A 72,089-nucleotide genomic window follows, 5' to 3' on the forward strand; every position below is an offset into this window, starting at 1 on the left:
AAGTTCCCTGAGAAGTTTGATTTCTACAGACCACTTTTTAGTTATTTTTTATTCTGAGGTAATACCCAGACCCAGTGGAGGGAAATCTTTATTTACTTTGATCTCACTAAGAGCTCATTTAAAACAAAGGTCCCAGCTGGGGACCTGCATGTGAGAACAAATATACTAAAAAGTATGATTGCTTGGCATTGTGTTTGTTTCCAGTACATTTCACAGAGTCTTCTCTAGGAGGACTCCAGGGAAAATTTTCTTTCTGGTCTCAGGAACAGTTGAAAGCAATTGAGCAATTAATTTGTTTTTACATTATGAACAATGTGGATTTTGCAATAAAGCCTGTTTCTGGTTTTTATATTACTTTAAATGTGTAACCTAGATGTCCCTAGACCCCACCAGCTTAGGAGCACAAATGAGTCACATTAACATTAATTCCCAAATACTCTTGGCTGATGGGCCTCAACCCCCTACAGAAAAGACCCCTTGCTCCAAACATTTCAGCATATCCCTTGGGGTATATCACATGTGCTTATATTTGTTGATTTTAAGCAGAAGAAACACACTCTATTAGCTTATGCAAAGAAAAGGAAATTTATTGTAAGGAGTAGGAGATGATGTATAGAACCTGAGGGCAAGGATGCACCCTTAGTATCAGAAAAGACTGAAACCAGATTCAGGAAGTTCTCTCTGTCTCTTATCTCTGCTCCCTCTTGTGCAATTTTTCTCTGTCTCTCTGTCTCTGCATCTGTCTCTCTTTTGCTTGCTCTCTCTTGATCAGCTTCTCCTGCTGATCCAACTCAATAACAGAAAACAAAGGCAACTAAGAACTTCCAAGTTTACATGACACAAGTCCAGCTGCCTGGAGAGGGACTGAAAGTATTTCTTGGTCTCAATTCTGAATTTCTGGAGAAGGAACTGATAGTCATAGCTTGAGCAAAGTGCCCGCTTATTTGCCACCTCACTGTGGCAAATGTGGCAAGAGGCATGTGGCCCCAGCATGGACTGGTGGCAAAGTGGGCAGGAGAGTGCAGTTCCCAGGGAAGAAGATGAGCAGAGCTATGCTGACAGCTGAGAACAGCTTCAGGTAGAAGTGAATATCCCTTGGGTGTGGCTGCACTTTTCTAAGGCCCCCACATTGAGCTTCCGGGCTCCCATGAGACTCTGTTCTGCATCTCTCATCTCATGGGACAGTCTTCCATGTTTCCCAAGTCCTCTCCTCCTGAACAACACACTCCTGCCCTGCCTGTAGTAATCCCCTTACAACAGATCACAGAGCTGATAGTCCTGAAGATGCTGAAACATCATCAGGGCCATCTGTACACCTTCAGAAAGGGGAGAAGAATGTCTCCCCATAGAAGGCGAATCTCATCCCTAAGTTCAGGCAGCGTTTATTTTGCTCAAGTTTACACAACACAGAGTACAAATGATACTTGAGCCCACAAAATATTTGAGTGATTCTGAAGCCTCACATTTTTTCCCAACCTAGAAGTAAAGTTTAAAAACTATACAGGAGGTATATTTTGCTTTAGTCAATTCCTACAAGTCCCAGCATTAGAGGAAATAAAAGCTTTGGAAGAACTGGAATAAAGACAAGGCAAGGAGATGCTCATCTCTTGTGCTGCCTGCCTCCTGAGGTCGATGCCAGAGGATTCCTTGGAAATGTTTGGCTCCACTGCCTCCTAGACTAGGTGGGTAGAAAAGTCACACAGTTTTTAAATTAAAAAAAAAAAATATTAGTGTTTATTTATTTTTGAGGGGGAGGGGGCACAGAATCTGAAACAGGCTCCAGGCTCTTAGCTGTCAGCACAGAGCCCCACACAGGGCTCGAACCCACAACACATGAGATCATGACCTGAGCTGAAGTCAGACGCTTAACCAACTGAGCCGCCCAGGCACCCCAGGTTTTAAAATTCTTTAAATGCTTAACTGTTGGCTGCCTAATGTTACTGCTGGTATAAAATTAAGAGTGCACTAATGTTCTGTGGGTGTCTCTGGAAGAAGATTAAAAAGTGAACCCAATTTGGACCTATGTTAGCAAGAAGTACCACCATGAATTTTTTTCCTACCCTTCTAATCGACTCACAGAAACATCTGGTTCTACATGTTGATTTGAGTTTACTTTCCCTCAAAGTCCTATTGACATATTTTTACAATAAAAATTAAAAAGACAAAAAACAGTGTATGTCTTACTGATAGAAAAGAAAGAAGAGAACCATCAATAAACTAAATGCCTACAAGGACTTTCTAAAAGATAAGTGCATATGGGACACCATTACAAGTGTAGCAAACTGCCCGCACTTCAGCAAATACAAAGAAGTCTTTATCGCCCAGCTAGCTTTAGAGGTAAATTTCATTCACTTCTTCCTGGAATGACATTCAAATGACAAATACACTCAGCAACTTAAAAAGAGGAACTTCTAAATCAAGAATATAAAATTCAAGATATAAAATTGTTCAGGCTGTTTGAAGTTTTTGTTGTAGTTATTTAATCAAATGTTGTTTATTCCCCTTGAAAATAAGAATGAAAGGTCATATTGGCATATCTAGGTTTTTGTTTAACATACCATGAATGGAAGATTGCTTTATGTATTTCTTTTTTTTTTTTTAACATTTATTTGTTTTTGACAGAGAGAGACAGAGTGTGAGCAGGGGAGGGGCAGAGAGAGAGGGAGATGTGGTATCTCATTGTGATTTTGATTTGCATTTATCTGATGATTAGTGATGTTGAGGATCTTTTCATGTGTCTGTTGCCTATCTGGATGTCTTCTTTGGAGAATCTGAAGCAGGCTCCAGTCTCTGAGCTGTCAGCACAGAGCCCAACATGGGGCTTGAACCCACGAACAGTGAGACCATGACCTGAGCTGAAGTCAGACCCTTAACTGACTATGCCACCCAGGAGCCCCTATGTATTTCACATAAGGGTCCCGAAGAAGTCATTAATATTAAACCTATTACAAGATCCCTCTATTGAGGGGAAAATTGTGATTCTCCTATCTCTAGAGCACAGGTGAGAGTATAGGTAAATAGGCTATTTAGTTCCACTTCCTCATTTTCCTTTTAGTTAAAAAGAAACAAATAAGTTGGTTTCTTTCCTTTTTTTAAGGGTCTGGTTGTAAATATGCTTAATTTAATTAAGATATACAAGAGGGTTTGGTGTTTGAAAAAGCTATTTATAATTACTCAAGATAACCTAAGAGCTACTCTGTAACTCCAAGCTAGGAGTTGCCTAATGCAACAAAGAAAACACACAAAACACTAGAGTTTTAGCTCAGTTATTTATAGGTACAAAACTCTGAAATAAATATTAGTAAATCAGAAGCCCTAATGTATACACTGTGTCTAAAATAGCACTTGGTTTTGGAAAATGTCTATAAATATAAAGATGATTCATCATTTTATTTTTAAAATTATTTTAAAAGTTTAATTCCAGTATAATTAACATGCAGTGTTATGTTAGTTTCAGGTGCACAATATAGTGACCTAACACTTCCCTACATCACTTGCTAATCACAAGTGCACAAATTAATCCCTATCACCTATTTCACCATTGCCCCATCCAACTTCCCTTTGGTAGCCATCAGTTTGCTCTCTATCATTAAGAGTGTTTTTTGGGAGTCGCTTGGGTGGCTCATTTGGTTGAGTGTCCGACTTTGGCTCAGGTCATGACCTCACAGTTTGTGGGTTCGAGCCCCATATCGGGCTTTGTGCTGATAGTTCAAAGACTACAGCCTGCTTCAGATTCTGTTTCCCTCTCTTGCTTCCATTCCCCTGCTTGCACTCTATCTCTTTCTGTCTCTCAAAAGTAATAAATAAATGTTAAAAAAAAAAAAGGTCTGGGTTTTTTTGTCTCTTTTTTCTTTGTATGTTTTCTTTCTTAAATTCTACATATGACTGAAATCATATGGTATTTGTCTTTTTCTAACTTAAGTATTTAACTTAGCATTATACCCTTTAGATCCATCCATATTGTTGCAAGATTCCATTCTTTTTTATAGCTGAATAATATTCCATTGTGTGTATATCTATATCTGTGTCTTTATCATCTATATCTATATCTCACATCTTCTTTATCCATTCATCTATTGATGGACACTTGTGCTGCTTTCATAATTTGGCTATCATAAATAATGATTCAGTAAATATAGGAGTGCATATATCTTTTTGAATTAGTGTTTTCATATTTTTTGGGTAAATACCCAGCAGTGAAATTACTGAATCTAATGGTAATTCTATTTTTAAATTTTTGAGGAATCTTTGTACTGTTTTACACAATGGTGCACCACTCTGCATTCCCATCAAGAGTACATGAGAGTTCCTTTTTCACCACATCCTCACCAACACTTACTGTTTCTTGTGTTTTTAATTTTAGCCATTCTGACAGATGTGATGTGGTATCTCATTGTGATTTTGATTTGCATTTATCTGATGATTAGTGATGTTGAGAATCTTTTCATGTGTCTGTTGCCTATCTGGATGTCTTCTTTGGAGAAATGTCTAGTCCTGTCTTCTGCCCATTTTTAATTGGATTATTTTGTTTTGTGGTATTAGGTTGTATAAGTTCTTTATATATTTAGATACCAACCCTTTATTGGATATGTCATTTGAAAATATTTTCTCCCATTCAGTAGGTTGTCTTTTAGTTTTTCTGGTTGTTTCCTTTGCTGCGCAAAACTTTTTACTGTGGTATAATCCCATTATGTTTTTGTTTCCCTTGCCTGAGGAGAAATATCTAGGAAAATGTTGTTATGGCCAATGTCAGAGAAATTACTGCCTCTGTGCTCTTCTACGAGTTTTATAGTTTTATGTCTCACATTTAGGACTTTGATCCATTTTGACTTTATTTTTTTGTGTATTGTAAGAAAGTGGTCCAGTTTCCTTCTTTCACATGAAGCTGTCCAGTTTTCCCAACACCCATTTGTTCAAGAGACTAGCTTTTTCCAATTGTATATTCTTGCCTGCTTTGTCAAAGTTTGACCATATAATCATGGGCTTATTTCTGGACTCTCTGTTCTTTTCTATCAATCAGTGTGTCTCTTTTTGTGTCAATACCATACTGTTTTGATTACTACAGCTTTGTAGCATATCTTCAAATGTGGTATTGTGATACCTCCAGTTTTGTTTTTCTTTTTCAAGATTCCTCTGGCTATTTGGGGTCTTATTGGTTCCATACAAATTTTAGGATTATTTGCTCTAGTTCTGTGGAAAATGCTATTGGTATTTTGATAGAGATTGCATTAAAGCTGTAGATTGCTTTGGGTAGTATAGACGTGTTAACAATATTTGTTTTCCTAATCCATGAGCACACAATATCTTTCTGTTTGTGTCATTTTCACTGTCTTTCATCAATGTTTTATAGTTTATAGAGCAAAAGTCTTTTATCTCAATGGTTAAGTTCCTAGGCATTTTATTGGTTTTGGTGCAATTATAAGTGGAACTATTTTCTTAATTTCTCTTTCTGCTACCTCATGATTAGTGTATAGAAATTCAATGGATTTATGTATATTGATTTTGTATCCTGCAACCTTACAGAACTCATTCATCAGTTTTTTGGCGAGGTCTTTAGGGTTTTCTTTATAGAGTATCATACCATCTATAGTGGTAGTTCTACTTCTGTAGTGGAAGTTCTACTTCTTCCTTATCCACTTGGATCCCTTTTATTTCTTTTTCTTGCATGATTGCTTTGGCTAGGACTTCTTGTAACTATGTTGAATAAAAGTGGTGAGAGTGGATATCCTTTCCTTGTTCCTAATCTTAGGGAAAGTTTCTAAGCTTTTCACCATTGAGTATGATGTCACCTGTGGGTTTTTCACATATGGCCTTTATTACATTGAGGTATGTTCCCTCTAAACCTAGGGTTTTTATCATGAATGGATATTGTACTTTCTGAAATGCTGTTTCTGCATCTATGGAAATAATCATATGATTTTTATCCTTTCTCTTATTGATGTGATGTATCACATTGATTGATTTGTGAACATTGAACCACCCCCCTTGTATTCCAAGAATAAATCCCATTTGGTCACGGTGAATGATTTTTTTAATGTATTACTGGATTTATTTTGCTATGTTTGCTAATGTTTTGTTGAGGATTTTTTCATCTATGTTCCTCAGAAATATTGACCTGTAGCCAATTCTGTTTTTGTTTTTTGTTTGTTTGTTTGTTTGTTTTTTAAATAGTGTCTTTATCTGGTTTTGGCATCAGGGTAATGCTGGCCTTCTAGAATGAATTTGGAAGCTTTCCTTCCTCTTCTATTTTTTGGAATAGTTTGAGAAGAATAGGTATTAACTCTCTTACAAATGTTTAGTAGAATTTACCTGTGAAACCTTCTAGTCCTGGCTTTTGTTTGTTGGGAGTATTTTGATTACTGATTCAATCTCATTGCTGGTAACTGGTCTGTTCAAATTTCTTACTTCTTCTTGATTCAGTTTTGGAAGGTTATAGGTTTCTAGGAATTTATAAACTTCTTCCAAGTTGCCCAATTTGTTGGCATATATTTTTTTCATAAAATTCTCTTATAATCCTTTGTATTTCTGTGGTGTGGGTTGTTATTTCTCTTCTTTAATTTCTGATTTTGTTCATTTGAGTCTTCTCTCCTTTTACTTATTTATTTTTGGATGAATCTAGCTAAAAGTTTGTCAGTTTTGTTGATCTTTTCAAAGTGGCTTACCCTTTTCAAATCTATTAATAGATCTCCTAAAATCTTACCTTGACAGAAACTAAAAAGGCATTTGGTGAAATATTACTGATTAAAGCAAATTTTTTGGTAAAACAGGAAGAAAAAATTTGGTTTCTTTACGTAATAAATGTGTCGAAAAATAGTCACCATTACTTACAAAGAGTTACTGTTAAAATTTATAACAAGATAAGGATTATAACCATTATTATTTATTGTTGCTTTAGATGTCCTAGTCAATTCAATTGAGCAAAAAAAAAAAAATGTTATAGAAAATAGGCAGAAGGTAGCAAAATTCTAGATAATGAAATTCTTCATCTGAAAATTCCAAGAGACTCAATTTTAAAACTAAACAATATAATGGAAGGCTTAATAAGCTGGCCAGCTATAAAATAAATAGATACAACACTTTCTTATATACCAAATGCATAAGTTAAAAATTAAACTTAAAAAAACTGGCCACATAAAATATCCCAAAATAGATTCAAGAATTTACACAGGAATTTAATATATGGCTAAGGTAGTGTTTGAAATTAGTAAGACAAAATAAAATATTCAGTAATTGATAGTAGGACAAATGGGCACATTGGGAATGTACAAAGTTAGAGGCATACCCCTAACTTAGAGCAAAATAAATTGCATATTGGTTAAAAGTAGAAATGTAAAATAAGAAATCGTAAATTACTAGAATAAATATTTAGATAATCTTTTACTAAATATGCACCTTGTAAAGAAAAACAAAAGAAAAAGGGAAAAGTGATAGTGTTAATTGTCTATCAAAAATTTTAGAATGTTTAAACAAGAACCATAAACAATATTGAAAGACAAATGACAATGCTGACATATAACAAAAACTAAGTAGTTATGTCATTTAAAGAAAAAGATAAAAAATGCCTAAAATAATTCTGAGAAGTGGAAATAAATGATTAATAAATGTATGAAACAGGAAAAACCCAATTCCACAAATAGTCAAATAAATGCATATAATAATGCTATTTGAGTGTCTGATTATTTTTTGTCTTACTCAATTGCAAGCAGTTTAAAAAAATTAAGGAAAGAAATATCTACCAAGGATATGAACAAACTGGCACAGTTAGATATTGGTGAAAAATCTTTCTGGAAGAAAATTTGGAAATATGTATTTTTAAAGCCTTATAATGTGAAGACCTTTTGTCCCATTTCTGGAAATTCATCTAAGAAAATAATCAGACAGATGTACATAGAGTTTTATCACATAAAAAATTGTTTATAGTAGAAAATTGGTATAATGTTAAAATGTTATAGTGGTTGAAAAATGATAGCACATTCATATCATGGAATATAACAATAATTTAAACATACAATGTGATTATTTATTGACCTGAAAGATAGTTACATATAATAACTGGTTTGAATCATAAAGAATACACAGCCTCTATTAACTGGTCACTTCTGGTTGAATAAATTTGTTTGATTTCTATTTTTTTCCAAATTGGTTTATTTTTGTTTTCTAATTTGCCCTAATTTGATCATGTGTCACTTGTATAATACTTTTTTAAAAGTTTTTGAAAAATCAGTCCAGTAATGCAAATTATTTCTATACATAAATTTTACCCGAGCATTTGAAAGAAATATATTTGTCCATCCTTCTTTAAAAAAATAGAGAGAACAGCTCCTATAGTTATTTAGATTATTCTATATAAGTCTCCATACATTAAGTTCACAGTCAGTATTCAAAAATAAGAGGAGGAGGATGGTAATAAAGAAAAGGTGAACAGGGGATCTAATTACAAAACCACTCTGTTTAACACCTTTTCTCAGTTCTCCATCTTTCAGTGATTCTCAAGCAGGAATAGTACCACTCCTAGTGGACATTTTGGGTGGAGGGTCATTCTTGGATAGAGAGACTAGTGAGCTCCACTGCTATTTAGTGGCTGTAGGGAAGAGAAGCTAAACTATTCTGCAATGCTTGCAAAGTCCAGAACAAGAAAGATTTGTCCTATCCAAAATGTCAATAGCACTCTCCACTGAGAAACTCTGTTAAACTAAACCATAAAACTGTATACTATAAACCCAAAAGCAACCACTAAAATAACAAAGGGATATAGGTAATGCTCCATCGAAAGATATAAATTAAAAACATAAAAAAATATGTTGAAACAATAAAAACATCAGAACACCCTGCTTATCTCTCTGGCCTAATTCTGTACTTCCTTCTTGTTGGCCTGCATTCACACCCCAAAATTGCCAAACTTTAAACAAAGTAGATTTCAGAACAAAAAGGTATTACATGGGATAAATAAGACCATTGAATAATGATAAATGAATCAATTCATCATATGTATATAATGATCCTTAAAGTTCATGCACATAATAACAGAGTTTCCAAATACATGAAGCAAAACAGATAGAACTTTAAGGAGAAATAGACAATACCTCAATTATAGAAACTCCAATACCAAAGATTTATGTAAAATCCCCAAATTTTTGGAAACTAAATTAGATATTTAAGGTCTGTGGGTTAAAGAAGAAATCAAAATGGAGATAGAAAAATAATTTTGAACTGAATGAAAATGAACAAATAAAATATCAATATATATGGGATACAGCTAAGGGGATATATCTCTAAATGCCTATATTAGAAAAAAGTCCATCTTGAAAAATGAAAAAGCCAATGAAACCAAAATTAGGCAAAAGGAAGAAAATGACAAATATCAGAAAGGAAATAAAACCAAAGTGAAGTGGCTTTTTTTTTAGAAGATCAATAAAATTGATAAATCTCTACCTATATTTATTAGAGATAAGAGAGAGAGAGAGAGAGAGAGAGAGAGGGAGGTGGGGGGGGGGGGAGGGAGATTACTACCATCCTGACAAGATTTGCTCATGTTTTTCAGTGAAACCGTAACTTCTTCTTGGGTATTACTTACTAAATGATCTTTGAACAAACTCATTTTCCTACTTGTCTTTCATCTTATTGAAAACAGAAATGTCTTCAGGTTTGTATGTATGGAAAAGAGTCTAAAATGCATAACAGATTGTTTTATCAAAGAAGCCAAAATATCCCACCACCAGAAGATTATGTCTGAAAATGAAACTGCTTATGACCACCATCATTTCAAAAAATAATTGATCTTTGTCAAGTGGAAGCAGTTGAAAACCCATTTTTCTTTGAATGTATATACGCTTTACCTCTAAACCCTATGGCATTTCAGTGTGAATTGAATAAAGTCTTTCAGTGCCCAAATTTCAAGTGTACAAATCTGTCTGTATTTTCCTTCTGTCTTGAAGACTGACCTGTGTGTCTTCTAACTGTGCTCCAAATTATATTTCTATCTATAGAAATATAGATCTCTATCTATATTTTTGCTTCAAAAAAAACCCAGGAAATCCTCGGAGATCAGTCAGATAACATTGTGTTTAGTGCTTATTTTCATCTTTTAGGCTTTCTGAGGATGGAAGAAGCTTGTGATATAAATTTCTCAAGTGAACATTTCTTGATTACTAAAACTGGAGTTCTCACCAAGATTTTACATTTAACATCAGAAAGAAAGATGAAGGGAAGAAAGGCAGTGTTTATACAGGGAAGCTGGGCAGTTGTTCAAGAATGAGTTCCAGATGCTGTAACCTTGAAGACCTTGGCTTCCATGGAAGGCCTTGTGTCTTTCATGGGATAAGATGCTCAGGAGGATAAATTTCCTTTCGAAACCAGATGAGTCAATCTCATCAGTAGTTGCAACTTGAAAGAAGAGGATTTACTTAGCTGTCGGGTTATGTCAATCCACTTAACAGGGCCATGGTGTGGGCAGGTTTGTCAGAGCAATCAGAACATCTCAGAGGAATCTGGATATATGTAGTATCAATTTATTGTAGATCCTGCTATATTTTCATTCTGCTGATCATTTGTCACAGTTCGAAAGAAGAAGAAGTTTTCGCTAGCGTCATGTATGGGAAATGGCAAAAATCAGAATTTATTGGATGACTTATTGTCTGAGGCGTTTTCTTAAAGAAGAGTTTAATGTCTTTATAGTTGCTTGTTGGATAGAAGATTTTAATAGACATGAATGCCTGATGAAATGTAAAAGACAGTTCTTCTAGAGGCTTTCTGTGAATTATACCTTTCCTACCATGAGTTTTGTGCGTGTTACAACATTTAAATGAAACATTCTTTGTGTCAGTCTCTGATTCAAAGGGAAAGGGAAGGGACAGAAAGGGAAGGCTTTCTTTCACCAGTTTTACAGACCTATCAAGCGATGAGAAATTTACTGAGCAGCAACTATGTATGGCACTGACGCTCACTTATAGCTCATCCGTCATTTCTCAGCCAGTGCTTTCTTAAATCTATTCTCCAAACAAAAACAGTCACAATTATTTTTTTTAAATGTACACAAGTCATCTTTCTTCTGCCAAACCCTCCAGTAGGTTTCCATCAAATTCAGAATAAATTCCTAACTCCTTAGAGTTTCTCCCCATTCACGCACTCTGCTCCAACCACCTCCTACCAGTCAGCCGAGATTTGTAGATTCCATTTATTAAAGCGGGTTTTAACCTATCAGTTGCCACTTTCCACTATTAGCTCCCCTCCAGCACTGAAACAATCCCTAATTCATCTCCCTACCTCTGCACACTGCAGGCAGAGTGATCTCTTGAAAACACTACTCAGATTATATCACTTGCATGCTTAAAATATTTAAATGGCACCTCATTGCCATCCCGATTGCATACAAACTCCTTAACCTGGTTTATGAGGCATGTCATAATGTTACTGTTTAGTTCTCAGGTCAAATTCCACACTCCATCCTCTTAACCTGTCCTACACTCCCCCACCTCACAACTGCCACACTCCTGCCATAACATATTTACAGTGTTCTTTTCTTTCACTGTAATGCCCTTTCCATCTTTCTTTGCCTTAAAAATGTCTTACCCATGGGGAACCTGGGTGGCTCAGTCAATCATCCACCTTCAGCTCAGGTCATGATCTCACGGTACGTGAGTTCGAGCCCCATGTCAGCTCTGTGCAGACAGCTCAGAGCCTGGAGCCTGCTTCAGATTCTGTCTCTCTCTCTCTCTCTCTCTCTCTGCCTCTCCCCTGCTCACGCTCTGTCTCTCAAAAATAAATAAATGTTAAAAAAAGTCTTACCCATGACCAAAAAGCATGTGGACCCCAAATGTTACAGCTTTTTAATAATGCAGCTCTTTTAAAGGACATACATGCAATTTTTTCCCTAAGGTATGTTCACAACATCAAAGTATGACATGATGAGAATAGATTCCAGCATCAATAGTAGGCTGGCACTTTTCCTTTGCTAGCTAATTTCTCTTACCACTTCTCACCCCCAACTTAGCAGCGCCAGATCAGACCCCTTTACTCTTAGGTGAGCTAAACATGGTCCTCTTGCTCATTCCTGCAAAGCTTACCCCCAACAGAAGAGCCTAACCATCAGACACAGTTTCTATCTTTTGGCTTCCAAGTAAAAGAAAGTAAATTCCCTTTCCTTTTTCATTCAGTAGGCTTCTATAGCAGTATCCAAAAGCCAAATGCAAATAGATATGTTGTGAGAAGAGCCTCTATGCCTCAGGGCCTTGACCAGCCAAAAATATCTTGTTAAATACAATTCAACAATGTTATACATAACTACAACATTAACTTTTTCTTTAAATCATGTAGATGATTTTATGCTAGCGTGCTGAATGTAAGAAATTATTTTCCAGCAAGACAAGGCACTCAAATAGTTTTTGATTACTCTGGTTACTTAGGACACAGTTTCTCATCCTCTCACCTTCGTGTGTTATTTCCCCCAGATATGTGGACATTGTGCTTTCTGAATGGCCTGGACCTATGTGAGGAACCCAGAAAGTTTGAACACATTTGCTTTCTAGGACCTATGGAGATGTAAAAGAGAGCATCTTACCTCTAATAGTTGCTGACTTGTTTAATGGTAGTTGCTGCCCAGTTTAAAAAAAAAAAAAAAAAGGATGAAAAAGTCTCATATGTGTAGTTCCTATCAGCAGTGTAAGCAGAACCACCCATTTTTTTCTACACACATGGAAAGATGGTGCTTATTGTATGTTAACAAATACCATGCGTTCAAGGGCATTATTCCACAGGTAAAGACTAAATTTGCCTGGAGAGAGAATCCCCCCACAGCTTTTCCTTCTACGTGTGCACAAAGTACAGTCTTCCACTAATATCCTCTTTGTACCTCCCTGTTACGATGGATATTCTGATGTAGGAGATTGAGAAAAGAACGAGATAACCAAGAAGTCCTCCTTACATTAAAGCAGGTTTAAAAATTAGTTTATTTCTTATTTAATGTTACTTAGACTCCTTCTTATTAGCTTATATCTACATTCACAGCTTCAGAGTCATTTATACTTGAGAAATCCCATAGGTAAATGGAAATAATTATTTGGGGAATTCTGGCCACGTTATCCTAATTTTATTTGCATTCTGACTGCTTTGCATTTGCTTACTTAAGAGACAAAGACTGGAAGGGGCAGCATCAACTTGCCTTTAGGTTTATGTCCTACATTTGCAAACAAGGCATACCTGTGTCTGCATTTGTATTTTAATATGATCTGTGTTGTTGTTGTTTTAATTGAAGTATAGTTGACATACAAAGTTATATTAGTTTCAGGTGTACAGCATAGTGATTCCCTAAGTCTGCATACTATGATCACAAGTGTAGCTGCCATCTGTCACCATACAACACTATTACAATACCATTTACTATATTCTTTATGCTTATATTTCATCCCTGTGACTTATTCATTCCAAAACTGGAAGCCTGTACCTTCCCCTTACCTTCGCCCATTTTGCCCATCCCTGTACCTCTCTGTCAACCATTATTTCTGCTTTTCTTTTGTGTTTTTAGATTCCATATATAAGTGAAATCATATGGTATTTTCCTTTCTCTGACTGACTTATTTCACTTAGCCTAATACCCTATAGGTCTATCCGTGTTGTTGCACCTAGCACAATCTCATGCTTTTGTATGGCTGTATAATATTCCACTGTATATATAGACCACTTCTTTTTTATCCATTCATCTGTTGGTGGACACTTGAGTTATTATCATATCTTGGCTATTGTAAATAATGCTGCTAAACATAAGGGTGTATAGAACTTTTTGAATTCATGTTTTCATTTTCTTTGGGTAAATATTATTGGACCATGTGGTAATTCTATCATTAATTTTTTGAGGAACCTTCATACTGTTTGCACAGGGATTCTTTTTTCTTTATATCCTCTCAACACTTGTTACTTCTTGTCTTTCTGATTTAGCCATTCTGACAGGTGTAAGATGATATCTCATTGTGGTTTTGATTTACATTTCTTTGATGATGAGTGATGTTGAACATCTTTTGATGTGTCTGTTGGCCATCTGTATGTTTTCTTTGGAAAATGTTTTAATCAGGTCATCTGGCCATTTTAAAATCAGATTCTTTGGGGCCTTTTTTTTGGTGTTATGTGAGTTCTTCATATATTTTGGATAGTAACCCTTTACTGGATATGTCATTTGCACGTATCTTTTCCCATTCAGTAGGTTGTCTTTTACTTTTGTTGATTGCTTCCTTCACTGTGAAAAAGCTTTTTAATTTTATGTAATTCCAATAGTTTATATTTGCATTTGGTTCCCTTGCCCGAGGAGACATGTCTAGAAAAATGTTGCTAAGACCAATGTCAAGGAAATTACTGCCTACGTTTTCAGTGCAATCCCTATCAAAATACCACCGGCATTTTGCACAGAACTGGAACAAATAATACTGAAATTTGTATGGAACCAAAACAATCTTGAGAAAGAAGAATAAAACTGTATGTATCATGATCCCATATTTCAAGATATACTACAAAGCTGTAGTAATCAAAACAGTGTGGTACTAGCACAAAAATAGATACATAAATCAGTGGAACAGAATAGAGAGACAAGATATAAATCCATGCTAATGGATATAATCCATTAATTTATGACAAAGAATATATAATAGGGAAAAGACAGTTTCTTCAGTAAATTGTGCTGTGAAAACTGGATAGCTCCATGTAAAAGAATGAAACTGAATCACTTTCTCACAGCATACTCAAAAAATAAATTCAAAATGGATTAAAGACCCACATGTGAGATCTGAAACCATAAAATTCCCAGATCTGTATTGTTATTTTAAGTTTCCTATATATTAAATAGCAATCTCCATCTTTCAGTTTAATCTCTCCCATTTTAACTGTCAATTATTGAGCAACTGCTAAGGACTGGAATCTAGTTTACATAGTTTAAATGTAGCAACCCATAGGTACCTTGCAAGGTAGAATCATGGTGTCCGTTTTATGCTTAAGGAAGCAGCGTTTAAGTGGCTTATCTACATTCATGCATCTGATAAAGGCAACTGGGCTGCACAATGAAGGAACTTTCTTTTATCCTAGCCGGGTAAAGTATTTGTGGCAGGTTAGCTCAGCTGGGTAGAGAGTAAAATTCGGTGCTAATGAGGTCAAAGTCATAAATGTGAAGTTTAAGTAAGGGCTTTTCTCTGATTCATAACTGGAAAGTTCAACATTTAACCCTCGTCAGTCAATGTGTGCTGTTCACAAAAATAGAGTGGAAGACTAGGTAGCTCAATATAAATACATCACTAATATTGGAAGCAGTATTCAGAAAACATGATTCCTAATAAATAGTCAAAATCATTTTTTTCCAACAGCAGTTATATTTAAACTAGGAAGTCATCTATCATTTTCACTCTAATATGCAGACATTGGTAAAATCAGAGAATGGTTGAGCTGGATGCTGCTATCTGATGTCTCTGTTACAATCCCTTCATTTGGAAAATAAGAGAACAAACTAAAATTCATGAGTAAGAGCAGAGGCAGAAGTTATTGGAGTGTTTCCCCAATGTCTCTAAGTCAGAGATAGAGAGCAGAGAATGGAACTTGATTTTTCTCACTCCTAGTTTATGACTCTTTTTACCAACCTAGGGACAGGATTCACTGTGGCCCTGAGCAAAAGAGAAATGATTTTCTGGCCACCTGGTATTTATTTATATATATATACACACACATATATACACACACACACACATATATATATGTATATGTGTGTGTGTATATATATGTGTATATATACGTGTATATATATAAATAAATATATATATATATAAATATATATATATTTTTTTTCATGTTTTCTCCTCTCAGAGAGTCCTCCTTAAGATTTCTTGCAGGGCTGGTTTAGTGGTCACAAACTCCTTTAATTTTTGTCTGGGAAACTTTTTACCTCTCCTTCTATTTTGAATGACAGCCTTGCCGGATAAAGAATTCTTGGCTGCATATTTTTCTGATTCAGCACATTGAATATATCCTGCCACTCCTTTCTGGCCTGCCAAGTTTCTGTGGATAGGTCTGCTGCAAACATGATCTGTCTTCCTTTGTAGGTTACGGACTTTTTTTCCCTTGCTGCTTCCATGATTCTTTCCTTGCCTGAGTATTTTGTGAATTTGACTATGATATGCCTTGTTGATGGTCAGTTTTTATTGAATCTAATGGGGGTCCTCTGTGCTTCCTGGATTTTGATGTCTGTGTCTTTCCCCAGGTTAGGAACGTTTTCCGCTATGATTTGCTCACATAACCCTTCAACCCGTATTTCTCTCTCTTCTTCTTCTAGGACCCCTATGATTCTGATGTTGTTCGTTTTTAATGAGTCCCTGATTTCTCTAATTCTTAAATCGTGCTCTTTTGCCTTAATCTCCCTCTTTTTTTCTGCTTTGTTATTCTCTATAAGTTTGTCCTCTCTATCGCTGATTCTCTGTTCTGCCTCATCCATCCTTGCCGCTGCTGCATCCATCTGTGATTGCAGCTCAGTTATAGCATTTTTAATTTCATTCTGGCTATTTTTTACTTCTTTTATCTCTGCAGAAAGGGACTCTAATCTCTTTTCGACTCCAGCTAGAATTCTGATTTTTGTGATTCTAAATTCTGGTTCAGACATCTTGCTTGTATCTGTGTTGGTTAAGTCCCTGGCTGTCATTTCTTCCTGCTGTTTCTTTTGGGGTGAATTCCTTCGTTTTGTCATTTTGAAGGGAGAAAAGGAATTAACGAGGTAGAAAAATTAAAATTAAAAAATTAAAATTAAAAGATATTAAAATTAAACACACACACACACACACAAACAAATTGAATAAATGATGCTAGATCCTAGGTGTGTTTTGGTCTGGGTATTGAAAGTGATTTGACAGATTAGAGAAAAAAAGGGGGAGGGGAAGGAAAAAAAAAAGGAAATCATTTGAGACTTTGAAAAAATGAATACACTGAAGTAGACTAAAATAAGATGATGAATGTAAAATAGAATTTGAAAAATATATACACAAAAGTAAGGAATATAGTAGAAAAAATTAAAGAAAAATATTTTTATTAAAAATTAAAAATAAAAATGAAGTTTTCCTTTTTCTATATTCAAGAAAAAAAAGAAATGAAAAAGAGAAAAAAAGGGGGGGAAGGAAATCATTTGAAAATTTGAAAAAGTGAATACACAGTAATAGACTAAAATAAAGTGATGAAAGTAAAATAGAATTAAAAAATACATAAAAGCAAAAAATATAGCAATAAAAATTAAAGAAAATATTTTAATAGAAATTGAAGGTAAAAATGAAGTTTTTCTCTTTCTGCATTCAATAAAAAGAAAAGAAATGAAAAAGAGAAAAAAATAACAAAAAAGATCGTTTGAAAATTTGAAAAGGTGAATACACTGAAGTAGACTAAAATGATGGAAGTAAAATAGAATTTGAAAAAATTTACACAAAAGTAAAAAATATAGTAATAAAAACTAAAGAAAAATATTTTTAATAAAAATTGAAAATAAAAATGAAATTTTCTCTTTCTGTATTCAAGAAAAAGAAGTGTACAAGAGAAAAAAAGAAAAAAAAATTGAATGGATGGACCTGCTAACAGATTGAAGTAAGACTGAAATTAGTTCGTTTTCCCCTAGAAGTCAGTCTATGTAGTGCTTTATAGTCCATAAACTAAGCTGGCGGTGAGACTTGTGTTCTTGAAGAGAGAGGGTGTCTGGCCACCTGAATGTGAGAAGCACATAACTAACCTGCCTCCAGATGTAAGGGAGAGAATGGAGTTTAATGTTTCCCTTAGGAAATGGCCCATTTTGAAGGACACCTTTCTTGATTCTCATTGAAATTCTCTACTTTTCCTTTAAGCTTGTTGAAATTAAATTTTTTTGTTTTTCTTTGCCTTATTGGTTTCCCCTTTTTTCTTCTCAGAATTCTAAACCATACCAATCTCTGTGAACAATAGTCTCAAGGTTGTCTTTCATCAATAAAACACCAACCAGCCTCTCCCAACTTTCGAGTATTACTTTGAGAAAGGTGCCTGTCTTTGTGGATTCCTTTGCTTTCTTCACATAGGAAATTCTAGGAATTTTTTAGAAAGTGACTTTTATAGAAATACAGATTTCTAGAATACATCTCTCTGTATAGGTGAGGTCTCTTTTCATCTTTATATTGTAAAATTTGGCAGGCTGTTGGCAATGACGAACAACAAACATAGAAACTAAGCAGTTGTATAGAAAGAAAAATAGAGTAAAACAGGAATCTAAATATTTAGCATCCACCTGACTTAACATTGTTTACAGCTATTAGAGTCACCTTTTTCACTGAATGAATTGAAAACCAATGAAAAGAAAGGGATGTGATGGTGTTTTTACACCCTTAAAACTCTTTTGTTTAAATCAACATCGGACATTTAAATTTTACTTTCTGTATTTAACTTATCTCCTTGATTTCCGATGAAGACTGTAAAGAAGGTAATTATGTGAGTTTTATTCAGACTTATGACACTGTAGGTTAAGATTACTCATAAGCTTGAAACCACAGTGTTGGAATTCTTTTTGATAATATTTATATTAGTGAGCAAGGTTAGGGAGCATCAGGATCACTGAAAGGACTTGTCAAACAATGCTGGGCCCCCAATCCCAGAGTTTCTGATTTGGTAGGTCTGGGTAAGGCCTGAGAATTTGCTTTTCTAATAGGTTCCCAGATTGTGCTGGTCCTGAGACCACATTTTCAAAGCACTGATGTATACCAGTAGAATAAAAGTCTGAATTGTTTCTTTCTGTTAGTGTGAATGTATACCCTAACACAAAAGCAACCTCAGACAGTAACCATTTGACAAGAATCAGATTTGGATTTTATAAAAGTCTGGAGAAAATTATTGTGGCAATTTCACTTTGCCTGTCTTCTACAAAGTTGCTTGGTCCAGGTGAGTCTCAAGTTACTCACTCCCAGCCGGTCTGTCAAATCTAATTCCAAATACTAGGCTATTTGAAAATACAATAAAATGTTTATAAATGCAGTTGATCTTGTGAATATCTAACAACTGTCATTGGAAACTAGTGGTTCATAGTTCAAATTATGTAAATGCTGCATAATGTTCATGATGTGCAAATGGGAAATCCTAAAAAAAAAAGAAGAAACAAACCCTCAACAGTTTTGTTATTAGGAACTAGCTGGGTGGCACCATTCATTCAGCCTTGTTAGCATCCTGAATGAAGTCAGTCACTTTGCTGAGTAGTCAAAATAAATACGAGCAAGATAAGAAAGAAGGAAATAAGGAGGAAAGACTTGTATAAATAATTGCCTTGTAGCTCCTTGTAACATTACTGCAGTTTTTATGCACAACAGAAACAGTTTCAGCTTTTCTCCCTTGGGAAAAAAAAATGGTCTGAATTGAAATATATATCATGCTCATTTACTTTCACCGTGACAGAGTCTGCTTAAACAACGCAGCTTGTGGAGATTTATTGTGCTAGACAACTGTTTTAGATCCACAGAAGCTGTTTGGAGAGCAGATAAGCACAGCCTAACTTGAGAAACACTAACTTTATTTCAGTGTGGTCTTCATGGATACTTGTTGTTCCCGGAACTATTTCCTGAATGGAAATAATCTGTTTTGCAGTGTATTTTAGTACCTTTTGTTAGAGACACTTCATGCTCCTGGCCGCAAGCAGGAACTTCAGACTTCATGGCATCAGGCTCCCCTGAAAGGCCAGTATCAGCTATGAAAGGACTTTATAATTTAAGGTGAAAAGCCATGATTATGAGTCTCAAAACCCTAAGTGCCAAAAAGCATTTTAAACAGGAGAAGACTGACAGGGCTGTCAAGCAGTAATGCATCTGTATTTGCATCTGACCTGAAAGCACTTTCAACATCTGCAAGCCTGAAAAAAACAAAGAAAAATCAGGCAAAGAAAAGTTGCCTTGGAATGAAAGATTAACGACACAGCAAACTGCCTACTTCTGGCAGAAGAGCCTGTCACCCTGGCTCTTCAGCTGTCACCCAGGATCGGACATTCTTGGGAATGAGTCCTGTCTTTAGGGTTATGCATTTGTTTTCTTGCAGGCTAAAGTAAGGGCAAGAGGGACAAAAAGAATGCATTTCATGTCTTTTTAACTGCAGTGAAACTGCAGGCGCCGATTCAAAGGCGAAGACTGAGCTGTCTGTCAAATGGCATACACATCTCCTTTGTAAACACTTTTGTGATCAGCTTCCTTCTGGTCTGGTCATGGTGTTTCTAATCATTTCTTAGAACAAGGCTAAAAGGAAAAAGGTATCAGTTTCATTATACCGACAATAGGCCACAGTCACTGTTGCTGAAGTTTAGACAGTGATGCCAAAAATATTTTAACCTTGGATTTTTTATTTTGTTCCAGCGTAACAAACTTATATATGTATGAGATTAATGAATGGATCTTGCAAAGGCATATAACAATTAGAAAAAAGTACTAAGGGTTTGTCTTACAGTTATCTGCCCATTACCCCCAACTGGCATTGTGTCTGTAACATGATATGGATTCCTGGCTTTGATAGGGAATTTGAAAAAAATCTTATTACACTGTATATTGTAAGTGTTCTATATTGTAAATTGATCAAATATATAAGCTTTTCTAAGAAAGAAAGTTTTATAGTAATTTTACACTACTTTCCAGATATGCTTAAGTCCAGTTTCAGTTGTGATTAACATAAGGAGAGCTCTCTTAAAGCTATTTACAGCATGAAATGTCTCTAGGGGTTAGTAAATTGCATGCTTTTGAGGTAATTTCCTAGGGAAGAAGCTTTTATACCTTACTATGAAATCTCTTGGACACCTCCTATGTAGCTACAGTAGACTTTTATAAACAACATAATAACTACATGTCAAAGAAAGAGTGATAAACTGTGGGTCTTCAAAGAAATAAAAGGAGCCCACCAGCTTTCTTTCTTTCTGTTGACATTTGACATTTCAAATGACAAAGACAATTGAAAATATACTTTCTTTTGCAAAGGTGGGTAATTATTTTTAACATTATAAAGCAATTGTAGCTTCCTGGTTTAAAATATTGTTTATTGTTGTTTTGTTAGGGAGGAAGACAATTCATCAATAATGCAAGTATTTAAAAATACAAATTGTATTACATGCTATGGAGGAAACAAGTAAAAAATCTCTTATGCTGGTTTCAAAGGAGCACTCAGCATTCAGGTTACGAGTAAAGAAACAAATATTAAGTGAGGCAATCCACAAACAACATGGAAAGGCAGACAATAGATAAAGCTTCTTCCTTTCATTCCCTGTATAGACAATTCTGAAAAACCTTTTAGAAGGAGCTTTTTTAGGAGCCTTTTGGAAGGCTACTGAGAAGACCAACGTGATAACATGCACTTAAAACAGATTCTTCTCTTTTCCACTTTTCACTCTTCCTGGTCCTCAATTCCTGTTCCCTGGATCATATCCCAAAATAAACAGTCTTGTCTCTGACTCTATCAAAAAGAGTCTAACTTGTCTTCAGCAAGAAATGAAGAGAAAGAATAGTCAGAGAAGTAAGTTCTGGTGAAGGTAGTCATGGAGGTCAAGAGAGGAGTTTCCATGAGGAGCCGTTTTCCACCTGTGTCACTGCTGTGTTCTAAGACACCAATATGAAAGACCGAAGAAAAGGAGACAAAATAGAGAAAGGGGAAATAGTGTACTGTGCTGAACACATATCTGTTTTTTGTTGTACTACTGAGTATCCATGCACATACAGAGAAAATGCACAATCCTGGTGCTTCTTCCTGGCAGCTGATAGATATGGTTTGTACAAGTTTCTGGTTGTGATCTCCTACAGCCTCAAGCTGAGGGACATAATTCACAGTGATTATCTCTATGTATTTTCCCAAGCATAGTTTATAAAATAAAAGGCCAGATATCCAGGGAGTTTATCACCTTCTCTGGATAACAATGAAATTATCTAGAATATCATACCATGACTATTTTTCAAGATTATTCGTTTTCTTCTTAAAAGTAACTTATAGAAATCTTACATTTATAAGTACATGTGTGTGCGCAGATTTAAAAAGTTTAGAAGGACATATGCCAACATAATAGTTGCTGTAATTGGGTATTGGGTTAACTGGAAATTTTGTGGTTTTAAAAATACCTTTGTGTATTTTTTGAGATTTTTGCAAAGGGCATGTTTTTCTCATAATCAATACAGAAACTGTAGAAAACTTTTAAAGATAAAACTGAAGTTGAATTATGTAAAAATGTTTCTTCCATAAGTTGTTTGCTGCTTAAAACATCTTACTTTCAATATATTGTCACAATTTTACCTGCTTTCTTTTATTAGCCCTGTAGGTGGAGGTTAAGTGGTACAGAAATGTCTCACTGTGGGCTTGGAACAAACAGATCAAGGCAGGAAAACTGCATACTAAGGTGGCTTTTATTGTCCATGGATTAAAATGTATTAGCTCTTATTGTAAATATGTGGGACATCAGCTGTGAATTAATTTCCCCTGGGAAGGAGAGATGTGAAGGGAACCTGACAAAACTTAATTCTAAAATTGCCAAATTCTGAATCGTAGGTATTCTCCTCAGAAGGAGATGGTTGGATTGGTTTTTTGTTTTTCTATAAATATATATTTTTTAATGTTTATTTATTTTTGAGAGACAGAGAGAGAGAGAGTGGGGGAGGGGAAGAGAGAGAGAGAGAGAGAGAGAGGGAGACAAAGAATCAGAAGCAGGTTCCAGGCCCTGAGCTATCAGCACAGAGTCCAACATGGGGCTTGAACCCACAAAATGCAAAATCATGACCTGAGCCCAAGTCAGACGCTTGACCGGCTGAGCCACCCAGGCACCCCTGGTTTTTGTGTTTTCACTTGCATTTGTTTATGTTAGTAAATGTGTCAACTTTTGTGCTTTCATTTGAAATGTTGAACATTGAATGGATTCAGCAGAAGTTAGTTGGTTTTCTCTGATAGGATCTTGAAATGTTTTCTCTTCTGAGGGTTTGAAATGTGTATAGAAAGTTTAGTATAGGGAAGGGAAATTCCTCAGTAAAAGTCTTTAATTTGCAAGTTCTGTCTCCAAAGACATGGCTTTTGAACCCCGCTAGAGTTTTAGTGGTGGGTGAACCCTGCAGGCAATAGGAGTTTCTGGTTTACTGTACAGGGCATCAAATCCCTTCCATCAGTGGTTTCCAACTCCTCAAGGCTAAGAACTCACTCTGCCAAAAATTTTAAAATATCAGAATTCTGTGTAACAGTTATTGATTAAGGTATGACATAATGTCAGAGAGCTATTATAAATTCATTATGTCTTGCAAATAAATGTTTTATTTAAATATACCTATATGCATTTGAATATACAGGTCATTTTTCTGGAAGTGTAAATAATGAAAACATCAAAAATGGAACTTTCTGGGACACCTGAGTGGCTCAGTCGGTTAAGCATCTAACTCTTGATCCGTCTCAGGTCATGATCTCGTGGTTTGTGAGTTTGAGCCCCACATGGGGCTTTGCTTGGTGTGGAGCTTCCTTGGGATTCTGTCTCCTTCTCTTTCTACCTCTCCCCCACTTGTGTGATATGTCTCTCTCTCTCTCTCTCTCTCTCTCTCAATAAACATTTAAAAAATGTTCTCACTACAAAAATGTATTCTAGTACCCTGTACTTTTTTTAAAAAATGGAACTTCCCAATTTTTCTATATGACTATTCATTTTTTAAAAACACACCACTATAAAAATTGAAGGATAGTTTGCTCTAATATATAATGTGCATGAAGACCTCATACTGTGGAAGCAAATATTGAAAAGGTGATATGACTGAACAATTGATATTCTCATACATCAGCCTTGTTGTTTGTATATTTTGACAGGCAAAAAATACTTTAAAGATTCAAACTGCCATTCTTAACATATCTATTTTATTCATCTCCTTTATTAATCTATATAAAAAAATAAAAAAGAATACCTCCAGAAATTTGGGGGAATGAATCAAGTTGGTTATTATTATATTATTTACCTAATTAAATTTTGGAAATGTTATCAGCTTGGAACAGGTTATATCCATTTTGTCTGAATAAATACTCTTCTGTGTAGGAAGTATGCAGAAGGGTAATTTTTTGAGTTCTTCACATATGTTTTTTTTTCTTTTTAATTTTCCCCTCTTTTGCACTATGAGCTTGGAGCACAGTATATCGGTGAAGACTCTATGAGTGAGGACTCTCAATCATAGTGCAAAGTGAAGTCACCACAAAAGCTTGATTGGCTTCCCTGGAAAGTCCAAGATTGACTAGGACCAAAGCTCAAATGATGCTATCTGTCTCTGTCCATCTTGGCTCTACTTTCTTTGGGCTGGTTCCATTCTCTTGCAGGTTTTCTTTCCAGCTCCCAGTAGCTCCAGGCCTATCAAATCTAGCAGAGGGAGAGCCTACCTTTTGTGTACTGGGTGGGTCTCATTAGCCTGACCTGGCTCTTCTGCCCATCTCTTGGGTAATCGCTGTGGTCAAAGAGACAAGAATTAGGTCATGTGTCTATGCTGGCAAAGATTCCTCTCATATAAACAAGCAAACTAGTAATGGGGAAGAAGAGTATTCCCCAAGAAAGCCAAGATGCTGTAACCAAAATAAGGAATAGTTACTGGTCAGACAAAAGCAAAAATATTCAAATTGCCCTGTCTCAGGAATTTTTACAGGAATTTTAAGGCAGAAGTTGCTTGAACACCACATTCTGGCAGGTCCTGATCCCACCGGGACACAGGCAGCCCAGGAACCAGAGAACAGTGGCCCTTACAGAGTGAACGGTGGGAAATGTAGGGGCCTCTTCATGCTTCGATGCTACACAAAACCTTGCTAACCAGGGAGAAGGAAACTTGGTGATGCCTGTGATGGAATGTCCTGTCAGCCTAGTATGTTGGGTACTTGGTATTTGATGACTAAGATTTATGCGATCACTTACATTATTTATTCAGAAATCAGAAAGTATTTAGAGAACATATGGACTCAAGCTATCTTTGAAAAAAAATATGACACTCTAGGAGCCTGTGAGCTCTGACTTGGAAACCACATCCCAGATCCAGTTCAGTAGTGTTAAGTATATACACATTGTCATGAAACTGATCTCCGGAACTTTTTCATTATACTTTGAAACTCTATACCCGCTAAACAACAACTCCTCTTTTCCTCCTCCCAGACACTGGTAACCACCATTCTACTTTCCAGTTTCTTGCCATTGTGATCAGAAAAGACATTTTGTGTGATTTCAACCTTCTTGAATTTGTTAAGGCTGGTTCTGTGGCCTAACACGTGTTCTGTCCTGGAGAATGTTTCATTTGCACTTGAGAAGATTATGTATTCTGTTATTGGATAGAGTGCTCTGTATATTTCTGTAAGGTCTAATTGGTCTATATTGTTATCCAAGTCCTCTGTTCCTTTATTAATCCTGTCTGGTTGTTTTAATTAACCTTTATAAGTCTCAGTTCCTCATCTGTAAAATGGCAATATAAGCAGTACCTACCTCATAGGTTGATGTAGGGATTAAAAAATCTACTCTTTATAAAGTGTTGGGGTTCCTGGGTGGCTCAGTCAGTTAAGCATCCAACTCTTGATTTCAGCTCAGGTCACAATCCCACGGTTCTTGAGTTTGAGCCCCACACTGGGCTCTGTATTGACAGTGCAGAGTCTGCTTGGGATTCTTGCTCCCTCCTATTCTCTGTGCCCCTTCTGTGCTCCTCTCTCTTTCTCTCTAGCACGAGAGCAAAAGAAATAAATAAACTTAATAAATAAATAAATAAATAAATAAATAAATAACACTCTTGATATACAGCAACGTTTGATAAATGTCAGCTACTAGTATTAATCTCCAAAGAAGTATGAAAGGGTCAGAGTATATCCACCACCATAATTCAAACCTCAATACAAAATGCTTAGCCTAAGTCTCTAAAGGTACAGTTGGCTGAATTATTAAAGAACAGTTTTGCCAAGCAGTAGAAAACAGGAATATTACTAATTTTGTTTATTTTTATTGTAACCCCGTTGTCAGCTGGATACCTTCCTATCTCCACCTGCATTTATCAATCAATTGAAAAGTCTCTCTGCTCTCACTGAGTTGCTCCCATCAAAAGATTTAGGCATACTTAGCATGAACTCCTCATTTGCATGACCCAGGAGGATCCAGACAGAGTCTTCCCCATGCTTTCCACTGATTATTAACGTGTTCTCTGATATTTTCCCTCATTCTATGATGCCTTGTCTCAGCCTCTGCTGACCTTGATCCAAAATTCAGTTTTTTTGCTGATTTCCACAAAAGATCAATTTGAACCAACAATTTCATGCATTCTAAAACTTTCCTAAAGTTTCACAAGGTCATGGGAAGAGGTCACATCCCACTCTACCATTTTGCTAGACCTGTTCCACTCACTCTCTTCTGCTTTTGCTCCACCCTCTCCAGAGTAACAAGCATTCCTTATATCCCCTAGAATGAGCTTTTTATTTCCAAGTAAAATCATTGAAACATATTTTCCAAAAAAATACAGTTTTCTTATTGAGGAATTTGGTTACAAATATTAGATAAGTAATATTTTTAACCTTGTGACATTTTGTTAGGCTTCATTATACACTCTCCATTCAGGAGTTATGGGATGTGCACCTACTTTGTAAAAGGTACCACACGGGGGAGGAGATCTTGAGAAAATAAGTTACTCAATCTACCACACTTGATCTTAGCCAAAAGGCCGAGAAGCGATTCAATCTACCACAAATGAAATAACATTATATCTCAGCATACCAATAATGAATGCCAAGAATATAATCAATTTGCAAGAATTTTAAAGTGAAATGTTACTATGTCTGAAAACCCAAAATACTGTGAATACTTAAGTGTTGACAATTGACAGACTTTTACTTTTGTCTTTATTTTCAATGCTGATATGTCATGTAATTAGTATTTATTGCATTAAACTCTGGGGATTACACTAAGACAAAGAACTTGATTCTCTGGCCTGTAGGAAATTAAGATTCTCTCAAATTGTCTGTGTTTCCGAGGGAAGAGAATCCTGAGGTAAAAGTATTTACTTAGAAAGTTAATAAGGAATATAAACTTCAGGAATGCAAGAGATTTTATCTCTTTGGTTCATTAAAATATTCCAAGCTCCTAGAACAGCTTCTGACTGATAATCCATACTTGGTAAATTAATTAATGCATAATAACTTATAAAACTTCATTTATCTGACACACATTTATTATGTACCTATTTTATGTCTGGCTGGTTCTAGGTGAATTAGATATTCAACTTATACAATTTTATTTTTAAGGTTCCCAGATACTGAAACTTCTATGACTTTCTTAGCAAGATTAATTGCTCTTATGGTTAGGAAGTTTTCTCTGACAATTAAATGTTTCATTTTGCTTTGTATATTTTCTCACAACTCAATCCTTCAATTTCCTTTTCAGTTGAACTTACTACCTATGTATGATTAACCAGTATCTTTTCTGAACTGTATGACAAATTCTAAACAAAGCATCATGTTCCAGTTGTGAACTCTTGAGTCGTTTTGCAAAGAACTATCAATTCTCTAGATTTAGGCACAATAGCTGTGTAAGTGTAGCTTTTTGTGGGATTGAGTTTTTATATTTTCACTGACATAATTGCTACTGAGAATTGCTTTTCCTTTTTTTACCCTTATTTGAAGATTTTTCAGAATGGCTGATTTTTGCTTTTTCCTCAGGATACAGCTAACTCTGAGGACCATTTTATATACCTTATCTCATGCAGTTCTCACAAAATAAAATCTCCCTGACATAAATATTATTATCATAGCCATAATATAAATGGAGGAGAAGGGGTCACATGAGCACAATGAAGTGAAATCTGGATCTTTTTTTGTGACTCAAATTCTTAGCCATTCTGCAATTGTTGTCAAGTTTATTTTCACTGTCTTTCCTTTACTTCTTTTGGCAATATTTTTAACTTCTGTGATTTATATCTCAGGGCATAATCTTGGGAAAGAAGGTTCTTAGTTTTCTCCATGTTTGGTGTAGAAATACATGATCAACTTGCAAGTAAATGTTTCTTGATGCCATACCAAGTGTCCATTCCTGTCTTTTCCCTTGCTATGAGCAACCAGATTTTCCTCTGGAGAGTGAATCTTCTCCTATTATGAGGCAGGCATGTGGTTTGAACTCCAGTTCCTGACTCCAGTTCCTGCTCTAGGTATGGAATCTTAACAGGTGTCAATCTATGTGTTAATCTAATCTCTGGTGATTGAGGAAGGAACAGTCAGTTAGGACACATTGTTCATCTGACTTCAGTGATTGGTTCGGGTTGGTCCAGAATGATATTTAGGTGTTTATGTCAGGGTGGAGGGAAGAAAAGGTCTCTCTCTGGCTCTGGATAGTATGATGTACACATATGAGACATGGAATTGCTGTAGCTATTTTAACATGATGGAAGCCAGTCTAAGACAAGCCAATATGTAGAGCAAGACAGAGCCAAGTGAACTACCAAGAAATGTGGCCAGATTCCCGGTCAAACCATGCCTGAAACCTACTCAGTACAGCTGGATTAATAGTTGTTAGTTGGGAGAAATGGGAAAAAATAGCTCTATTTTGTTTTGTTTTGTTTTAATTTAAATGAAGTCTATCTTTTTAATTAAAAAATAGCTCTATATGTCAATAAATTTCTTCCATTGTTTGACGAGGCTTTTGTTACTTGGAACAGATATCATCCAAACTGACAAAACCACTCTCACTTTTATTTCTAAATTTAACTTTTATTTTCTTTTACTTGGCTAAGAAACTTCTCCCAAGTTTCTTTTTTCTTTTTTAAGGCATCTTCTATATTTAATTTTGTCCTTGGAATAACATTAGTTTAAAAAATTCATTTAAATTTGTTTCTAGATTTCTCTAATTTCCTAATCTTTTCTTTCTTGAAATATTTTTCCTGAAGCCCATTCATTAATGTACTGAATTATGAAAGTTCAAGGTCACCAGTTACAAACTCATCTCTTAACCTTACATTGCAGATTAATTAGTTCCTGTCAATAAGTTGTAAATATAATAAAATCCTGCCAATAAACTGCAAATATAATATGGCTTTGCCTCCAGTCAGACCACAAAAACCATAAAATGTTAGTGGTGGGAGAAACCTTAGGGGTCATTGAATACTACTTAATTATTTTACAGATGGGAAAATTGGAGCCAAAAGAAATTAAGTGATCTGTTTAAGGTCATACAGTTAATGGTAGATCTCCTGTGATTCCTGACTCTTTCCATTAAATCATACCTCCTCATGTGCAATGAAACCTACCAAAATTAAATTTAAAAAAACACAGTATTTCAGGAGACTAGTATGATTCCGTCAGATCCACTAGATCTGATACTATTGGTATTGCAACATAAAAAGGGCATTGAATTGAGTTGAATTGATTTTCAAGTCTCAGTGGAAATTAATGTAATTTTCTATAGTTAAAATTCTATTTGAACTTTAACAGTCACTGAAGATTAACTTTTAATACATTTTGGATCATAAAATTATATAATTATTAGAAAAATTTATTGAATATACATGTAGATTGTTTTTATTAAACAACAGAAATTTTGGTTATGAAAGAAATGACTTTTTGTAGACTTTTCTTTCCCTACTTTAAGACAGTGATATTTAAATATTAATTTTTTCACGTGCTTCCTATAGAACAGATAGACATTTCTCTTTGTTTTTCTTATCCATTAAATAGCTCCTAAAACCTCTGGTCATTGGGATCAGCCTGGGAGCTTTCTAAAATTGCAGCTGAATCCAGAACCAGAAACTCAGAAGGAGATCTCAGACATTTGTGTTGTTTTAAAAGTTCCTCTGGTGATTCTGCTCATTGGCCAAGTTTAGAAAGCACAGCTCTATAGCATTCTATAAATATTATTTAAAAAACCCACCAAGCACACATGGTGGTTCTGAGAATTATGGTTGATGGCTGGAATAGTTATCAAGATAAATAGTCACATCTTCTGTGTTGGTGAAAACAGACATGCAAAACAAAGTCAAATTTTATTGACTCTAAGATGGTTGAGTGTAAACTGCATCATTATTTGTGTACCAGTAAGAAAAAAAAAAGATTAATAATTAAGCTGATATGCTATCCATTGTAAGATGCTTTGTGATTTAAGAGATGATAAAAACAAATACTTTAAAACTGATGAGGTACAGTAAGTTCTACTCTTATAATTGGAGTTATAATGATATTTGTCAGGTTGAAAGTGAATAAAAGAGGGAGATTAACTTCTACAATATAAGGGGAAGAGGAAATCATATAAATAATCCTAGCAATGCTACTAAGACATCTTTGTGAATCTCATATGCATCTACTTCTAAGGCTTTCTGATAATTAGAAATCTGAGTTCCCATAATATTTTGGAGAGCTTTTGATAACATTGATGAGAGGATGGAGTCCTGTAGGTCTACAGGTCTGACTTTGATGCATAGCACACATATACATGCATATGCATACACACATACATGCACCTCTTGGGTCACCACAAAGCAAAAGCAAAAGCAAAAACATGCTAAAAAAAAATGTTTCACGTGGGTGGCATTCAACTGGTGTTGAGTACTGAGGTGGGGAATCTAATTTTAGTTTCATGTCATTGCTTGGACCAAAATTGTAGTTGTTTTCCTGTTGAGCTACTTGACTTGATTCCTGTATCTAACTGCAGAAATGCTTTTAGTTTGTCTTATTTTTTTTTTAAGGACCAAGATTTAAACTGAAAGTTTTGGTTTCAGTAGGTGAGTAGTTATTGAAATATATGGACTAAACTTACATTCTAGCTAAAGCAATTTCTTTTTCATTCTCCTCCCTTGATATTCATGAATAATGATGCAGTTAGATTTATCTCTTTTTTTGTTTCAAAACTACCTATAACTAATTTCATCAAAATAATATCCTTATTTATAATATTAATTTTACATATTCTAGCATTCTTTTCTGGCTGCTTTGCTAACTTGCTTTCCTTGGGTATTAAATATACTGCCTTCCTTTATGTAGGTGGTTTTCCATAGTGTATGATACTTTGGATTGTGCATTCATCTTTATCATTTGAGAGTCCTTATTAGATTGTCTGAAGAACCTACATGTAGTCTCTTTGGGAGAGAGTGGTAATTGCTGTTGCAGCTTGCATGCCAGACTGTTTTTAGTGAGAAAGGGGCAGGGGCAAGGTATACCCCTGGGCAGTGGCTGTTCTCATGATCTTGAATGACCCCCCCCCTTCAATCGGGGTGCTTATTTTCATTATTCTCAGTTGGAAGCAGACTTGTTGTTCAGGTTTTATAGTCCAAGGTAGGGAGATGAATACAGCTCAATGTGTGTTTTTGCTCCTCACTACTGAGCTCCAAATAATGATCCTATTCAATGCTGAGCCCCCAACTATGCTTGGCTTCCTCTCTTCTTTCTGTTCTCCACCATTAGGACTCCCATACCCATATCCAGACCCACAATTTCTCTGTTCAACTTGATCTTATCGCTTTCTAAATTCACATATTCATCATAGGTTCTGGTCTTCTGAGTTGTATGTCGTATTTTCAAGTACACTTATATATTTATGCTTGTATGTGTGTACTTTTAGAGATTCAGTGAAGGAGGATTGAATGTCAGTTTGCTCTCTTTTCACCTCTTTGCTCCATATTGCAGGGGACTACAGTTTCTAGATTCCCTTGTCTATTTCTGGGTCACTTTGCTAATAAGAGACACTGGTAAGATATCTGAAATATTAGAGAAGAGGAAAACCCAAGTTATTTCTCTCCCTCCTCTCTGTTTCTTTTGGCATCTCTAATGATGGCTCTGTTTTCTCTGTGGCTTCAGTACCCACTCACCCCTTTCTTTTAGGATCCCAGACCATGACTAGCCCTGCAGCTGGACGGCCCCACCTTCTGCACTCTGTTACCACAGTCTAGAAATAGCAGCTTCCTGCTGTTATATATGTTTTATTTCTCTCATTGCCTCCTGTTTTCCTTTTCTGCACTTCCATTATGTGGTAACCAATCTCCTATATTAAATTCCACTCATTTAAAATATCTAGAATGGTTTGTTTTCTTGATAGTCCCTGAACAATACAGAGTAAAAGACTGAAGCGTGTTCTCAATCCACCATCTTGAAATGAACATCTAGAAATGTTAGTGTATTTTAAGAACACAGTTTAAATGAAGTTTAAAATCATCTAGGAAACCATGAACCTCCTCTTTGTCCCGAGTCCAGAACGCTTTAGCTAAGTAATGTGGCAGAGCAATTGGGACCATTCTGTCCTTACACAGCTCTCCATTTTCCAGCATACCTGCAGTAGTGCTTTAAGTGGTAATGATTATTATGTATCTAATACTGTCTGTTGCAGTTTTTATGTTTGTAACCTAGTCTAAATGAACAAACCATTTTCAACTTGCACTGCACCCATTTTATGTTTAAAAGAATTTAAAATTAAGAAGTATTAATAAATAAAAGAATTTCAATTACCAGAGTTCAGAGTCACTTCAGTGCCTCCATGCTTGACATGAAAGCCATTGCTTCAGCTTGGCTGAAATCAAATCCTTGTATTTTCTTCATCCAAAAGAGAATTCTTTTCTCACATTTTCCTTGTCTCATGGCAAGTAAGGAAGAGACAGTTACCAAGGAGTCACTGTTACACGAGCCATAATGCTCCAAGGCCATTTTCCTCTTAAGAATCATCTATATACTGTATTAATACTTTGTATAAAATGACTCAAGATTATTCATTAACAAGTTCAGCATGATGTTTTTCAACAAGAGCCTTTTAAGTGACTTAACTTATTTTTTATTAATGAATATTTACACCTTTGAACTAAACACAGGCTTTAAGTGATGGTTTTGTTCACAGGTTTTGTAATGAAAGCTAATCAGTTTTAAAGTGGTATCTTATATACGGACACATCTTGTACGAAGAAGTGTAAACATTCATTGTAATTAAATATGATAACTAAAAATTTTCAGTTTGGATCTTTTTACTCTAAATTCACAAGCAACTTCAGGGGTGCCTGGGTGGCTCAGTCAGTTAAGCATCCTACTTCGGCTCATTCAGGATCTCACAGTTCATGAGTTCAAACCCCAGGTCAGGATCACTGCTGTCAGTGCAGAGCTCACTTGGCATCTTCTGTCTCCCTCTCTCTTTTCTGCTCCCCCACTCTCACATGCTCACTCCTTCTCTCTCTCAAAAATAAATAAACATTTTTAAAAAATAAAATAAATTCACAAGCTCTGAGAAACTGCAGTTTGACAGCCACATAGAAAAGGCTGTTTGAAAAATAGCCTATGACAAAGCAGCTTCCAAACACAGAATTTCCCTAGAGTATTAAGAGGTGCACCAATGCTCTGTCAAATCACCAAGTCACAAAAACCTGTTAGTTTACTAGTCTGATAGATTCTATAGGGTAAGCCCTCCCTTTGAAAATGGCCAAAAAAGTGCTGAAAGTTAGCAAAAAAGGTTTAATTGCTGTCCTGGAACTTACAACATATGCTTCTTCACTCTGCACAATCTCACCCGCTAGCATTTTTACCTCCTGGTCTCCATGAAGCAAGAGAAGTCATGTGCTTTATCTCAGATACTTGTTCTGCTGGAAAAAGTCTTACTTTTAAAACAAGCTGAAGGAAGGCACCATAGGCTATCAATGCCTTTGTGACCAAGATCCTCTACCAAGGAAGTGGACAATGTGTATCACTTCTGAAATTATTTATTTGCTCTTTCCCAGCTTTCCGTCTGGAACTACCATTTTCAAACAATCACCACAAATATATGAAGGGCAAAATTGGCAGGCTGTGTAAGTACTTATGCTTCAGAAAACTCTTTTATTCAAAGCAAGACTGGGCTCCACAGGGACTCCACCATGGGCATATTTAGCATTGGCGTTTAGTCCCAGCTTACTCCTTCCTGCCTGAGTCTCTGAGCCACATATGCTTTAATCATTCCAGCCCACTGATTCATTGAAAAATAAACACTGAGGTGATAATTAATTAGAAAGGCTGCATATTCCTCTCATACAACGAGTTAAGTGTTTCTTCCTGCCAGAAATTGGCTTTCAGAAAAGGAGGTGTGTAATGTCCTTGTGTTTTGTGTTTACATTGGTTCGTTTTTCATCAGATTCTCCAAGCTTTGATACCTGTGGCTTAATATTCATAACATTTTGCTTGGATTTTCAACTTTATTCAAAACCCATATAACTTCCACAACCAGTTGAGACAAACCAGATGAAAGATTTCAACCACATCCACTCACCAAACCAATTTGTTGCTGTTTTCTTAGGTTTCTGATTCCCCATCTGTGTGGCTTGGTTCGTGTGAGGCCTGATTCAGAAATGGGTGGGAAAATATTGCCTAACTGAAGGAGTGTTAATCATTTCCACTTAATAGAGGAAACATTTTTATGGCAACTTTACTGATGGAAGCTTTCCCCCAAGGCAAGAAACAATAACAAAGTCCCTCCTACCTGCCTGTCTCAAAAGAATTCTAATCTGTCTGGGAAATAACCATCCCCAAGATATGTTTATGGAACACCCTTGGGGGCAGGGTGGGGGAGGATTTGGGCTGGTATTCCTTTGGAAGTAAGCCTCAGGTTAGGAAAGACTAAGCACTGAACTTGAACTCAGAGCTTCTGGGTTCCAGTTCTGGTCTGCCATTTATCAGCTGTGACCTTGGAGAAGAACAGTTATCATTTATTGAATATCTCAAACTTGCCAAGTGTTTTACATTCATTTCTAAAAATGTCAATAGTGCTACAGCAATTATTAAACTTGCATTTTCTAGATTAAAGTGAAATAGGGCACCGAGAGGTTCAGTGACCTACTCAAGTACTAACTAACTCAAGTACTCATGTACTAATAGTAAGCTAGCAACTTGCTGAGCCAGGAACTAGCCCCCCAGGTTTTACTTTTCAGACTCTAAAGCCTCCTGCCATTTCACTATATTGTGACACGTAATTTTCCTTTTCTGGGTTTTAGTTTTGATTTATTTTAATCTGAAAAACAAGATGATTGGGCAAAGCCTTAAAAAACTCCTTTGAACTTGGATACCCTATGATCCTATAATTGAGTCTAAGCCTTAAACTTGTAGAGATGATAGTTTGGTTCAGTTCAGCCCAAACAATACACATATTTATAAAATAAAGTTGAGCAGCATTGGGTAGGAGGTGGTATGAGATTAAGGGTCTGGTATTAATCTGGGAAAGCTTCCGGCCTAAAGGGTTTTCATCTGGTAGAGGCAGGAAGAGACACGATGAGGGCTGGCAGATGGGAGAAGGCCAGCTCCAGCCTCAGAGGGTCTCTGGGAAAACACTGCTGGGGAGGATTCAAAGTGAGAGAGCATTAGCAGGTCTGGCTGGCTGAATGAGACTCTCTGGATCAAGGCATCCATGCTGAGGAAAATGAAAATGGACCCTTCACTCAGTATTCTTTCCTCCATGGGAATTCAATAAGCGTTATTGACTGGCTGAGGTGAACTGAACTGCAGAATTGCTTTGAAGCCCACAGTAACAAGCTATAATTGAGAAACTGTCAAGAAATTCAAATTCATGGAAAACCAAGGAAGAATAATGTTTCCACGTTTCAGAGCTTGCCAAAATATAAAGTTTCCTCTCTGCTGTTAATTTCCTCCCTCTTCTAATTCATTTTGTAAAACTTTTCCATCAAGGAGAAGTCAATTTTGTAAATATGCGTAGTTAATATTTAGTATCTTACCTTTCAGAATCTTCAAAATGTTAGCAAATGTTAACAATTGTAACGAGAAAGTATCTTGGAGGGAAAAGGGCACTAGTTGTAAATAATGCTCTATTTCCCCGATAAATAGGAGCACTATTAAGAAAGGAATTCTAATATCCACAGGATCACTAACTACAAAATAACCATAAATAAATGCAGGCTGGGAACAATAGCTGAACTCTTTATAGTAGTATTTCTAGTTCTTCCCCTCTAACACCGTATCAATGACCTTTTCCCCAGAGTGGCTTGAAAGATGCGATCTTTAAACCTGTAAAAACAGTCACATACAGCTATGTGCCTAGTAACTTTTGCTAGTCACTTTACATGTATTATCTTTCATTATATTTAAAGTTTATTTATTTTGAGAGAGAGAGAGAAAGAGAGAGTGCATGAATGTGAGTGGGTGGTGGGCAGAGAGAGAGGGAGAGACAGAATCCCAAGCAGGCTCCCTACTGTCAGCACAGAGCCCCATAGGGGGCTCAAATCCACAAACTATGAGATCATGACCTGAGCAAAGCCAAGAATCAATTTCTTAACCTACTGAGCCACCCAGATGCTCCTACATGTATTCTCTTTAAACCTCAAAGATTCTTTAAGATAGAGGAAATTTCAAGATGAAGTGGTTCAGTAACATGCCCAAGGTGGCAAAGCCGGGATCTTTTTGACCTCAATCCCTTGCTATTTCCACTCTGCACCTCAAAAAAGACGTGGATGGCCGAACAGGTGCCTGTATTTGCTCTCTAACAAAAAGTCATTTCACAGTATCTTTAGCCTGGTCCTTTACAGAATTACGTGAAATGTGCCATAAAGCACCACTCCTCTTAAATATTTCCCTCCACTGTGTCCTGGAAGGGAATTTTCCATTTTGAAGTTAATGGCTAAAACTTTTTTTTTAAATGTTTTATTTATTTTTTAGAGAGAGAAAGACAGAGTGTGAGCGGGGGAGGGGCAGAGAGAGAAGGAGACACAGAATCCAAAGCAGGCTCCAGGCTCTGAGCTGTCAGCACAGAGCCCAATTTGGGGCTCGAACCCACGAACCATGAGATCATGACCTGAGCCAAAGTTGGACATTTACCCTGCTGAGGCACCCAGGCTCCCCTAATGGATAAAACTTTAAAGAAGGAAAATAGGTGTGAAGAAATGTTTACCAGAAAGTTAAACTTACTTTTTAAATGGACTTGTGTTAAAAAATAAAGGCAAACCTTGGGATGAGTGAGATCCTCCTACATTCTCACGCAGATTAATAATTGCCTCATGAAAGGGGTGTGTAGGTACCGAGTCGCTCCTGGCGAATTCTATTTCTTCCAAAGATAAACAATGACATGGGGAACCACTAAAATCAAACCCATCTGCATTTAAACATATATGCCTCTGTGAACATAAATGGGTATATCTGTCTAGTAAATATAGCATATAGTGTATTATTATACTCACATATAGTATATTACATTGTTTTCATATGGTGATTTTTTTAAGAGATAAAATTCATTTGCAATTTGACTTCTTAAGGAAAACCCAGTGATTTACAGTCCTCTAAGTCATCCAGACTAAGTAGGTATAAATAGTAGTTTGCCCTTCTCAAAGGATCTATATAGTATTTATCACAAGAATTTCCCAGAGTGTATTTGTCAGTTAACTCATCTTAAGTAAAGGAACAAGAAGTCTCAAATCACAACAATGTTCAGAATAGTGTTCATTTTATCAAAGAAATATTGTAGATGCTATGGAGAAGGTAAACAGCAACCAAAGCTAAGAAAACAGAAAGTCAGCTGCATCACCATGAGGAAATGGAGAGAACATGAAGAACAATCTTCTTGATCCCCTGATTGCAATTCATTAGGGATTTTCACCTTCTGCGTCTATGAGTCTCTGTGAAAGTTGTGTCTTTGTTCTTAAAACAGAAGTGAGGTGCAAACACTAGGAAAGAGATAGAGGTAAACAGATGTGGTTGGCCCATGAACTCAGGGCTAACTAGAAGTTTTCAAAGTCAAAACAAATGTGTAAACTAAGGAACATTTTTGGTAAATGTCACCAACCTGACTGCCACACAGGCCTTAACTACAAAGGCTTCCACTACAAAATTGCCATGGAAGTGTTTTGAGTATTTGAAGATGGAGTAGACGTAGTCAGCAGGTAGTATTTGAATCAATAACATCCCCAAAATTATCACCCCAAAAGCACTCAAAAGGCTTCTTATTGTTTACATCAGAATTTTTTTTTTTTTTATTCATGCACTTACTCTGGCAACTAAAATAGTCTTTTGTTCAAAGTAGAAAATAGACATTGTTTTATTGATTTCATGTCTTTATGATTCATATATTATCTTCTTTTTATGGTACCACTAATAAACTAACTCTGTATATTCCTTTTTTATAAATTCTTAAAAAAAGATAACATTTAATAAAGACAAATTTTTATTTATTTATTTATTTATTTATTTATTTATTTATTTAGAGAGCAGAGGAGGGGCAGAGAGAGGGAGAGAGAGAATCCCAAGCAGGCTCCACCCTGTCAGTGCAGAGCTCAATGCAGGGTTCAGTCTCATGACTCCAAACGTGAGATCATGATCTGAGCTGAAACCCAGAGTCAGATGCCTAACCGATTGAGCTACCCAGGTGCCCCAAAGACAAATTTTAAATTTCTTGAGAAGTACATGGACTCTTTTTCAGTCCTTTCCAGTATAATATCTTCTGTTTCTTGCTTTTTTAAAAAACATGGCACAAAATTGAGACTCAAGGTTTTTTTTTTTTTCAAATTCCAAATTTAGTTAGAAAACCTTACCCAGTATATACAGTAATTGGATGTCAGTTTAGAGCCATTTTCCTGCAGACGACTGGCAGTATTGGTGTGAGACTTTGAAATTTTCTGGCACATCAAACACCTAGCACTTTCAGCCTTTCCTTTCAGGGGAAGAACAATGCCCATGGAAATGTTTCACTATAATTTTATTATGGAAGTTAGTGATAAATGTTATTACTTTGTAAAAACTCAGGGAGGTAATTTATGTGCCTTGACCTATTGACTCACTCTTCTGAAAACTTTTAACATATATTGAGCTCATGTTTTAAAACATATGCTAACAAACAGGCTTGCCTAGTCACTGCAATGGATAATTTCTAGAATACAGAGCACATTCACAGAAGTAACTGCTGTGTCTGATATCTGAATTAATAATTAATCTTATGCATAGCATTTTCTTTGATTACAAAGTAAAACCCAAACTTTCATTTTATCGTACCGTATTTGGCACCACACAATCAAGCCCATAATCTCTTCCTGTTATAAGCTTCAAAAATAAAACTCATTATATCTTCATATCAATGCATATAATATGTGTTAATTCCATCACTGTGACTTAAGTCCTGATTTCTTTCTTTTTTAAATTTTACTTCCAGTATACTTAACAGTGTTATATTAATTTAACATGTACAATATAGTGATTCAACAATTCTGTACATTACTCAGTGTTCATCATAATGAGAATGTACTCTTAATCTCCATCACCTATTTCACTCATCTCCACACCCACCTCTTCTCTGGTAACCATTTATTTGTTCTCTATAATTAGAATCTATTTTTTGGTTTGTCTTTTTTTTTTTTTTAAACCCTGTTTATTTTGTTTTGTCTCTTAAATTCCACATATGATGAAATCATATGCTATTTGTCTTTCTCTGATTGGCTTATTTTGCTTAGCACTATACTCTCTAGATTTATCCATGTTGTTGCAAATGGCAAGATTTCATTCTTTGTTATTAGGTGTTATGAGATGGTACCTTTATTCATCTATCAATGGGCACTTGGGCTGTTTCCATAATTTGGCTATTATAAATAATGCTTCAATAAACATAGGGGTACATGTATGACTTCAAATTAATATTTTCATATTACTTGGGTATGTACCCAGTAGTGTGATTACTGGATCTTAGAGTAGCTGTATTTTTAGTTTTTTGAGAAAACTCCATACGGTTTTCCACAGTGGCGGCACCAACTTGCATTCCCACCAACAGTGCACAAGAGTTTATTTTTTTTCCACATCCTCGCCAACACCTGTTTTGTCTTGAATAAGTCCTTATTTCTAAACTGTGTTAGTATAAAACTAAAGCAAAAACAAATTGTGTTAACCAGAATTCCTTTCAGGGAGGACATTGAAATTCTTCAGAAAATAATTCGCACACACTTGAGAGTAAAGGTAAAAATAAGACTGTTCTTCAAACTGTCTTGCCAGACAAAGTGAAAAAATTTCCTGGTCATATCAGAGAGGTATAGACAGGAGTGGAATTAAAGGGTCATGAAAGGAGAGGAGATAAAAAGAGATGACGCAAACCTGCCACTCCACAGTAAGACCCAATTCCCCTAAGATCTTCAATTTATTCACTTGTTTACTTAGATACTAAAACAGGTGGTAAGGACTGTAGGATTTAGTAGAGAGATGAAGTAGACAGAAAGGAAAGTGGGCTGTAAATTTTAGGAGATTTGAGTCAAGTTTTACTAATAATTCAAGAGGAGAAAGGCCCCAAATGGAAATGGGTTACCTTATGTAACCTTTCTGAACATAGCATAGTGACATTCTTGAACATACTAGTCCCATATATGAAAAACTGTCTCTTGGGGGACAATATTTATTGCTGTTTGTCCTAGATGAAAAGTTTATATTAACATTTTTTACTGAATATTTTTATATCATATAGACTTACCTCTTATGCCTATAATTCTAAATATTCTTCTCATAGCTCAGTTGACTATGGACAAATAGAGGTATTCCAAGTGACCTTTTATGTACAGGTTTCAAAATAATATACCTCTCTCAAAATAAAAGTTGTCATGAATTACATATTTTCAAGATATAAAGATGAATTATAAATTATCTTTATGCTATTATCACATGACAATCCTATTTTAGCTGATAAAATAGAAGTATTTGCCACCCTTTTTGTGGGTGGGGGGGGCGATATGTCACCCTTTTTGATTCACATGGGAAAATTAGTCTTGAATTAGGCCTTTTATTCAAAGTGACCAGGAATACTTCTTTGGCAAAGACGATGATTTAAAGAAATTGAGAAAAACGTCATAGAGTAGTTGGCATGAGATACAGACCTTGATGACAGGACTATAATAGGCCAAAATGATCATTTCAGAAAGAGGGAAGACATGAAGACAAAAATTCAGAGTATGTTTGATGAGGAAGCTATGGCCTCATTCTTCTGGAGGGCCAGGTAAAGAAGTCAGCTTTAGGATCCAGCTCTTGGCATAAGTGTTGATGTCCTCATGATGGAACAGTGGTCAGGCTTCTGCAAGGAACTTTTTATGTGGTGGGTGTTGACAAGTGGAAAGTAGAAAAGGAGAAGGTGGAGGATGCCAAATGTTGACTACAGCTGGCAAATGGGTGTGACTGAGCCCAAAATTACTAACGGATGACTGTTTCCAGTCTTCCCCATCCACTTACTGGCTCTGACAATTATGTACCATTTCTTTCTTTTCTCCACCTGTATTGGAGGGTCCTGCCTTGTCAGCTTCATTCTTTTGGTTCTCACAATCAAGAATGAAAAATGAAAAGATGTTCAGCGTCACTCATCGTCAGGAAAATACAAATCAAAACTGTGGTGGGATACCACCTGACACCTGTTAGAATGACTAAAATTAACAACACAAAAAACAACAGATGATGGCAAGGATGTGGAGTAAGGGGAATGCTCTTATACTGCTGGTAAGAATACAAACTGGTGCAGCCACTCTGGAGAATAGTGTGGAGGTTCCTCAAGAAACTAAAAATAGAACTGCCCTATGATGCAGCATTTTCACTACTAAGTATTTACCCAAAGGTTCCAAAAATACAGATTCAAAGGGGCACATGCACCCTGATGTTTATAGCAACATTATCAACAATAGCCAAACTATGGAGAGAGCCCAAATGTCCATCGACAGATGAATGGATAAAGAAGTTGTGTTATCTGTATACCTATATATCTACGTATCTATATGTCTATATCTACACACACACACACACACACACACACACACACAATGGAATATTACTTAGCCATAAAAAAGAGTGAAATCTTGCTGTTTGAAACAATGTGGATGGAGCTACAGTGTATTATGCTAAGTGAAATAAGTCAGAAGAACAAATGCCATATGATTTCACTCATATATGGAATTTAAGAAATGGAACAGATGAACATGGGAAAAAAGAGAGGCAAACCATAAAATAGACTCTTAACTATAGAGAACAAACAGGGTTGATGGAGGTAGGTGGGTGGGAGATGGGTATTAAGGAGGGCCCTTGTGATGAGCATTATATGTAAGTGATGAATCACTAAATTCTCCTGAAACTAATATTACACTATATGTAACTAATGAAAATTTAAATAAAAATTGAAACAAAAAAAAGAAAAAAGAATGAAAAATAGACCAAACTGAAACAAAAACAAAAACAGCCAAAGGCAGAAGGCCCATGCCATTGTTTAAAATTTTTTTAATGTTTTTATTTATTTTTGAGATGGAGAGAGACAGAGCATGAGCAGGGGAGGGGCAGAGAGAGGGGAAGACACAGAATCTGAAGCAGGCTCCAGGCTCTGAGCTGTCAGCACAGAGCCCGACGCGGGGCTTGAACCCACAGACTGCGAGATCATGACCTGAGCTGAAGTCAGATGCTTAACCGACTGAACCACCCAGGCGCCTAGAAGGCCCATGCCATTGTTACTGAAATGTAATTAAATGCAACAATCTTTGGGAAAAAAAAAATGTATATATATATATATATATATATACACACAAGCTGAAAACTTGTCTGCCTGCCTGCCTTATATTAAAACCAACACAAAGTTAGATCATCAGAACCGGAAGTTAAAGGGATATTCTCTACAGGGGGGTAGATGAGCACCATTGTAATTTGGACATAAATGTGATTTATATTCATTGATTAGTGGGGTCACAGCTTTTAGGTCAGGCATAAATGACAGACTAGAGAGATTTTGCTTAATTAGACAAGGACTAGGGACGCTTTGGGACTCCTGAACAAGGTGGTGAGGCTATTAGTATTCTTCTCTAGGAAGAATCATTTGATAGCTTTATTCATATACATGAAAGAGGACAAAAATAGAAGACAAGTGAAATCATATAGGAGGCATTGCAACATGCCAGGTGAAAAGTAGTGAGGAGGAATACTAAAAGGAGAGAGTGAGGATAGAAAAGAGAAGATGCCAAGATATTTGGAAAGCAGAATCAACAGAACCATTGGGAGAAGCAAAGGAAAAGAGTTGGCAATTTGATGTTTGAGGTCTCAGAAATGGAAGTGATGGAAGTGCCGTTAGCAGAAGAAAGGATGCCAGAGGAAGAACTGACTTCAGGGTAGAAACAATAAGTTCAATTTTACATGAGTTGGTTTTGATGTGCAGGTGGAACATCTGGGTTGTCATGTGGACAACTGGAAAGGTCTTTCTAAGAGGGACGGTCTCTGTCAGTCTTGTTCATCTTTCACATGATATCTCTGAAGCCTAGTATATAAGTAATCAACAAACAAGGCTAGATGAACAAAAAATAAGTCCCCTCAAGTCTCTGAATTCTAATGACATGTCATTGCAATTATTTCATGCTTCTTTATCTTTATTTATAAATTCTGAGTTTTACATGTACATCTTAGAACCATGGCCATGTGCTTGGTATACACTGAGCCCTCAATACATGTTTGTTGAATTGTTAAGAGATACTCTTTTAGTTTATATACCACACTATTCACAATCCTCAAATAAGGTATAGCTCATGAAATGTCATTTACATTCAAATAAGATATAGCTTTTTTTAATTCAAATAAGATATGCTCATGAAATGTCATTTTAACACATATAAATAAAAACATACCCATAAAATTTATTTTAAAGAAAGCGACAGTAATATATCATAGGTTTTTCCCATCACTTTGGGAATAACTAGAGGTATTTCAACATTTAGTAATTCTGTTTGGGCTAATAACCTACTTGCAGTTGTCAAAAATGATATTTTCTTTCAATTACAAAAAAGCTGGAAAACACCTTTGGGAAACAATTGGAAATGATTGTTTAAAAGGTAAACTTTTTTTTTTTTAATTTTGTGAATGGTTGGGGCTTCCCCATCCTCACCAGCAACACATGACTCATTTTTGTCCCCAGCACACGCTTTCAGAACAAATACAGACCACAAAACTGAGTATCTCACAAGGCTCCTGTGATACAAACTCTTCCCAAGTTCCTCTCTCTACCCCTGCAATATGGAGGAGCTCCATAAGGAACACAGTGTTTCTTGGGGTGTCTGGGTGGCTCAGTCATTTTAGTTTCCGACTTCAGCTAAGGTCATAATCTTGCAGTACATGAGTTTGATCCTGAAATCAGGCTCTGTGCTGACAGCTCAGAACCTGGAACCTGCTTCAGATTCTGTGTCTCCCTGTCCTCTGCCCCTCCCCCATTTAGGCTCTGTCTCTTTCTCCTTCAAAAATAAATAAGCATTAAAAATTAAAAAAAAAAAACACACAGTGTTTCCATTTGGGGCAAACTTCTCATCCCATACTCTATGTCTGACAATACATGAGCACTGTATACAGACAATCCCCAAGTTACGATGGTTCAACTTAACAATTCTTTTGCTTTACGATGGTGTGAAAGTGATATGCATTCAGTAGAAATCATGCTCAGAGTTTTGAATTTTGATCTTTTGCTGGGCTCACGAGATGTGGTACAATACTCCCTCGTGATGCTGGGCAGAGGCAGTGAGTTGTAGCTCCCAGTTAGCCGTGTGACCATAAGGGTAACAATCAGTACACTTGTAATCATTCTGTACCCATACAACTATCTGTTGTTCACTTTCTACAGTATTCAATAAATTACATGAGATATCCAACATTTTATTATAAAATAAACTTTGTGTTAGATTATTTTGCCCAACTGTAGGGTAATGTAAGTGTTCTAAGCAGCTTTAAGGGTAAGTTGAGCTAAGCTATGGTATTTGGTAGTATCGGTATATTAAATGCATTTGCGACTTACAATATTTTCAATTTATGATGGATTTACCAGGATGTAACCCCATCATAGGTCAAGGAAGATCTGTATAATATATTTATACGGAAAGGGTCTCTTTGGTCATTATGGATCATTTACTGGAGATGTTCTTCCCTCATAAGCATGGTTTAATAGTAAAATATAAAATTAAAAGTTTTAGTTTGCAGTGATTTTTCACCCTTTGGGCTGAGATAGCTTTAAAAAAAAGGCAAACCTTGAAAACATCTGGAGTTGAGTTCAGAAATTAGAACCAGATATGCTCCCTTATCCATTTTTTTCAGTTCATATGATTAGCCTGCCAGAATGGTGAAAGGGAAAAGTTTACTAATTTATTTTTGTTTTGTTTTTGAAGAAATAATAGAAATATTTTAATGCTGAAAGTAGTTATGAGTCTTGTTTCAAAAAAAAACCTGAAATAGTTATCCATGAATAAATATATATATATATTTATATATATATATATATATATATATTATAATTAATGTAAATTTTAGATATAGGTAGCACAATTCCAACTCACATTCAGAGGATTTGCTTAAGGGTCTCCTCTAAGTAGCAATAGCCAAACAGTATAAACTGCATATAGATTGATTCTAAAACCAGTTTTCCAAATAATTTATGTTATATGGGTTCCTAAACAAAAACTGAGAGAGCAAATAACCATTTGATTTGGTCGTGTTATGTGTTAGTAAACATCCCATTCAGAATGCCATCATAAAAGAGCAACTAGAGTTTTTGTTTTCTTAAAACTTCACTAGTCAAGATATACACAGAAACTTGTGGGAAGGTAATTAATAAAATTCTTAGTTGGTATTTATCATTTACGAAGCACTATGGAGCCCATTTTATTTCGCACTTATAATAACCTTAAAGTGAACCAAACACATATTTTTCCATGCAACAGATGATAAAATTGAAATCTGCAAATGTAGTATGTTACATAGTTACTTTCATGAAGCCAATAAGTATTAGAACCTAGAACTTCTGTATCTTAGATCAGAGCTTTTACTATTATTTCATGTTACTATTTTGCATGATGAAAAACCAAAAACTGAATCAGTAATTGGCTGGTACTAGACTGTAACTGCCCTCAATCCTAGAAAAAAATCCACCTAGGTGAAACATTAGCATTAAAAAAAAAAAAAAAATATATATATATATATATATATATACACACATATACATATATATACATATATATATATATATACACACATATACATATATATACATATATATATATATATATGTATGTATATACACATACATATATATAGAGAGAGAAAGAGGCACCTGGGTGGCTAAGTCAGTTAAGTGTCTGACCCTTGGTTTTGACTCAGATAATGATCTCACAGTTAGTGAGATTGAGCCCTGCTTTGGGCTTTGCGCTGCCTGTGAGTACCCTACTTGGGATCCTCTCTCTCCTCTCTCTCTCTCTCTTTCTCTCTTTCTCTCTCAATTAAATAAATAAATAAATAAACTTAAAAAAATAAATAAAAGAGCCTAAAGCCAATTTGTGGTTCTTAAAATATATATATTAGGGCGCCTGGGTGGCTCAGTCATCAAAGCGTCTGACTTCAGCTCATGGTTCACGAGTTCAAGCCCCACGTCAGGCTCTGTACTGACAGCTCAGAGCCTGGAGCCTGCTTCAGATTCTGTGTCTCCCTCTGTCTCTTTGCCCCTCCCCCACTAGCACTCTTTCTTTCTCGTTCTCAAAAATAAATAAACATTTAAAAAATTATATATATATATATATATATATATACACATACATACATATATATACATATATATATTGCACTTGGAATATCTTTGTGGTAAGGAACCCATTAAATCTAGAACTCATTACTTTGGTGAGAAATCTTTATTAATGGATTTTTCTAATTGGCTTGGTAAGTATGGTTTCATTTTCTACATTTTTAATTGTTTTACATGTAAATTTCTCCATAATCTTTCCTTTTCAAGGAATTCTGTGGTCATAAAAATAAGTCCTTTACTCATTTAAATGCTGAAAGAGAATTAAATTGTCTAATACATATGCTACATTAATAAGATTTATTTTCATTTTTTGGTGGCGGATGGAAAGTCATCTTTTAAAATCTGCTCTACATCTTACAAATGAGAAAATTGAAATAGAGTGTTTCCTTTTTTAAAATAGGGTTTTCTAAGTTTCACGGTGGAACAGCCCTTTGACTATTCTGTTGAAGTCAGTTCCAAAGTCTCATTCTAGTACTAGATTATCATGTGTTCCAAAGTGAGCATGAGCCCTGGAACCTTTTCCTTTTTCTTACTCCTTCCCCAGTTAATGGATAATCAATCCTGTCTCTTTATATAGGATTAACAACAACAGTAGCAGCAGCAGTAATAACAATAGATGTCTCCAGTATAATAATTTAGTATTACCAAGTGTGAAAAAGCAGTAGATGGGATGAGAAAGTCACAAAATAATGATAATGCATACTTTTTTACACCTTACAGTATATGTAATTTGGCTTACTCCTCAAAACCTATGACATAAGCAGTGAAATTTGTATTCTTTCCATGTTAAAGAAATAGAATAAGGGCTCAGACAAGGTTCCATGGACATTAAATGGCAGAGTTGTATTAAGAACCCATGCATCTGTACTCTACTGTGAATTTGCAAAGGGGCATCTATCAAATTCTCTAATTCAGAAGCTAAATTCAGTTTGAATAGACAGGTGAGACAAGTGTGGACCAGTTTGAAATTCAAGAGCTCTGAATTCCTGTCTCTACCACATCTAGCCTGATTTAGTACTCTCCAATTAGCATGACCTCATAGTTAAGCATGGGCTCTAGAGGCATCCAGACCTGGCTTACAGCTCCATTCCTCCACTTACTAGTTTGATGAGCTTCAGCAAGTTAGTTTCTCTAAGCCTCAGTTTGCTCATTTGTAAAACAACGGTTGTTATGAAACTTACATAAGGTAACAAATGTAAGATTCTTGGCCACAATATATGTGTTGCATAAATCATTGCTACTAGTATTTTACCTTATCCTGATTTCTCTTCTCCCAGTAATGCTCAGCAAGTGATAATATGTATATCGAAGTTTCTTGGAGGAAAGAAAATGAAAACCAATATATAGGTTTCATTACACACAAAATGTTGAACATATATGGAAACCTTTGCTCTGGGCACTTGCATTCTACCCCTTCGACACCTTGTAATTATTGTAGGGTCGTTGAATCCAGACATACATGAAGCATTTCTTTGAACTGGATAAACAATATGTCTTATATAGCTATATGACTCCATCTTTTTAATCTCTAGGTTTTTGATCTCATAATAAAATTTAAAATTTACTAAAATTATTTATTGAATTCTATTATAAATTTTCTTGATCAACACATGGTTATGAGTATCCTTATAGATGAAGTAGGAAAGCATTGCTTTGTGAAAATATTTGACATTATTCAAAAGGGATAGGAATCAATGTTACTTTCAAACCTCGATCAACCTGAATTTGTACATATCTCTAAAATCAGGTGGCCCAATTTGATATGGATTCTTGACGCTAGAGGATTCCTTTTCATTTTTGGGTTGGATCCATTTCCTACAACTAAATATATACCAACAACTAAATCAAGATAATGTTTATTTAAATAATTGTCATTAACAATTTTAAAGTGTATTTGAGAGAGAAGGAGAGAGAGAGAGACAGAATGTGTACACATGAGTAGGGAAGGGGCAGAGAGATGGGAGAGAGAAAATCCCAAGCAGGCTGTGCACTCTCAGTGCAGAGCCCAGCACGAGACTTGATCTCATGCACTGTGAGATAATGACCTGAGCCAAAATGAAGAGTCCGACACTTAACCGACTGAGCCACCCAGGCAACCCCCATCATTAACAATTAATGCTCTGTTTTTTCCTTGTCTCCTTTTAATTTTGTTATCATCCAAAATTGTAGGATTGAAATGCAGTAGTAGCAAATGCATGTAAGAAACTCATTTGTAATTCCAAGGGATTCATTCAAAGACACCCTAAAGTCTTTATATTAGGTGGTGATGACTTCAGCAACATTCTTATATGCATAAAATCAGAATATTTCTGTATCATTTTAGCATGCTCTCAGTAACAACGAATAGAAAACTCAAAATGGATGAAACATTAAGGAAATTATTGATTTGCATAGCTGGAAGTTCAAAGGTAAAGTAAATTTCATAGGAGGCAATATCCAATGGTTCTGGTCGAATTCCCCTACAGTTCTCTCAGCTCTGTCCAGCTCAGGGTATGATCCTTGAGATGGATCAGGATGGCTTCAGAAGATACAAACCCTGCAAAAACAAATGGCCATATACATGAGAATAAAAAGTAGCTTTCAGAACTTTCTCATAAAAGAGAGAAAACTTCCCGAATTCCCTATCAAGCTCCCCATTATGTGTCTTTGGTTAAAACTGGGTTGCATGCCCACTTGTGTAGCAATGCTTGAGACAGTAGAGTTGTGGAATTGTGGCCACCCAAGGTCAGTTTTACCTGTGGTACTTGGCTGCATAGTAAAAGGGTGATGAATAAAACAAAATTGGGATTCTCTTGGGGAGGAAAAGTGGAGAACACATACTTCTGTGTAGGGAACCATCAGTGTTCTTTGCCTCTTCCAATATCTACCCATTCATTTTTCTAAGATGTATTAACTGAATTTTAAGATCCTAAAGCACAAATAAATACTCCTGATATGCCCTTGGAAGAAAAGTATGAATGTTTTAAGTATTAAATAAATTGGCTTCAGCTACAAAATTCTTACACTCTTGGCAAGCATCCCTGTCACATGGCATGGACAAGATTAAACTTTAAGTTTAGTGGCTGGGATAAGTCCAAGTGTAGGAAAACAGGCCTGTGCAAATATGTTTCATGCACATATAATGGTGCATATTGCCTCTTAAAAATAGGAACCAGAAGATTTCATGCAAACTAATATTAAACAAGAAAAATGAGGTTTCCCATGGAAAGCACTCAGCTTTAGGATAGGCATGCAGGAGTGGCATGGTATTAAGATTTCTATAATGCCGGTTTTACTATGATCTATGGATTGATTTCAGCCAGTGATCGGTCCAGAACCCAGTAACAAAAAGAACTTTACTGGAAATGAGATTTTACTTACAAGTAGATTTATATACAACTGGTAATATTCACCACAATTTTTAAAAAATGAAAAATTAGAATTTTCAGAGCTGTCATGGCTCCAAGAGCAAAATAGAGCCTTTCTGGAAATGCTATTTTGGACCTTGATGACTGCATCAAAGTAGGAAATATTCTTTTTATTTAGGATTTCTTTTTGTTCACTGCCCTATAGTTGTTCTTGATTGCTTTCAAATCTTTATCCCAAAGAAGGAATTGGATTTTTCTCTAAAACTAATGTTAGTTTGAAAAATGCCTATTTATATTAATTGATTATTTAAATAGTTATAGAACAGGTACTATATACTCAGAAAGAATTATAATGGATAATTCCTGTCCTAAAGAATTTAAAATCTAGTTGAGGGCATCAATCCAAAAAATATATAGAAACAATTAGTAAATAATAAAAAAATAGCATTTGATTAACCACTAAATTTTGTCTCAGGGCATGTTGATGTAGAAAAGACCAGAGGAGGAAAATCATGCATTTCAGAGAAATTACAGAATCTTTACCATCACATTAACAGCTGTTGAACACTCCCCATATACCCAATATATTTAATAATATATCATTTAATCTCACAAAACATTACAAATTACAATCATTAGCATCGATATTATACAAAGAAATCGAGGCTTTGAGAGATTAATTTGCCCAAAGTGGAAAGTTAGTGAAAAGCAGAATTAGGCATTGAGCTCATATAGTTAAATCCTACAGTGTTGCTGCTGTATTGTGCCTTCCTGGAATAAAACAAACTTGAGGAGCTCTTTGCAGATTTAGCAGTCCTTAATCAAGGAGGACAGAGAAGGGTCTTTTAGGCAGGGACACCAGCACGAGTGAAAGCATAGTTGCCAGAGTGTCCATAGTATATCCTGGACCCTTAAAGAAACTGCCCAGATTGAGTCCAAAGTTTGGACAAGGTCAAAGTTGAGGAAAAGATTGCACCAATCCAGTGGAGTTGAACTATAGAGGGTAATAAAGCCATTGAGGAGTTTTGCAAAACAATTGCTCACTAGAAGGTAACTTCAAAATCATCTCCTCTCTTTCTCATCCTCAGCTGTAATCTTCAAACTCCAGAGGACTTGAAGTGAATCACTGGAGACCACCCAACATCTTTCCAGACACTTAGATTAAACACGAAAGTGAAGAAGTGTTCTTAATAGCTCAAAGGTTAATACTTTTCAAATCCTGGGTCAGACTACCCCAGGGAGAAAGGGAGAGACATTCTGGTGACCTGGAAATCCTGCAGCCCCAGGTGACCTCCCAGGGCTGCTCTTGCACATTCCACACATTTTGCAGTCTAGCATTGACAGCTTGAAAGAGAATGCAGACACACACCGTGTCAGAGCTAAAATTCTCCTCCTACTGGGAATGAAAGTAGCTCCAAAACTGAAGTAGTTCCTTCATGCGTGTTTATAAATATGTGGGTAATCTCTGGGAGAAAACATAAAAACTGGTCATTGTGATTGACTCTGAGAAAGATACCTCGGTGTTCAGAGGACTTTCAAAGAGAGGAGACTTACCTTCAATGACCAATCCTTTGTCCTTTTTCAATTTAGAAGGCTATACATGTTTTGTTTAGGTACTCACAAATATGTGTATTGCAAATAACTTCACTTTCTAGTGGCCTTTTTGCCTGTTTCATGATGCATTCAGAGCATAATTGCCAGTTAATTTTCCCCAAAGCATGGTTCCCCCATCACATCCCACCTCTAGTCCAAAACCTTTAGAGGTTGCCCATCATTAATAATAGCTAATTTACAAGGCTTGTAAGAAATGACTTACTGATAGAGTTTATATTTCACACCACATTTTGAAATAGGTTACACCTCATATGACAAGTAGTAAAATGGCATGTAGTGAATTTAAAAGGTTTGTTCAGGGCCACACTGCCAGCTGGCATTACTGCTGGGACTTCAGCATGGAATACCTGCCCCTTTCTGTGATATTCTGCTGCCTCTCACACATTGCTTATTGAATTAAATCAGACTCTTTAGCCTGCCTTTGATCTATTACCTTCCTTAGAAGTTTTCTCATACAAATCCCCAACACTTATCCTTTGTTCCTAAACTACCTGAACGTTAGTTTTTGAAATATCTCTCCCCTTCCTATCACTGTACCTCTCCCGTGTCCTCTCTTCCCCGTGAGTATGTCTCCCCACTTCATTCATCACTTACGAAAATCTTCCATGGCAAACCACGAATGGTCCTCTTTAATGCAACTCCCTCTGATTCTTCCATTGTTCCAACGTTTCCCTTCCCAGTACTATATTTGTACCACTCATAAAAGTGCGTGTTAATCTTAAATTATAGTTGAATTGTTTTCTCTTAACCTAGTGCAAAGGTGTCAACTCTGGGAACAAAGATCGTAGCTATCCATGTTCATATTTTCCAAATATCTAGCAAACTATGTGTCTTTTATCAAGGGCTCAAAAATATTTATTTAATTCTATTTGAGAATTGATTTTCTGGGACACCAAAGGTGTACTATAAGATGAAGTGAATTTTGGAGAGATCCCAGAAACTCATTTTACAACTGAGATCACAAACTCGTATTTTGTGTCATTCTCTAAAATACATGTGTATTTTAAAAAAAAATTTATTTACTTTTGAAACAGAGCATGAGCAGGGGAGGGGACAGAGAGAGAGGGGAGACACAGAATCCAAAGCAGGCTCCAGGCTCTGAGCTGTCGGCACAGAGCCCGACGTGGGGCTCAAACCCACGGATTGTGAGATCGTGACCTGAGTCGAAGTCGGACGCTCAACCAACTGAGCCACCCAGGCGTCTCTAAAATACATGTGTATTTTGCTAGCACAATGTTTGTTTCTTTTCATGATTTAGTTTTTAATTTGAATTATTTTCCAGCATTTAAAATCAGGAGATTTGGGGGACCTGAGTGGTTCAGTCAGCTAAGGTCGACTTCAGCTCAGGTCATAATCTCTTGGTCCATGGGTTCAAGCCCCACGACGGGCTCTGTGTTGACAGCTCAGAGCCTGGAGCCTGCTTCAGATCCTGTGTCTCCTCTCTCTCTGCCCTTCCCCCGTTCACACTCTGTCGCTCTCTCTCTCAAAAATAAATAAACATAAAAAAAATTTAAATCAGATGATTTCATGTAAAAATCTGGATTCATAGGTTTTCTTACAAATGGGAAAATCTAGCAACACTGAGTCTGCCCTACCACGTGACAAAGTTGGCTGGAGTTGGTAATACCTGTCCGTTTTTAATGAGGCACAGGCTGCCCACCATTCACTGCTGTCCTACACCTGGCTGGCTATACTGATTTGTAATATCTGTTGGATGCCATACATTTACACTTGCAATTCCTACTAGAAATGATGATCCTTTTTCTTTCAGAAAAAGAAATCCCCAAGCTTCATCTTCTGTTCCCAGAGCTTTATGCCCAGTTTAACAATGGCCTGGTGAAAGCAATTTTCTCAATCACCTTTGAAAGAGTAACTCACCCTCTTCATGCAGAAAACCTTAAGCGGAAGTGAAGCCACTTGTTACATTCAGGAATGTTAATGGAAATACAGGGAAATTCTATACACAGAAAGAAAACTGTCATTTGAACCACAGGATTTCACATTCAGACCCTGCCAGTGAAGCTACCTACTGGTGTCTCACAAGGCGGGGGGGGGGGGGGGGGGGGGGGGGCGGGGGGGGGGCGCGGCGCTGGGGATAAAATGCAGGGAAGGTGACAGACTCCAGGGCCGGAATGGATCTAAACAAGGACAATACAATCCAGTGCTTTAATTACTTCTATGACATTCCTACCAAGTTGATTTCTAAAATCTTCAGCTCTCCAATGAGGGCAAGCCCATTTTAATTCTCACAGTTTGTGCTGCACAAGCATTGTCCCTCATGTGTAAGGAAAGATGACCTGAAAGTTACTATAACTTTCCCCCACTGGTCCTTCATTTCCCCTCTGGAATAACAAGAATCACAGGAGAAAGCCTTTATTAAAGGACTATGACCTTGTTACTTCAAAGTCTTCTATTCTTCAGGTGAAATACCTAAGGTTTCTGGTTAGTAACGCCCTCACAATTGCTAGTTAATTCTTCTCTGGTTTGTTACATTCCATCAAGATTTTTGGCAACCCAAACGAGACATAGCTTTACAGGTATTGTCTGGTCCAACAAAACATAACAGAACTGTATTGAATCATATCATTACTATAACTTTATTTATGCAGCCTCAAAATTTAATTAGTTGTTTTGTCAGCTTCAAATCTCTGTTGACTCACATTGTGATTGCAGTCAACTGGAACGCCCAAGTTTTCTTAAAGCTCATCTTCACCATCATGTGCTTCCACAGTTGGATTTTTGGGCTTCTAACTTATGCCCGTTAAATCTCAGCATGTTTATATTGGCCCATTGTTTCAACTGTCAAAGTCTTTTGGGATTTTATTTGGGAATTCTCCCTTCTTGATTTCCGTCTCTGTGAATTTGATGTGTATGTAGTTAAATCTTTCCTCCAGGCCACTAGAAAACATGCAGAACGCGAAAAGACCTGACTTAAGTCCTCCCTCTTGGTTTCCAGAGTAAAGCTGGTCCCTGAATATTTTGTTTGTTTGTTTTTAAATTTACATCCAAATTAGTTAGCATATAGGGCAACAATGATTTCAGGAGTAGATTCCTTAGTGCTCCTTACCCATTTAGCCCATCCCCCCTCTCACACCCCCTCTAGTAACCTTCTCTTCATTCTCCATATTTATGAGTCTCTTGTGTTTTGTCCCCTTCCTGTTTTTATATTATTTTTGTTTCCCTTCCCTTATGTTCATCTGTTTTGTCTCTTAAAGTCCTCATATGAGTGAAGTCATATGATTTTTGTCTATCTCTGACTAATTTCACTTAGCATAATACCCTCCAGTTCTATCCATGTTGGTGCAAATGGCAAGATTTCATTCTTTTTGATCACTGAGTAATACTCCATTGTATATATATACCAAATCTTCTTTATCCATTCATCCATTGATAGACATTTGGGCTCTTTCCATACTTTGGCTATTGTTGATAGTGCTGCTATAAACACTGGGGTGTATGTGCCCCTTTGAAATAGCATACCTGTATCCCTTGGATAGATACCTAGTAGTGCAATTGCTGGGTTGTAGGATAGTTCTATTTTTAGTTTTTTGAGGAACCTCCATACTGTTTTCCAGAGTGGCTGCACCAGCTTGCATTGCCACCAACAATGCAAAAGAGATCCTCTTTCTCAGCATCCTCGCCAACATCTGCTGTTGCCTGAGTTGTTAATGTTAGTCATTCTGACAGGTGTAAGGTGGTATCTCATTGCAGTTTTGATTTGTATTTTCCTGATGATGACTGATGTGGAGCATTGTTTCATGTGTCAGTTGGCCATCTGGATGTCTTCTTTGGAGAAGTATCTATTCATGTCTTTTGCCCATTTCTTCACTGAATTATTTATTTCCTGGATGTTGAGTTTGATAAGTTCCTTATAGATTTTGGATACTAACCCTTTATTTGATGTGTCATTTGAAAATATCTTCTCCCATTCTGTCAGTTGCTTTTTAGATTTGCTGATTGTTTCCTTCACTATGCAGAAGCTTTTTCTTTTGATGAGGTCCCAGTAGTTCATTTTTGCTTTTGTTTCCCTTGCCTCCAGAGACACGTTGAGTAAGAAGTTCCTGCAGCCAAGATCAAAGAGGTTTTTGCCTGCTTTCTCCTTGAGGATTTTGATGGCTTCCTGTCTTACATTGAGGTCTTTCATCCATTTTGAATTTATTTTTGTGTATGGTGTAAGAAAGTGGTCCAAGTTCATTCTTCTGCATGTCTCTGTCCTGTTTTCCCTCTTCTTGCTGAAGAGACTGTCTTTATTCCATTGGATATTCTTTCTGGCTTTGTCAAAGATTAGTTGGCCATATGTTTGTGGGTCCATTTCTGGGTTCTCTATTCTGTTCCATGGATCTGAGTGTCTGTTCTTGTGCCAGTACCATACTGTCTTGATGATTACAGCTTTGCTGTATAGCTTGAAGTCCGGGATTGTGATGCCTCCTGCTTTGGTTTTCTTTTTCAAGATTGCTTTGGCTATTCGGGGTCTTTTCCAGTTCCATACAAATTTTAAGATTATTTGTTCTAGCTCTGTGGAGAATGCTGGTGTTATTTTTATAGGGATTGCATTGAATATGTAGTTTGCTTTGGGTAGTATCGACATTTTAACAATAATTGTTCTTCCTATCCAGGAGCATGGAATCTTTTTCCGTTTTGTGTGTGTGTGTGTCTGCTTCAATTTTTTTCACTAGCTTTCTATAGTTTTCAGTGTTAGATTTTTCACCACTTTCATTATGTTTATTCCTAGGTATTTTATGGTTTTTGGTGCAATTGTTAATGGGATCGATTCTTTGATTTTTCTTTCTATTGCTCATTGTTGGTGTATAGGAGTGCAACTGATTTCTGTGCATTGATTTTATATCCTGAAACTTTGCTGAATTCAGGAATCAGTTCTAGCAGTTTTTTGGTGGGATCTTTTGGGTTTTCCATATAGATCATTATGTCGTCTGCAAAGAGTGAAAGTTTCACCTTCTCCTGGCTGATTTGGATGCCTTTTATTTCTTTTTGTTGTCTGATTGCAGAGGCTAAGACTTCCAATACTGTGTTGAATAACAGTGGCAAGAGTGACATCCCTGTCTTGTTCCTGACCTTAGGGGGAAAGCTGTCAGTTTTTCCCCATTGAGGATGACACTAGCATTGGGTCGTTCATATAAGGCTTCTATGATCTGGAGGTATGCTCCTTCTATCCCTACTTTCTTGAGGGTTTTTATCAAGAAAGGATGCTGTATTTTGTTGAATGCTTTCTCTGCATCAATTGAGAGGATAATTTGGTTCTTGTCCTTTCTTTTATTGATATGAGGAATCACATTAATTGTTTTGCGGCTATTGAACCAGCCCTGCATCCCAGGTATAAATCCCGCTTGGTCATGGTGAATAATTTTTTTAATGTATTGTTGGATCCGGTTGGCTAATATCTTGTTGAGGATTTTTGCATCCATGTTCATCAGGGAAATTGGTCTATAGTTCTCCTTTTTAGTGGGGTCTCTGTCTAGTTTTGGGATCAAGATAATGCTGGCTTCATAGAATGAGTATGGAAGTTTTTCTTCCATTTCTATTTTTTGGAACAGCTTCAAGAGAATAGGTGTTAACTCTTCCTTAAATGTTTGGTAGAATTCTCCTGGAAAGCCATCTGACCCTGGACTCTTGTTTTTTGGCAGAGTTTTGAGTACTAATTTGATTTTCTTACTGGTTTTGAGTCCATTCAAACTTTCTATTTCTTCCTGTTTCAGTTTTGGTAGTGTATATGTTTCTAGGAATTTGTCCATTTCTTCCAGATTGCTAATTTTATTGGCATATAATTGCTCATAATATTCTCTTATTATTGTTTTTATTTCTGCTATATTTCTTGTGATCTCTCCTCTTTCATTCTTGACTTTATTTAGTTGGGTCCTTTCCTTTTTCTTTTTGATCAAACTGGCTAGTGGTTTATCAGTTTTGTTCATTCTTTCAAAGAACAGATTCTGGTTTCACTGATCTGTTCTACTGTTTTTTTTGGTTTTGGTAGCATTAATTTCTGCTCTAATCTTTATTATTTCCTGCCTTCTGCTGGTTTGGGGTTTTATTTGCTGTTCTTTTTCCAGCTTGTTAAGGCATTAGGTTAGGTTGTGTATCTGAGATCTTTCTTCTTCTTCTTTAGGAAGGCCTGGGTTACTATAAACTTTCCTCTTATGACTGCCTTTGCTGTGTCCCAGAGGTTTTGGGTTGTGGTGTTATCATTTTAATTGACTTCCATATACTATTAATTTCTTCCTTAACTTCTTGGATAGCCCATTCATTTTTTAGTAGGATGTTTTTCAGTCTCCAAGTTTTTGTTACCTTTCCAAGTTTTTTCTTGTGGTTGATTTCAAGTTTCATAGCATTGTGATCTGAAAATATGCATGGTATGATCTCGATATTTTTGTACTTGCTGAGGGCTTATTTGTGTCCCAGTATGTGCTCTATTCTGGAGAATGTTTCATGTGCACTGGAGAAGAATGCATATTCTGCTGCTTTAGGATGAAATGTTCTAAACATATATGTTAAGTCCATCTGGTCCAGTGTGTCATTCAAAGCCATTGTTTCCTTGTTGATTTTTGATTAGATGATCTGTCCATTGCTGTGAGTAGGGTGTTGAAGTCTCCTACTCTTATGGTATTAGTATCAATGAGTTTTTTTATGTTTGTGATTCATTGATTTATGTAATTGGTGCTACCACGTTTGGTGCATAAATGTTTACAATTGTTAGGTCTTCTTGGTGGATAGACCCCTTGATTATGATATAATGCCCTTCTGCATCTCTTGATACAGTCTTTATTTTAGTCTAGATTATCTGACATAAGTATGGCTACACCGGCTTTCTTTTGTTGTCCATTAGCATGATAGATGGTTCTCCATCCCCTTACTTTCAATCTGAAGGTGTCTTTAGGTCTAAAGTGGGTCTCTTGTAAACAGCATATAGATGGGTCTTGTTTTCTTATCCATTCTGTTACCCTATGTCTTTAAATTGGAGCATTGAGTCCTTTGACTTTTAGATTAAGTACTGAAAGATATGAATTTATTGCCATTATGTTGCTTGTAGAGTTGGAGTTTCTGGTGGTGTTCTCTGTTCCTTTTTAGTCTTTGTTGCTTTTTGTGTTTGTTTGTGTATGTATGTATGTATGTATGTATGTATTCATTTATATTTTCATCTTTCTTCCCCTCAGAGAGTCCCCCTTAAAATTTCTTGCAGGGCTTGTTTAGTGGTCACAAACTCCTTTATTTTTGTTTGGGAAACTTTTTATCTCTCCTTTTATTTTGAATGAACAGACTTGCTGGATAAAGAATTCTTGGCTGCATATTTTTCTGATTCGGTACATTGAATATATCCTGCCACTCCTTTCTGGCCTGCCAAGTATCCATGGATACATCTGATGCAAACCTGATCTGACTTCCCTTGTAGGTTAAGGACTTTTTTTCACTTGCTGCTTTCATGATTCTCTCCTTGCCTGAATATTTTATGAATTTGACTATGATATGCCTTGTTGATGGTCAGTTTTTGTGGAACCTAATGGGAGTCCTCTGTGTTTCCTAGATTTTGATGTCTGTGTCTTTCCCTAGGTTAGGAAAGTTTTCCACTATGATTTGCTTACATAACCCTTCAACCCGTATTTCTCTCTCTTCTTCTTCTAGGACCCCTATGATTTTGATGTTGTTCCTTTTTTTTTTTTTAATGACTCACTGCTTTCTCTAATTCTTAAATTGTGGTCTTTTGCCTTAATCTCCCTTTTTTTTTTCTGCTTCATTATTCTCCATAAGTTTGTCCTCTATATCGCTGATTGTCTGTTCTGCCTCATTCATCCTTACTGCCATGGCATCCATCCATGATTGCAGTTCAGTTATAACATTTTTTATTTCATCCTGACTAGTTTTTACTTCTTTTTATCTCTGCAGAAAGGGATTCTAATCTATTTTCAACTCCAGCTTACTAGCTGGAGTGATTTTAAATTCTGGTTATTGTGATTCTAAATTCTGGTTCAGACATCTTGTTTGTATCTGTGTTGGTTAAGTCCCTGGCTGTCATTTCTTCCTGCTCTTTCTTTTGGGGTGAATTCCTTAATTTCATCATTTTGAAGGGAGAAAAGGAGTTAATGAGGGAAAAAATTAAAATTAAAAAATTAAAATAAAAAAATATAAATATTAAAAAATTTAAAACACACACAAAAAAAATGAATAAATAGTGCTAGATCCTAGGTGTGTTTTGGTCTGGGTGTTGAAAGTGGTTTGATAGATTAGAGGGAAAAGAAAGATAAAAGAAGGAAATTGAAAGTTTGAAAAAATGAATACACTGAAGTAGACTAAAATGAAATGATGGAAGTAAAATAGAATTTGAAAAAAATTACACCAAAGTAAAGAATATAGTACAAAAAAATAAAAGTATTTTTAATAAAAATTGAAAATCAAAATGAATTTTTTCTCTTTCTGTATTCAAGAAAAAGAAAAGAAATGAAAAAGAGGGAAAAAAAGGAAATAGTTTGAAATTTTGAAAAAGTGAATACACTGAAGTAGACTAAAATAAAATGGTGGAAGTAAAATAGAACTTGAAAAAATTTGCACAAAAGTAAAAAATATAGTAAAAAGTTAAAGAAAAATATTTTTGATAAAAATTGAAAATAAAAATGAATTTTTTCTCTTTCTGTATTCAAGAAAAAGAAATGAAAAACAGGGAAAAAAAGAAAGAAAATTGAATAGATGGGCCTGCTTACAGACTGAAATACGACTGAAATTACTTCGTTTTCCCCTAGAAGTCAGACTATGAAGCGCTTTATAGTCCATAAACTAAGGAGGTGGTGAGACTTGTGTTCTTGAAGAGCGAGTTTGGCCCAATTGGGCAGGACTTAGGGTAAGGGCTTCGTTCTCCACTATATGGCGCTGCTAGCCTACTGGGGTGGGTTGTTATGGCACTCGTAGGTGCGAGTGAGTTTGCACGGGAGCTGTGAAAATGGCATCACCCAGCTACCCAGTCTCTAGTATTGGAACTCTGTTCTCCCTGATCAGCGATCATGCACCCGCCCTTTGTCTTCAGCTTTCATCCACTCCCCGCTTTTACACTGTCCGTGACCAAGCCCCGGTGGTACCTCTCTCCTGAGTTTTATCTCAGGTGCAGCTGTTTTTCCCTGCCCCTTACTTCTGAGGAACTGCGGCTTTGACCCGTTCTGCCCCTCTGTGGAGGGTCTCACTGAGCAATGGCTGAATGCTGGCCACACCCAGGAACACTTGTGGGACCATGCTCCTGCCAGTGCCCAGAGCCTGTGTCCAGGTGCCAGCCCGCCCTAGAAAAAGTTCGTGAGGTAGTGTAGCAGCAGCATTTCAGGGATTTTGGAAAATCACAACACACCTGACACCAGACTTCACTCTTAACGACCTTGTTCTAGCACCAGCGCATGTGGCCATTCTCTGGGGTCTGCTGGGACCAAGTGGCCTCAACAGTCTGTACCAAGTGTCCTTCCAGCAGTGGAACCACTTTTCCCCATGTGGCCTGATAACCTCTGGGACCCCACTCTGCTCCTGGTGATTCACCCTTCCCACCAGAACACCGCCAGGTATTGAGCTGCAGAGTTACAGACTCTGCACTCCCCTTGTTTACAGTCTAAATAGAATATAAACCCTCTCCTTTCTCCTTTCTCCCTTTTTAGTTTAGTCCCTGTGGCTGTTTCCAATTTTCTACTTTCTCTCCAGCTGCTTTTGGGGAGGGGTGCTTTTCCCGTATTCTCCACCCCACCCCCACCCCATCTCTTTCCTCTCTTCACACACAAAAGTGGCTCCCTGCCCTTCGTGGCTTCTCTCTCCCCAAATTCACCTCTCTGCGCCACATACCTGCTGAATTCTGTGGTTCAGGTTGTGCAGATTGTTGTGCTAATCCTCAGGTCAGTTTTCTAGGTGTGCAGGATGTTAAGTGTTGGTCTGGCTATATTTCATGGACGCAAGACACACAAAAAACTTCCATGCTGTTCCGCCATCTTGGCTCCCTCCTCCCTGAATATTTTTTTAAGGATAGTAATTTACTGGTCACTGATCTACCCAACTCAATTGTTAATTATATCGTCTTGTCTCCAAGGTTCTGGGGGAAAAAAATTGTTGGATTCTTCACATGCAAGTGCATAGACACAAATATGCATTTTCTTTGGGAGAGGATTCATAGCTTCCACTGTGTTTTCAGAAAGTTTCCTAATATAAAAAAAAAAGAAAGAAAGAAAGATTAAGACCGTTAACTTAGTAAGTTATCCTGATATGCAATACATAAAAATAATTCTATTTTTTAAATCTTTAGTGATCCTTATTTCTTGAGTGCCTATTATGTCCCAGGAATGCTCTGGAGATTGAGGATATAGTCATGAACAAATAGACCAAGACTCTGCCTCCTGGAGTTTATATTCTAATAAGGCAGAACACTAGACCACAATGACTAAGATTAATGAAGAAATAGTATGTTTAATAGCAAAAAGTGCTGGGGAACAAAAATAAAGCAGAGAGAGGGGATATGAAGTGTTGGGTGAGAAGGCTGCCCTCCCTGAAAAGATGACATTTGTGTAAAGACCTATAAGAACTAAGGTAACTTGGGGGAGAAGGTTCCAGGTAGAGATAACAGCAAGTACAAGACACCTGGACAGCAAGATTCTTAGTCTACCCAATAAACAGCAAGTCTGTGACAGGATGAGTCAAGGCAAGTGGGTGGAGATGAATTAAGGGAGAAGTGTGAGTAGGGATGCTGTAATGGTTCTCCAACGGGAACAGAGAAAGGGTTGCCCCCTCAAAGTGCACTTGGAAATGTTGGGGTAAGATATTTTTTGGTTATCACAATGACTCTGGGACTCTACTGGCACTTAGGTAGAAAAAGTTATACCAAAGATTTTGTGATCTCCAAGATATTTTGTACAGTGAAAAACTGTTTTGCACAAAATGCCAACATCATCCTCATTAAGAGACCATTAAGCCATTTATATAAACCCTGGATTTTACTCTGAATATTGAGAAGCCATTAGAGCCATTAGTGCAGAAGAGTGAATGGTCTAATTTATATTTATTAAGTCTTAGCCTTGCCATTGTGCTGGAGGGAAAGGAGACCAATGCATAGCACAGAGACCAGTTAAGAAGTTGTCACAATAATTCATGCAGGAGATGACGATAGTTGGACAGGGTGGTGGGATGGAGGAAAGGAGAACTGGATGGATTCTCAGTAAATATGTAAGGTAGAATCAGTAGGTATTGCTAATGCATTAGAGCAGAGTATGAGAAAAAAAGAGGAGTAGAGGTTGAATCTAGGATTTTAGACCTGATCAGTTGTCATTTGTAGTTGTGATGGGAAACATGGGGCGGGGGGGGGGGGGAACAATTTTGGTTCAAGGCAGAGGGATTAGGAAGACAGCATCAGATGACACTTAGGTTGTTGGATGTGCATAAGAACATGTGATGTAAATAAGGATAGGTATGCAAGGATATAAGGATATGTGATGTATTTGGACATAGTTACAGAGAGATGAAGATCTGGATATGAGTATTGACATAGACAAAATCTAGAGACAGAGTTTCAGAAATGTAGAAAGAAATCTAAAAGAGACCAAAAATGTTAAATTAGCTATCTCTAGTTTTTTAGTTCATTGATGATTTTTTTCTTACCTGAGTTTCCTAACTTATTTACATTAAACATGTCTTAATTTTATGAAATATAAAAATGTTTAATATCTACAACACTACTTTATAAAGCTCACTTGTGATGGAGCTCTGATTTGATTTCTCTTCTTATAGACTCTCTACTGTCTCTCCAACTGCTTACTTATCAGCTACCAACTGACTCCCCACTGATGGATGCCACTTTTAGGGATTTTAAATCTCAGCTTTACTCTATGCTGGTCATTATAACCATGCAGTACATTTCCAGACCTCCAGGATTTTCATTCCATGGAGAAATGGCAGCATTGTTAGCAGCTGGATCCTCTTTGAAAGAATGAAGCACACATATTTATTGAGGCTTTGGGGGATTGTAGGAGGAGAGAAACAATTGTCACTTGGGTCCCCTTTCCTGGCAGCACCTCAAAGGTTACCAAGTGAGAACAGCAGTGCCCAGCTGCCCTGAAAAGCCAAAGAAAGAGTGAAATTTAAAACTTGAATTGCCTCTCTCTTCTCATTATGTATTATTTGTCAATCATGGATAAAAAGTGGTTTTTGCCCTCCAGCTGCTAGCCCTGGGGTGCATATATCACTCAGTGGTGCCACTTTCCTGCGGAACATTGCAAGAAAAAATCAGTGATTACACCTTTCTTTCTTTGTCGTATTTATTCCCTATTTTTAACTCAATGGTTTAAACTAAGAAGGCAAGCCTTTGGGAAAAAAAAATGTATACTTTGTTTTTATAGTGGTAGACATCTTAGATATTGAAATAACATATATTAGAACACATAAGAGGAACCTTTTCCCTCTTTCCAATTGGAAGCAAAATGTCTGAAGTTTAATGGATTGTTGCAGCCTCATGGATGGGGGATATTGTATTCCTTTGTATTAGACCTTGCAGAAGAACAATAAAACACACATTACCACTCCATATGAAATGCAGACCTTTAAAAATAGATTCATTTTGATGCCTGCCTTTCAAACTTATTTTACAACATCAAAACACATTGTCTTCATTTGTATATTTTATTCATGTGACATAGAAAGTGCTTTTTAAATTTTTTTGAGCACCATTTTAGGACCTAAGTAACTTTTTATGGTACTATGAAGGGAAGTGAAGACAGAGAGTTCAGGTATGTTTTAAGTTGATGTAATAAATATACATTAAACCATATTACACATGACTTTCTGTCTAAAGCTTCTAAACAAAGCACCAAAGCATCACCTCAGTTATTCAAGCAGATTCAAATAGGAATCTCTTTATCATCTATTTGGTTCTAAAGTTTGCATCTTTAGTTTTTATAGTAGAGAAAAGTCCCAGTAGCGGCAATGCTGAACTTCCTTAAGATTTTTTTTTTTAACCAAGAAAGTGCACTAAAAAAGCATTAGCCATCATGGCTTTTATTCTTTTGTAAGTTAAGTACCACTCACAATTCAAAGTTGTGATAGATGGATGCATTGTATGGGTGAATCAAAATGCTTCATAATTGATAATATGCAATAAAGCAGCCCTGTTGAAGTAAGATAAGACATATTCCCTCCTATTTTTTCCTGTAATTCCATCTAGGAACAGAAGTTGATGCCAACTGGAAAAATCCACTAGTGGGAGCCCAGGCAAGTTAAACTTCTCCTTTCATGCTCTAATTTACATGGAAATATGGGGTGATCACATACGTCATGAATTTTATAGGAAAGGTTTGGATAGTGAGGGCAGTCCAATAGGTTGGGCTCACCTATTTCTTCAAGCTTCTTATTTTCTGTGGTCATGATAGGCACCCTGCAGTAAGCTCAGGATCAGATGGAAATAAAACCACTGGGAGAGAACTGGTGGAAGGCACTGAGCTGGCCAGGCTTCTAGCTAACGCTGTTCAATACCATGGCATTTCAAATGGTTTCCACCTGAAGGACTGGGGCATGTCTGTCTATACCTATGAATGCATGTTTGCAGGCCACCACATTGGCTGGTTTTGAGTTATGCCCAACTTTCTCCAGGCTCCCTAGAAGTGAACTTTGGTGAACTTTGTCCAAGTTCATTGTTCCTAACCAAACCTGAAATTCCAGAAGTCATGTCTGGGATTCAATTTCAAAATGAGGACATGTCTTTCTAAGTTATAAGTTTCCAACTATTGTTGATTATTTGGCCCCGGAATCTATTGTGTTTAATGTTGTGAATTCCTGAACAACTAGATAATGTAAGAGAATAGCAATTTAGAGAACCAGCATCATGGGGTGGGTTGGTTGTAGAGCACCCTAAATTTCAAAGTCTGCCTCATCAAAGGGTTTCCAAATATATGAAGATTCTGTGGTGGTCCTTGGCAACAAGCATCTATTAGCTGCTTTTAACATTCCTCTTTTATCTCCTCACCCTCCCTGACCTACCCAGCAAAACTGAAATGAGCCAAACTGAACACTTCTCTTGCGTGTTAATTCTTTCTGAGCTCCCAGCTCTATGCCTTTGTTTTTCTGTCCTATACCTGGGATATCCTCCTTTTGCCATGTGTGTATAGCCTCACTAATCGTAAGGTCCCATTATAGCCTCTTCATCCAGAGTCTGCCCTGATCCTGTCAACTGAAGTAATTCCTTCTTTATCTGAACTTCCTTATCCCTTATTGAGTGACATCTTCACAATCATGTAGTATGTATATTACCACCTACACTAGACCATAAGTTGCTTGAGGGCAGAACTAATTCATCTTTCTATCACCCAATTGTTAGAAAGATGGTAGAGTCACTCAAATGATATTTGTTGAAAGAATAATGAATGAAAGGATGGATGAATATGTATTATATTCAAACATAAAGTGACAGGAGGACTTGGACATAACCTACAAGTAGTTTTATTACAGAAAGCCACAGTGAAAGAAAGCATTTAAGGGGGAAAGAAACATTCAGGGATCATATATGACATCCCAGCCTCCTAGCATGGTAACAGGCACATAACACACAATAAATGTTCGTTGGGTGAATAATATATTTAAAAATCAAGAACTCTGTATACAATGTAAGACTTTGGGCTAAAAAGATAAATTTTAGACACATCAGAAGGAGAAGATAAGATAAACAAATAAAACCAAAAAGGCTAAAGCATTTTAAGGCAAATCACTAAATATGGTTTCTCAGTTTCTACCCATGTGAACTTGTCTGAGCCTCCTTGAGGGTTGAGTTCTTCTGTATAATGTCAAGTTGATGAGACAGCCACAAGTGATAATCTGTGTAAACTTAACCACTGTCTCATTAGCCCAGAAGAGATTATAAAAACTGATACTGGCTCTTGAGGGTATCAAGTAGCTCCTAAGCTTGATAAGATCCAAGCCTTTGGAGGAGAGATTAGCATCAGACCCAGTGGAGATTTTTAATCACATTAAAACAAGATAACATGTTATCTGAGAGAAAATTAATCCTCACTTCTAGACTATGTTTTTTATGAAACTTGACACCTGAGAATTCTTTTAAATAGTTATCTGGTCCATTTCATTTAATAGGCTTTATTGCCTTGACATCTAAATATCTTTATGAGTATTCAAATGATTGTGGATTAAAAGAGCTAATAATTTTATGATTATTTCTTTTTTCATAAAACAAGTATTACAGTCAAGCACCTAAAGAAAGCATATTGATATATCATATTTCCAATTAGAACTCTGGGTTTAAAACACCAGGTACCCAAAGCTGACAACGTAAACAAATTTATTTTAGTTCTGCACTTACAATTTAATATTAGCTGGAAGGGCTCTGCAGAAAATTGCACGGCAGCTATGCTTCTTCATAAAGAGATGAAGAAAGGTTGAATGACATTTGAGGGAACTTTGTAAAACAAGTAGTTGCTTGTTTAAAAATTCCTAACATTTCCAGACGGTTCTTGTGATTTTTGAAGGTATCATATCCTATTTCAAAATATACATAAACCTTATTTATAGAGGTAGCCATTCACACCTTTTTGTACAAATAACTTTAAATGGAGTCCTCACTCATATGATTTCATTAGGAGAGGAAGGGGAAGTTTACCTTTTTTTAACAAACTTTATATACCTGATTAAAGAAAATAAAAGGTATAAATAAAATTATAAGCAAAGAGTTTAAGATGTTACAATAACTCAAATACCTTCAGAAATATAATAAATATCATGCATATATCTATTACAGAGCCAGGAAACATTTCTCAATCACTAATATTAAATGAGGCAAAAGCTGTTTCAATCCAGTCAAAGCTGTTTCAATACAGTTACTTGCAGGTTACCATTATACATTATTACTAAATTATACCCAGTGAATTACCAGTTATTCTTATTCACTTATTATAAAGAAAGTTGGTCCCACAAGATTTCTTTATAACCTGGTCTATTACTGTTTATAATTGTAGTTATAATAGCAATCAAATTTCTATAAAGTCACAGTATATTAATATCACTCAATTAAACTACAGATTTACAACATCAAGCACCAAAAGGTGAGAGTATAAATAAATCCATTTAGTTCTGCCATTTATTTTACTTTAAAATGTTCTGTAATTCTGGTATTTTGTGTGTGATGTGCCTTCTAGCAAACTACTTGTAGGATGAATTCTAATCTCCAAATCCAAACTGTAATGACTTGTGTAATTGCATTTCTCAATTGGACTAGTAGAGTAAAATAGCTTTAGAATTTTGATAAAGAAAGCATTCATTCAATATTTTAGGTAATTTTTAATTTTCCATTGAAAGCACAAAGCGACTATCTCAATAATGAGTTCCAGTTTAACCATAGTTTCCAATCCCATAAAGTGGGCAGAATAGTCATTCCCATCCTCTCCCCCACTCCATTTTACATATTAGAAATTTGAGATTCAGAGAGTCTAAGCTCCTCAAGATGATACAGTTGGTAAGAAGAAGAGCCAGAGAAGGCAGGAAAGGATTTGCCTGAAAAAATTAATGGAACGCTATGCATTCAGGTCAGCCAGAACCACTAGCTTTCTATTTCCTGTATTTTTTTTTTTAATTTTTTTTTTTCAACGTTTATTTATTTTTGGGGCAGAGAGAGAGACAGAGCGTGAACGGGGGAGGGGCAGAGAGAGGGGAGACACAGAATCGGAAACAGGCTCCAGGCTCTGAGCCATCAGCCCAGAGCCCAACGCGGGGCTCGAACTCACGGACTGCGAGATCGTGACCTGGCTGAAGTCGGATGCTTAACCGACTGCGCCACCCAGGCGCCCCTCTATTTCCTGTATTTTTTCTAAGAACCCTGACATGCTTTCCTATGGGTTATCCTAATCTGTTTCTACTTTACTCATGTGGTAGCGTGCCTTCTACCTGTGACCAATTATTTCCAGTTAAATTTCTATTTTCCATTAATCTTGAATTCAAGTACTGGTTTCTTTACACAATTTTGTTTTGTTTTTGTTTTTGTCTTTTAGATTGTTAGTCAAAGGTCCTATAAAATTTTCTTCCTTTCAAAGTATCCTGTGTCTAAGAGAAATTCAAAGAGCGGAAATAAAATTCAGACAAGTCAAAAACATATATTAGGGGGAAAAAATTGCTTTGTGAACTGTCATTTAACAAATACTCACTTGATTGCTACCGTGTATCTGACAATGACCAAAATACTTACTACCTCATATAGAAGACCTAGAGTAAGTCAATCAATGACTACAGTGTACATAGTATGTGCTTAATAAAAAGCAAGAAATTTTGCTTACTTCGGAGGGGGTAGGTAACACTGACGAAGTTAGGGGAGGCTAATAGAGAAAGGGATAATTGAAATAACCATTGAAGATGAAAATGAATCAGCAAAGAAGGGAAATTCAGGGAAAGAAGGGAGTTGCCCAACCTGGTGTGGCACTTTCAAGGTTCTATCCCCTCTGGCAGAATGCGATGCATCCCACAGTATAGAATTTTTCATTGCACACTCAGTTTGGCTTAACTTTTCTTCCTGAAACACCAGTTTTTATCAGCTTTTGTATGACCTGTCTCCTCCCAGTTGGCTTAATAAAGGAACCAATCTGTCTTACACTTTGACATGAACAATATATCTCTCTGTATATTAATGGAGGATTCTTGAGTTACACCACCCTCTTTCAGCCCAAAGTCTAGTACCTTCCAATGATCCGTAGTTCCTTTAGGCATTTCTCTATCAAATCTGCCTCATCCTCCTGGGCAAAGCTTAAAAACACTGGTGGGAAATCACAGGGTATTGTTCATGTACAGACAACAGTTGAAAATGGCTGAAAAAGATGGAGGTTTGGGGAAAAAGCAGCAAATACTAGAAACAGAAAAATAAAAACAAGAACAAAAACAATAATAATATTTTGTTAGCATTGAGCAGTAGCTATCTGCCAGATTCCACGTCAAGTATATTTTGCATTATTAATTTAATTCCCACAACAATTCTGTGAAGTAGATGTTACTATCCCTATTTTACAAATGAAGTGACTTTAGTTCAGAGAGTTTAATTCCCTAAAATCATACAACTGGTAAAGGGATCAGCAATATTCCCACCCATACTCCAGAACCTCCACTCTGAAGTTACATGCCTCCCAAATGTAGGTTGGGTTGGCTTGCAAACCTCCATTTTATGCCTCCCTCACTAAAAATCTGAACTTGATCTTGATGAGGTGATCATCATCAAGAAGGTTTTTAAGCTGGGGTGCATTCGGACTTGATCTTAGAAAGATCATTCTGGCATATAGTCTAGAATGGAGAGAGTTCAAAGATCAGGTCATGACCCCAATGTGAGAAGATGAGGCCCTCAATTTGTATGGTGGCAGTAGTAAAAGGAGGAGACGAGTATTTGAGAAGAAACTTACCATGATGTAGATGAGGGAGGTGAGATAGAGGGATTCCAAAGTCTTTGGTTTGATTGGCTGTTAGTGGCTGCTCAGCGCAGAGAGGGAGGGAACACAGGAGGAGCTGGTTTAAGAGACAAAATACCCACCACTGGACACAGCTAGCATTGTGATCAAGCTTGCTTGTGTCCAGATTGTTCTTCCAAGTCAATTTTGCAGCTGAATTTTGTTTTTTTAAAGTAACCTACCTGGAGATCTGTCAAAGACTGTAAAATACTTGAAGACTAAGAGAATCCACTGTTGTCTTGCAAATCAGCATCCAGGACTTACAGGAAAAGAGCCCACCCAGCAGGTTTTTAATTGCTTCTATATTTAACCAGCCAAATAGCCTTGTTATCTTTCTCTTCTTCTTCTTCTTTTTTTTTGTTTTTCCCTAATGCCATGACTCATCAGACCACCAGGTAAAAAGCTCCAGGTCAGCAAGCCAGCAACCAGGGAAAGCACGGAAAGGATAGAGAATGGCTTCTAAAGTCTCTCATTACAAAAAGTTTTTGTAACTTGTTTTTGCTGTGCAGAAAGCAACTCTTGAGTAGTCCAATTTATTGAGATAACACAAGGCTGAAACAGTTGAGATTCAGCCTAATATGAAAATATGAATTGGTTTTCCACGCTAAGAAAAACAAACCTAGTGACATTTCCTCAGTGCCAAATATTTCATCACATGAGCTAAAGCCTCTGTCTTAGTTGTAGGTCCTGTGTCAACAAGAAGGCTGTTTATTTTCTTAACCATGTGTCACATGACTCAACTGCATCATCTATAATATTTTTCTGGAGTCAACCAGACAGCCAGGACCCTTTCTCAAACGCAAATACTGAGACCAAGTCAAATGGGCACCTGCTCTGTGTTTCTGAATGGGCTTTTGTAAATTAAACGTCTCATTCCATTGGGAGCTGGGGGAGGTGACCTAACCCAGTAGAAGCACGGAAATGAGAGTGTTTCTGAGGGTGGCTGAACTATGTGACCTTTAAAGTCTGCCCTCCAATTCTGTCTCTGGTAGTCAATGGATGTACTTCAGGAGTGTTAGGCACTCAGGGCAAGCTTCTTGGGAGGTTTATTTGAAAGGGGAAAAAAAAATTAGTCTGCAAGTAGGTGGGTATGATGAAAGGTTTTTCTTTACATCATCCTCCACAGAAAGGATTTTTAAGTAGCTAGTTCAATTGTATATGTCTGTTATGCTCTGTATTATGAGAAAAAAGGAAGTTCATCTGCTTGAACCAAATCCAGATTACGGTGGAGGGTGCTTAAAAAGCCTTAACAGGCAGAGATCAAGTTGATTCTAATACTTTGTGTCAATTTAGCTAACAAGAATATCATTAAGCACCCCCTACTTTCTCTTGTTTAAAAAAAAAAGGTAGAGATAATTAAAGGAAACTTGGAACCTGATATACAAACTGTCACTTCAGTATTGTGGTCAAATTTTCTCATGAAGGGTGGACCTTAATTTTTAGTCTAAAATTTTAATCCTTAAATTATACACTGAGATAGTTTTTCTGTGTACTAAATGGTATCATTCAAGAATTCTTAATAAAATATCATATAATTATCTCAATACTTGCAGAAAAAACATCTGACAAGATAATAAGATTCAAAACCCTTTCATGATAAAAATCCTCAACAAACTAGGAACAGAAGGAAACTACCTCAACATAATAAAAGTCATTATGGAAAGCCCATAGCTAGTATCATACACAACATTGAAATGCCAAAACTTTTCTTCTAAGATCAGGAACAATAAAGAATGCTCACTATCACCACTGCTATGCAGCATAATACTAGAAGTCCTACCCAGATCAATCAGGACGAAAAAGAGAGAGAGAGAGAGAGAGAGAGAGAAAGAGACAGAAAGAAAAAGAAACATTAAGTTGGAAAGGAAGAAGTCAAATCGTCTGTGTTTGCAGATGATATGATCATCTGATGATGTAGAAGACTCCAAAGACTCCACCAAAAAACTATTCAGTAATAAATGAATTCAGTAAAGATGCAGAACACAAAATCGACACATGAAATTAACTGTGTTACTATACAGAAACCATGAACTATCTGAAAAAGAAATTAAGAAAATAATCCCATTTAAAATAGCATCAACAGGACAAACAAAAAAATAAAAATAAAAAAATAGCATCAAAAAACAGTAAAATACTTAAGAATAAATTTAGCCAAGGTAGTAAAAGATCTGAGCACTGAAAACTATAAAACATTGGTGAAAAAACTTGAAGAAGGCACAAATAAATGGAAAAATATCCTGTGTT

Source organism: Lynx canadensis, chromosome A1 (assembly GCF_007474595.2).
Source record: "Lynx canadensis isolate LIC74 chromosome A1, mLynCan4.pri.v2, whole genome shotgun sequence".
NCBI classification, from domain to species: Eukaryota; Metazoa; Chordata; class Mammalia; order Carnivora; family Felidae; genus Lynx; species Lynx canadensis.